Below are 71,820 nucleotides of genomic sequence, written 5' to 3' on the forward strand. Positions count from 1 at the left end.
CCCTGGCTTCAGGGTGCGCTCAGCAGGCTTCACCTGTGCTCCCTCAGTGGCACTTGAACTGTAGCTCGTTGCACACAGACCTGATCTCTGTGGTCTGTCCTCAGCCACCAGTGTGACTTGCAGGGTGGGGAGTAGGTCTCCCTGACCTTTCGTTCTTTAGGCACCTGGCAGTCTACCGAGCTCAGGAGTGGGGCTCCACCACTGATAATTGAGTGGAGAAGAACTGATTTGAGGAAATGCTCTGCAAAGCACACGCCACATGGCCCAGTTGTCTTCCCCTCGCATCCCAGCATATCTATGTGGCCCCAGCGTGAGGGCTGCCTCCTGGGTCTCCGCAGCTCTGTGCTCCTGTGCTGACTTGGTCCTGTTTCACTCCTGCCTTGGCTGACTTTAGCCTCAGGCGTGCATCCCTGCACTAGCTGTGCCCACGCCCCCAGGCTGTTGAGAGGACCCCCGGCACTTGTGCATTTTCCTTCCTTGGTTTTGACTCTTTGCTTGTTCAATTCAGAAGGTCCACATGAAAGGAACCTGTTTAGGGCAGTGGTGCTCTGCCAGTTGTGAGCTTTGTGACTCTGGTCAAGTTATTTATGCTTTCTAAGCCTCAGTTTCCTTATCTGTAAAATGGGACAGTGATGGGTATCATACTGGTTTATTGGGAAGACTAGACAAGGCCATCCAGCAACACAACTCGACACCATGTGTGCTTGATATGGAGGGGCTGTTCTTAGGATTCTTCTCTAATCCGGGGTCAGCAAACTCTTTCCTAAATTTTTCTTTAAAAATATAAAATTTACCCTTAGTCTGTAAGCCATAAAAAAATATCTGGGCCGTCATTGCGCTAAGTGTCTGAAGAAGTCATACACCTTATAATTTTTTCAGTTATTCTTTATTGAATTTTATGCAGGAAAACATGTTAGCATGTGTGTGTGTTTTAAGAATTGGAAGTTTCATGACATTTGTGGGCTGTCTCCCTCAATGACTTACTCTACAATCAAAAAACAAGCTCCCTCTTATTGAATGTCTGTATATGACAAGCCTAGCATCCAGAATTTTACTAATGTTAGCCAACTTAGTCCCAGAGGTCGGCATCATCCTCTCCCTGTTATAGATGAGACCAAGAGGCTCAAAGTAGGTGAGTAATCTACCCAATGTCACCCAGCAAATAAGAAGCCGAGCTGGATCAAGTCTCAGTTCTGTTGGACCCTAGAACCCTGGGTTTTCAGCACTGTTCTCTCTGGACCTCTTCCTTCCCCAGCCGACCCCTCGGGTCCCATCCTTGGTCCTGATCTGCCTGCTGGCCCCCTCATTCCCCATCACGGAGAGAGGAGGAAGATTCTGCTTGGTATTATCTACACACGTTCTGAGCCAGGTGCCTCTGTTCTCTGAGCAGTCTCGAAGCCCAGCACAGTTGGGAAAGAAGATCTGAAAGACTCTTAGTTAAGCCCAGAAAATCCTCGAAGAATGGGAGGCAGTAAGCACGCAGCCAGGGCTGGATCCTAAAGTCGCCTAGAGAATCAGAGGTGGGACACAGCTATCTTGTCTGCGGCATGAGGACAGGAGCCGAGGCCACCATGGGGACACAGGGGACTTCTGAGGAGAAACGTTCAGATTGTTGCATAAGCTGCACTGTGCTCTAGGGTCAAGGTAAGTCAGATGTTCAAATAAGCCAGTGATGGCAGAAGAAAGAGGGGTGGTGTTACGTAATACATGTCAGCAATGAAAACTAGATAAATACACCACCAGAAATGCGATACTGATCTCATTGGGAGGGCAGAACATTTTGTCTTGCCAAAGGTTCTGAGGTCAGCTGTTGGCTGATAAGCAAAGCAGTTTATAAGCTTTTCTGCTCAGATGATATTTTGAAAAGTTTGGACCGGTCTGTGGTTGGATCAGGATGCTGAGTTTAACGATGCTGACTGTTGTTGTTATCTTCATTTCTAATGGTAAAAATTCTTGAAAGTCTGAAATGATACCCCATAGGCAAATGTTTCCCAAACTGTTGTGTGCATACAGATCACCCAGGGGCCTCATTAAAATGCAGATTCTGATTCCTCGGGTCCAGCCTGGGGCCTGAGATTCTGCACAGCTACCAGGCCCTGAGGGAGTACAGATGCTGCTGGTCCACGGACCACACTTTGAGTAGCGAGGCAGACACCGCTACCTTTAAATGACCTCTAAGATTCACGGAGGGTCACTTTGTGGATTTGTCTGTGGTTCTGGCAGAAAGAGCCTGAGGCGGGGATCAGGACATGAGAGTCCAAATCTCGGTCTGTCCTTTGTTGGTAATGCGGCCTTTGGAAAATAGGCTCCTGGAGTCTTCGTTTCCTTACCTGTAAGGTAGAGAAAATAAATAAGTATCCCATAGAGCTACTGGGAGGATTAAATGGAATAACACGTGCGAAGACACGCAGCACATTTGTACACGTATTGGAGCCTGAAATTATTCTCAAGGCGAGCCCTCACCTCAAGTCCCCTCAGGGCACCGCTGGAGGCCACAGGCTAGAGCCCAAGGATGCCCGAGTTTTCTTATTTCTCCTAGGTGGGGCGTTGACTCAACGTTTGAGAGTTTGGAAAAGCAGTTTCTTTTCCAGCAGTGGTTCTTGTCCCTACCCCAGCCCCGAGCCCGTTGTTCTTATCTCTCCTTCCTCTCTCTTTGTCCCCTCCCTCCTCTCCTGTGCTGTCACCGGCTCCCCACATGGTTGCCCCTAGTTTCCTGCCCCGGAGGTTCTGTTCGGAGCTCTGCCTGACTGTCAGGGAGGGGCTTTTCCAAGCCTCTCCTGCTGCACGGCCCCCTCCAGCATCTAGAACTGGGACCCCCCAACCCAGCCCAGCAGAGAGGCAGACGCTGCTGCCCCGACCCTCACCTCAGACTGTCTGTGCACACAGCTGCTCTCACTGGCAGCCGGCTGCCTCTAGACCTGGCTCATTTACATAAAGTACAAGCTCCGCCCCTCGGAAGGCTGTGTGTTGTCCAGGAGGCTGCATGGTTTGCTGATAGAGGATCAGGCTTTCAGTGTCAGCCCTGATGACACCAAAAGCATGAGCAACAAAAGAAAACAGAGAAATTGGACTTCCTCAAGATGGAAAACTTTCATGCATCAAAGGACATTATCAAGAAAGAAAAGACAGCCCACAGAACGGGGGAGATGATTTGCAAAGCATGCATCTGAAAAGGTTCTAGTACCCAAAATACAGAAAGAGCTTTCACAATGTAACCCAAAGAAAAGACAAACAACGCAATTAGAAGATGCGCCAGGGATCTGAATGGGTAATTCTCCGAAGCAGGTAACCAAAGGGCGGACAAGCACAAGAAGAGATGCTCAATGGCGTCAGGGATCAGGGGAATGCGAGTCAAAACCACAATGAGATACCACTTCACACTCACTAGGATGAACGTAAGGACTTTAAAAAAGGAAAACAGCAAGTGCTGGCGTGGATGTGGAGAAAGTGGAACCCTTGTGCACTGCAGGGGGGAATCTAAAATGCTCCAGCAACGGTGGAAAAAGTTTGGGGATCCTCAAAATGTTACACCTAGCATTAGCATATGACCCAGCAATGCTACTCCTGGGTGTATACTCCAAATAATTGAAGCAAGCATTCAAACAAATTCTTGTACATGAATGTTCTTGGAAGCACTGTTCTCAGCAGCCAAAAAGGAGAAACAACCCAAAGTCCATCAATGGATAGATGGATAAACAAATTGTGGTATATCCATACAATGGGATATTAGCCATAAAAAGGAGCGAAATTCTGTCACGTGCTACAGCGTGGATAAAGCTAGAAGACACTATGCTAAGTGAAACAAGCCAGTCATGAAAGGACAGATATGATTCTATTTACGTGAAATATCCAGGCGAGGCAACCCCATGGTGAGAGAACACAGATTGACGGTTCCCAGGAACGAGGGGAGCAGGGAATCGAGAATAAATGCTTTCTGGGTAGGAGGTTTTACTTTGAGGTGATGAAGATTTTTGGAACTAGAAAGAGATGGTACTTGCACAACACTGTGAATGTAGTAAATACCGCTGAATTGTACACTTTAAATAAAGCAGTCAACTTTGTATTATGTGACTTTCACCTCAATGGAATAAAAAAAGTGTAAGAAGGACGGAAAGATACTAATAAAAGTTCTTTTTCCATTTAAAAAAAAAAACGCGGAGAGTGTCTAACTGTGTGACTTTGGACAAGCGCCCTGTTTCTTGGAGCCCATGTTCTTTATTCCGTAAAATGAGAATGCTCTTTCTTGTCCTCACTGAACTACTTTGACCATTGGATGCAAATGCATCTAATATCAGACAATAACAAGAAATATTTTTAATAAGAAGATAAAAATATGTCAAATGTATGTTTTATGTCAGTCTGAAGTCAGCCCTATACGTTTCCTCTTTCTTTCTCTCATAAAATCTGTTTTACTCACTGCCTCATATATAGTCACTTAATGACACCCTCCTTGACATTTGTCCTTTGAGTAACCATCCCCAACTCTAAATCTTAGCTCTTTATCATCAGTCCCATGCAGGGAGAGATCATATCCATGTCCACCCCTCCAAGCTTCTCGGTGCCTGGCCCAGCACCATCCATGTAACACTGATGGCAGCTGCCATTTTGAGGTGCTTCTGGTGAGCTGGCTCCTAGGCTGAGCACGCTGTCCACACAGTGTATTAGTAACTTCTTGCACCAGCTCTGTGAGGTGGGCCTTACCATGCCGAGTTTACAGATGAGAAGGCAGGTGCAGAAGGTGAGTGGCTTCTCTAAGGTCACCCAGCTGGGCAGTGATAGAGCTGGAATCTGTGCAAAGATCTGGTCCAATCCAGAGCCAGAGAGCTCAGTCCCCAGACCACAGCACAAGGACTTTTAGAAGACTTGCTGGGTTGAGTATGGTCTGTTTCCACGATCGGGTGTTAGCTTGGAGAGGATCTCGGCAAGAGGAACCTGTGGGCTGACGTGAGAAGGCACGCATCTGACGGTCGAAAGACCTGCGTCCTTGTCCAAGCTTCGCCATCTTTCTCCCTGGGCCTCAATTTCCCTCTCCGCTCAGTGGGAGGCTGGATTGGTCCCTCTATTGCTGTGATGCTGTGGGTGCCTGTAAGAGACTCATTGTACAACAACATGAACTTCAAGCTGGCCTCGTTTTTCTTGGAGCTCATCATTTTTTTTTCAAGAGGAAACCATAGAGAATCATTTCGCTATTTGAGAAATGACCCCTCTCTCATGTGGTCACTTAACTGATTGTCAGATAAGACATACGACAAGATCCTCCTGACTCGCAGAGGCAAGGTCTTCACAGTGTGTCCTCCTCTGCGCTCCACCTGGCACCCCTGAGGTGGGTGTAGGGGACTGAGTCATCAGCTGCCCAGGACCCCTCGGGGGGAGACTCGTCGCTTGGCTCTCAGCTGAATCCCTCCCCAGGAATTGCCCTTGGTTGAAGGGATATGCCTCCCCTAAGGTCACACGGCCATCTCCAGGCTGCCTGCATCCAACTACTGGCCTATGTGGGGGCGCAAAGCCAAGCCCCCAGGCCAACTCAGCTCACCCCCGCAGGGCCTTCCAGCCCGGTTCCCAAGGGGTCAGCCGAGACCTTCAGGGTGACTGTCTTGCAGTCCAGAACCTCCCTCTGCCCTGTCCTGTTTCTTCCTCCCCCTGGGTGGATGGGGCCACCCCTCAGTGCACCTTCTGCACCCAAATCTCTTCCTCAGAGTTTGTCTCCTGGGGAGCCCGAGCTAGGACAGTGATGTTATGGTTGTTTCTGTTTTCAGGTGAGAAACAGAGGCCAAGAAGTGATGTGACTTGTACCAAGTCACAGCTAGTAAGTACTCTGTCCCCGAAGGCAGGGCTGCCTCCTAGTTTAGGGGGCGGTGGGTGTTGTGGTCTACCCCTTATCTACCTACCCTCCCCAAACAGTGCAAGCTCCCTCCTCATGGGTGCACAGCTCCGCCTGTAGCGCACTTCATGCCTTCTTCTTCAGAATATACACTGGCACTACCCGTTTATGGGACTGTCCCCCAACTGGGAGCTCGTTCTACACAGAAGCTAACCCGTGTCCCGGCACATCTGGGTCAGCATCCCAGCACCTTCCTGTGATGCAGGGCCACCACGACCTGAGTCTGGAGCCTCTGCAGCATCATCTCTGCCTTAGTCCCTGCACTCCTCATTTCCCCACGCTGCGTGACTCCCACTGATGCATCCCACAGCACGTACTTACTGAGCCCCAGTCACAGGTCCACGTGCAGAGGACGCACATGCGTATTGAGTAGAACTGGGTCTCATTGTGGAGCGGCTGGAGGCGGAGGAATAGGCAGACCCATGAAAAGACAATTGCCCCCAACATGGTGACTTCCATGGTCAGAGCAGGCACGGGGTGCTGGGGAAACATAAAGGGGACCCCTCACTCCATATTGTGGGCCATTCCTGCCCTCATAGAACTTATATTCCAGTGGTGGAGCCCACTTACAAACAAGTAGGTCAAAAAAAAAATCACAGAATACACCAAAGGGTACAATCTGAGAATACGCCAGAAGGGAGGTAGGGCAGGAACATGGCGCTGAGCTATGACCCTTGGGCTGAGTGGGCAGCACTCTCTCCGGCCTCCGTGCTTTTGCATCCGCTGTTCCTTCCAGCTGTAACACTCTTCGCCCTCTGACTGGTGAGCTCCTACTTACTTCTCAGGATCCAGTCAAAGTCATTTCCTGCGTCGGTCCTTCTCTGACTGCGTCTAGCTCTCTTCTCTGGGCTGTCCTTCATCTCGTTCGAAGGAACCTCTGCGTTAGAGGCCTGGTCACAGGGCTCTGCATCTGCCTGTTTCGTTCTCTCTGATCATCTCCATTTTCCCAGCACTTGATGGTGACCTGTGGCCCAAATCTGGCTTTCTGCCTGTTTTTGCAAATAAACTCTTCCTGGAAGAAGTCACACCCATTTGTTTCCTTATTGTTTTGTCTGCTATAAAGGCAGGGTTCATAGCTGTGTCAGTGACCCCACGGCCCGCAAAGCCTAAAATATTTACTCTCTGGCCCTCTATAGAAATAGTTTGCCAACCCCTGCCCCAGCACACTGCAAATGTTCAATTGTTTTAACCAGCTCTCCATGCGATTCTGATGCTGAGCACAGTTGGGGAACTATTAGGTTAGCTCTTTGACCTGGATCATGGGAGATGAGCCTTTGGAGCTTCAGTTTCCTTGTTTGTAGGATGGGGTTGATAATCCAGATTTCAGAGGATGAAGCGAGGATGCGCGTCTAAAGGGCTTAGAGTATTACAGGGAAAGTCGTCATAACAGCGGCAACATTTAGCGTGTTTCTCTACCAGGCACCTCGCCTCAGGCTTCATCTAGATAATCTCACTGAATGCTCCCGCCAATCCTGCATCAGGCACTAAGGACCTCATTTTACAGATGAAGACATGGAGGTGCAGGGGCCCGGGGGCATTGCCTAGGTCCATCCCACTCTAGGATCCCACTCCCATCTCCCACGGGAGGCGCACACCTGGGTCCACAGGAGAAGGTGAGACTGAGCAATAAGTACAATCCACGGGAGAGTCAGGGTACCGAGTTCCTGGACCGCTGTTTCTCCTTCCTGGTAAGACTGAAAAGCAGAGAGCAGGATCCTCTGTTTCTGCCGTTTTGGAGAAAATTCTCCTATGATTTCTAGCCAATAAGGGACATCTTTATAGGGAAGACCAAACAGAGTCTTGCAGCAAGACCCAATGACAGAAGAAAACACAAGTAATAAATAAAGAATGAAGTATCCTAAACATACAGAAAATGCACTTGGCGTGAATGTGCGTACAACCGAAGGAACTTTCACACCCCCATGGAATCAGAAAACAGATCAAGAAACAAATCAGGACCAGCACCGCCAGAAGCTTCCCTGTGACGTCACTCCCACTGACTACTTCGCGACATTATCCAACACCCACTTCCCAGACCATCACCATAGATGGGTTTGTCCTGTTTGTGGACTTTAGGTAACTGGAAGCACGCAGCAGGTGCTCTTGTGTCTGGCTTCCTTCGCTCCATGTTACGTCTGTGAGCTTCGTCCCTGCTGATACGTGTAGCAGCGGTGGCTGTGTCCTCAGTGCTGTGTCATACTCCACGGTGGGAAGATTCCACAGTTAATGTACCCATTCAGTCTGCAGTGGATGGGTTTAGGGGATTTCCAGCAAGGAACAGGATTTCTACAGGGATTCTAGCACAGGTCTGGGGTGAACAATATCTAGGAGCAGAATCTCGGGTCAAAGGGCGTGCATGTGGTCAGCTTTTGTAGATGTTGCCAAATGGTTCCAGAGAGCGGTTGCAATTCCACCTGCAGGGACCAAGAGGTCGAGCCACTCCACTCTCTGACCCTTGGTGGCTTTGTCTTTCAGGTTTTAGCTGTGCTGGAGCGGGTAGCAGAATTTTTTGACATCAGCATTGACACCGTTATGGGACTAGACATCACGGTTCACAGGTCATTGAAGACCAGAAAACAGAGGGGAGAGGCGGTCGGCAAAGGCAGGCAGCGAGGCACCGAACAGTTAGAGATCCTGAGGTCAGCTGGAGCATCATTATTTCCATTCACAGATGAAGAGAGCAAGGCCCAGAGAGCGGAAGTGCCTTGCCTAAGGCCACATGGCTAGTAGGAGAGAGGAACTGGCTTTGAGCGGATTTGCCTGACTTCTAAGTCCCAGCTGTCCCAGGCCGGACACTCAGCTCCTTTCTTCTATTTCTGGGCACCCTGATGCCTACTGCCCCTGAGTTCCCCTGCGTGCCTTTAAGATCTGGGCTCCGGGCCTCAGTTTTCTGAACAAAAATATCAGTAAAAGCAAGTGGATGGAATGTGGTTTTCTGTTTTGTTCCTATTCTGATCTGCAGATGAGGAGATTGAGGCTCAGAGAGGTGAAGCGACTCCCCCAGGGTCACGCAGCTAACAGGTGACTGCGCGGACTCCTGGCCCCATTAACTGTTCACGGCCCACCTCGCTGCTTCTGTGGCTTCCAGGGCAGTGCTGGCAAAAGGGGAAGACGGATTTCTGTTTTATTCCCTTGCCACGAAATGGTGCTGTCTTATGCCATAAGGTGAGAACTCTTTCCAAATGGGGTGTGTGTGTGTGCGCACACGTCCGCACACACACTCACACAGGCACACAGAAAGGGCTTTATTAATGACCTTTCTTGAGAATGACTAGTGTAAGCTTTGAAGAATAAAAATACTCATTGCCCAGGGTGCCATCTGAGATTCCTGGATTGCGAAGAAATGTGTTTAGTCCCAGGTCCTGCATATGGACCAAGAAATAAGGTCCGGCAAAGGGACCAGGCTTCTGATGGGCACATTCATCCATCAAACATTCACAGAACACCCAATATTCCCCAGGTGTTGAGCTGGGTGCTGGGCATGAAGATGAGCCAGACGTAGTCCAGGTCTTCACAGAGATTTCGCGAGACTAACGTCAACACAGGTGCTGACCATTCTGTGTGAGAAGTACTCTGAGTGTGTCTACTCAAAGAGGATGCTCCACGAAGACAGGGGCCCTGGCTCTCCTGTCCACCACCGGTCCCCTCATACCTGGTATAGTCCCACGCACATAGTAAGTCCTCGTAAACATGCTACCTGGTGAGCATGAGGGCGGGACTGACTTTACTTAGGGAATCAGGGAGATAGAAGTTAGCTAATGTAAGAAGCTGGGTACCCACGCATTTCCTCATTCATTCGTTCATTCTTCAGTCCCTCAGGTGTTAACTGAGCCATTTGCTCTTGTGATGCTCATAGTATGGCAGGAAGGGAGGATGCGACACAACTTGAACATGCTGCACAAGGGTCAGAGTGGTGTGGGGCCCAGGGAAGGAAGGGCCCAGCAGTGCAAAGGAGGATGTGAGGCTTTCCAGAGCTGGCCTTTAAGGGAAAATGGAAGTTTCCAGAGTCTCGAAGGGAATAGTGTGAGGATGTCAGCGAGAATGTGGGGCCATTAAAAGGGAGCTTCCCAAACCGCTGAAGACCCCGATCTTGGTAAAACTGGCAACATATCACAATACGACCGTGTGTATGAACACGCCTTACAAACTGTCAAGCACCCTGTGAGTGACGGATGAGAAGGCTAAGCATAGTAATAGTCACTTGAATGTCTGCACATGACGCTCTACAAATCCCTGGGAGGGCTGGCTTTGGGTGGACACATCGCCACTCTTGACAGCGCAGCGTTGTGTAGAGCTTGCTGTTGGTCAACAAAGCTCCCAGCTATTGCGCTTGAGAGATGGGGCCCTAGAGACTCTGTGGTCATCGGATTTTGTATTCACTCACTCTTTTATTCATATATATGTAGCAGTGGGTCTCTTTCTTCATAAGAACTCTTACATGTAACCTCCATATATAAACCAACCAAAGTGCAGTTACTTCGGTGGAAAGAAGAAGGGGGAATCTGTCCAGGACCCCTTCCCCATCACCTACCTGGAGACCCAGTGCAACCTCCACGGTGCTTCAGGACTTCCAAGGAACATAGATGGAACACTTCACCTGGAATGTGGAAAGTAAGCTGCCAAGAGGGCCAGTGACTTGTCCATTAGCTGAACAGAAATCCCAGCTTCCAGTCACCTACAACAAGGATCTTTCCAGGACAGCACCCAGGAAATCCAGCCTCAAACAGGCACGGAGAGCTGAGCTACGAGCCTTCAACCCTGCTCCGGTTCTGTAATAATCACATAAGCCTGGGAAACGTGTTTGCCTCTCTGAGTCTCAGTTTCCTCATCTGTAAAACGGGAGCATACCGAGAGGACTCAAGGAAACAATGTGTCAAGCATGGAAGCCGTGGCTGGCGCAGAGTGGGTCTTTGATAAATGCTTGTTTCCTTCTTCCTCATTGTGCCAAATGTCTTATTAGAGATATTTTCCACTTGACCCTGAAGTTTCAGACTTGTCAAAAAATAATTAGTCACAAGCGTCTCTGTGGCCACAGAGCACATTCTCCTTTCTCAAATCATCAACTCTTTAAAAAGAGTCACCCTTTTAAATGGACCAGAATGGCTCTGTGGCTGCTGTCCTTCCATCTCAGCCTCCTGACTCTATGAAGGGTGGGTTTCTGGATGCTCGGAGCAACCTGGGACAACAAGAATAACCAGAAGGCCCAGGGACAAACTGCAGAAATTTTCCCAGCACACCCCTTGCCCCTTTGGTTAGGACTGCATCCTGGAAGGAAAACACTGCGCCTGGACAACAATACGTTGCCTTTTTCCTGGCAAAGAACTGGTGTGGGAGTGGAAAATTTTAGGGACTCTGATTTAGCAGTTTGGTTTCGTCGTATTCACGACCCACCATGGAGAACTACAAACCCCGGTCTGAACGCAGGGAGTCAGAGCGAGATTAGAGCAATGGTTTCCGGAGAAAACAGAGATCACCTGCTAAGGATGCAGATTCGGACTCACCCCAGAGGCCCAGTGGCAGGGCCTGAGGACCAGGAGGAAGGCCATGCTGAATTCAGAGTCAGGCTGCTGGGTGAGATGGGGAAGGGCAGAGGTGTCACCAGGGAGCGGGTGCCTTGTCTGCAGCCATCAAGAGGCCTGACCAGTCCTCAGAGGAGGCACCTCCCAACCCGCGGCCCAGGGGACGCTCCCTGTGGGGTGATGCCAAGCTGAGTCTTGAAGGGCGAGGAGGAGCTGGCAGGCGAAGAAGGGTGAGCATGTGACGAGGGTGGGCAGAGTGTTCTGGGAAGAGGAGGAGAAGGGTGGAGGCGGGAAGCCCCGAGGCCCGGCACTGCTCCGTGTGTGTGTGTGTGTGTGTGTGTGTGGGTGGGTGTGGTGAGATGGGGCTGGAGATGGAGGGGGTGGTTGGATGATGGGGAGTCTTGGAAGCTCTGCTGGGAGCTGATCCTTGACTCTGTGGGTTTGGGGAGCCATTGGACGGCTGTAATAGGAACGTGATAATATTTCAGAATGGATAACCTTGAGAGAGTGGAGAAGGTGCCTAGAGAGGCAAACCAGGGCCAGGGCAGTGGCTGAGGGTGTGTCAGCAAGTCTGTGAGAGTGGAGTGGGGAGCTCTGCCCTCCCAGGGGCGGTGGAAATGGGGCCATGGGGCTGGGCAAGAGTGGGGATTCATTCGATGCGGTGGAACGAGGTAGGCATGGGGCAGACCCTCAGATCTCTGATGGGGGAGCTGGAGCTGCTCACCTCTGACAGAGAGAGAAGGCGAGAGCGAGCGCGGGGCAGTGTGTCCCGCCTGGCCTCCTGAGCCCCTGGTGACTTGGATGCAAACGCTGAAATTAAATTCCCGGAAGCTTGCTTTGATGCTTTTCGTCTCTGGAAGGCGGAATAAATTGCATTCCGTGTTGCAGGGTCCGTGATTCAAGCTTTGTGGAGAAACATCAGAGTTGACCCTCAGAGACCATCCTAGTGGAAGAACCGAGGAGTGGGTGTTCATCTGTTGGGATGTTGAATCCTGTCTGACTAGCACCCAAGTCGTCTCTGCCATTTCATTTGCTGTGACGTGGGCTCGCTACTTAATCTCCCCTCCTGTTTCTTCATCTGTAAGATGGAGAGGCTCCCCGAAATCTGCAGGATGGTCACAAAGATTAGATAGGATGGTAAACGCAACAGGTTGAAGACCATAGTAGGCTCCTCTGAGCTCAGAGATATTTCTTCTTCTGATTAGTCATCGAGGAGGGTATTCGATTTCTAGCCCATCCCCTCTCCCCTTTCGGGGAACCCAGAGAGAGAAGAGAGTGACTTTTCAAGGCCAAACAGCCACTTGGCAGAAGAGAGAGGCTGCTGTCTCAGGTCGTCCTGCTCCGGGTCCTGAGGGCCCCCCACTCAACTTGTGGCCCCTTGAGTCCCCTTCTCAGTGGCAGTTTCCTTCTTCCGGATCTCAAGGGTCTGAAGGGCTCCAGAGCAGCCCATTGAGAAGTGGAAAATCCCCAAGTGGCTTCCGCAATCTGGTTCCTTTGTGGCATTTCAGAGAAAGTGGATGCAAGCCAACAACATACGCAAGTGGCCCGACCAACGGGCTGATAAGACGAGTGCAAAGTTTGGTTTTCGGAGGCCCTGCTGCAAATGTGGCCGGTCAACAAAATTGAAAAATAGTTTTGACTGCTTGTTGTCTCTACACATTAACAGCCACTTCAACACATGCTCCCTCGTTAGCTAACAAGCCTCAGGGGTCACATTTGGATTCAGCCAGTATATATAACCAGTGTTTCTTGAGCACCTACTCTGAGCAGATGGTGCGCTCGGTACTTTCCCATCCTTGTCCTCACGGAGGCCTCCCCACCTCCGCATGGGTGGGCTGATGGCCATTTTGCAGGTGAGGAAGAAGAGTTTCAGAATAGTCTCAGAGTTGAAAGAGTGGCATGACCACTCGTTCCCCATAGTGGAAAGCCAGCAGTGTCGGCTCCGTGTCAGGTGTCCTTTCCACCACAGTAAACCCCCCGTCACGAGAGAACTGATTGGCTGTTCAAGCTGTGTTGATTTTCCCCAGCTCGGCAATCCCTTCCATCAACACAGCTCCTCTGTGGTCATTTCCTTGGTAGACGCCGTACCCATTTAGTTGACTTGTGGTCAGTCTGGTTGTGCCTGTGTGGGTGTAGAAATCCTTCCAGCTTCTGGGAGACCTGATGGAAGTCGAGAGTGACAACGTGAGTCTGGGGCCAAAACTTCCCATGACCCCCGTCTGAACTTTCAGGGATGTGCCAGTTGGCTTCTCTTGAAGGGGAAGAGAGGAAGAAAGAGTCAAGATGAACCAGGATGTATGATGATGAGTCTTTAGCAGAGGCCAAGTCCTGTGGGGGCATGAATGTTCAGCAGATTGAGTGGGACCAAGCTGGGTTAGGATCCCACATCTGGCACCTTCTAAGTGAGTGAGCTCTGATGTCAGTGTTGGCTTAGTGTCTCCAAGTTTCCATTTCTTCATCTAAGAATGGAGCTGCTAACAGAAGCTTTTAGGGACTGTGGTGAGAGTTAAAAATAACAGCTCTATTGGAAATTATATTCACACTGAGCTCTCGACCCTTAGACACTAGGCTCAGGGCTGCATGGTTAAAAGTGTGGCTTCCTGAGCCAGGTGCCTGGGGTCAAGTCCAGGCAGTGACCTTGAAGCAGTTCACTGAATTTAAGTCTCAGGGTCCTAATCTGAAGATACAGCAGCAACAGCACCCACTTCATAGGTCATTAGGAGAACTATATCTACACAAAACTCAGCTCTTAGCCTCAGAGTGGAAGCTGAGAAAGTTGGTTGAAGGAGGTACAATATGGAGTGGCCCAGAATTTTAAGACAAAGACCAAGTCCTGGTCACCAAAACATCAAAGTCAGGCAGATCTGGGTCCATTTCTGTGCACCGTGTTCCTGTGAGAGCAAGAAGGATCAGTACAGGAGAAAGTGCTTCATAAATTGCCAATTGTCTTCAAATACAAAGGTAAGGGCGGAGCCCACGATTGTGGTCATTGTCACGCTTGTTCTGTCCTGGAGGGCTGGGTCCATGTCTTCTGGCTTCTAAGACCATCCTGGCATATAAGAGAAACCACGTCACCCCCAGGGCCTGGCCCAGTAGGTGGTACCTGGATGGGGTTCCCTGAGTGTTTGCTGAGTTGCTTGAGTGTCTGCCTCGGGGAACCGACTCCCTAAGACTCTGGGCCCCCACCCACCCACTTGCCGCGGAGTGCAACTCCATCACATTTTAGCTACCGCTGCTGGGCCAATGATGTGGGCATGTGGACGGTACTCTGCCAATTCTAGCGCCTCACTGATGTTTGCTAAACTGATCATCTGCCGAGGGAATCCCAAATGGCATCTACCCTTTCCTGGGAAGGAAAAGAAATGGTTATCTGTTTGTAATATTCTTCACCTAGCATTTTTAATACACAGCTTTCCACGTTTAGAAAAAGAAATGGAAATTAAACCATCACCGGGAAATTTTCTTTTCCTCCTCTCTAAATTTCCGCATTTGCACAATGTCCTTCAATTAAACTTGAAATCAAATCACGTTCCCCTTGAGTGGTCATTTTAATATCTGCAAGTTTCCTGGGAGGGAAGATTAGAAGGAGCGATTGACTCTGCCAGGCTTCTCCTGCCTCCACAGAGATGCTCTTGAAGGGCATATACCTTCCGGTTATGGGGCCTGGAGCACTGCATGGGCCACACTCGGTCCCTCTCCTGTGCCCTCCTCCCGGGAGCTCTAACCCCGACACAGTCTCTCTCTCTAAATATTTTAACTGACACAGCTGATGGTTCCTAGAGGGTATCTAGGGGCCTTTGGTATCTATTCTTGTTCCATGCCATCCCTTCTGCCAGGAACAGTCTCTCCCACACGTCCACCCATGCTCTGTCGCGACTTTGAGCCAGGTGCTTCTTGTCTTCTCTCCCCAGGATCCATCCTCCGTTCTCTGATCAGAGCATCTCGATTTTCCAACAGGGTACCACCTCGCCAGTATGCTCAGCCCCTGCAGCTCCCGCTGCCCTCAGCATAAAAGCTGAAGTCCTTTGATGGTTTCTCCGGTGCTGCATGCTCTCCGCGCCCCACCCTCCCCTGACGTGCCCTTCTCCCCATCGCTCAGTGGGGTCAAGCTATGGGATATCTGGTGCCCCTCAAAGCTGTCAGGCCTTTTCTTGCCTCACGGCCCCAGAGATGGCTCTTCTCACGGCTGTTTTCCTTTGTACCCCAGTGACTCTCTTGGCTGGGTCCTCAGCATCTTCAGCTTCTGCACAATGTTGTCGCCTCTCCCGGGGACCATCCTCAACAACCCTTTTTAATGTAGCACCCTGCCCCCATTCCTCGGGTTATTTTTCTCCCTATCATTTGTACATACTGCATCTACCCCACCTGTGTTTTCCTCATTTGCAAGCTCACCCAGGGCAGGGAGTTCTGTCCTTTCTGTCCTGTGCAGCTTCCTCTCTCAGAGCAGGGCTCGACTCCCAGTGTGGTCCTTAATGAATGTTCTGGAATGAATGCAGTTTGGAAAAGGCTGATGTGTTCCCCTTCCCTGTTCCTCTGATTCCAGAGATGGGCAGACATCCCAAGCCTGCCCAGGCAGCGTCTTCTACCCCTCTGAAGCAGGGACTGGCCCAGGGAGGCACAAGACTCAGGCCACACCAGCGAGAGTCAGCCCAAGAACAACTGGGAAAGGGGTTCTTTTCTTCCCTGGAGTTGCTGAACTGGTAAAGTGTGGGCCGCCAGCTGCAGGAGGCCATTTTACCAATACTTAGAGAAATGCACCCAAGGAGGAAGCTTGGTGAGAGCAAAGCAAAGCCAAGAGATGGAAAGAAACTTGCCTCAGGGCCTTTGAACAGACTCTTCTGTCTGCTCACTCACCTGTACCTGAATCTCCACCTCTGATGCATGTTTACTTGGGCCAATGAAATCCTCTTTTGTTTAAGCCAAGGTGAGTGGGGCTTAAGCCCCGTGCAAAAGAAAGAGCTGTGACTAGTGTCATTTAAAATGCTCCCGCTCCAGGGGAGCACTCCTGTGCCTCCGGGAAGACCAGGTGTTCGTTCTCATGTCTCTTGGCCTGCAGGTTACGTATATCCCCTTGACAGCATTCAGCACTGCGTCTTCACGTATCACCGGCCTATCTGGGCTCCCAGCACCTCAGGCGTTCCTTGAGCCCAGGATCACCTATGAGTCATCTTTAGACATTCCGCACCGAAAACAAAGTCAGACGCAGAAATAAATATTCGTGGAGTCAGGAGCTGAATGAATGAAATCAGCTCATCCCGTTCTCCTGGGTAAGTTTCCTGTAGGTGTTCGTGTATTTTCAGACATTTCTGACCCAAACCCCTTTCTTGGCAGCCCTTCCTTGGGGCTCAGCTGACGTCTCCCACACTGAGGTCTTTCTGAGCGTGTGTGACTTGAAGAGCCGATGCAGACCGAGCTGAGCTGGCGGCTTTATTCTCTGCCACGTGCCAGTTCACGTCATTTAGGCAAGTGGCGTTTCCAACAGGTGGAGTTCAGCAAGCTCAGTGCTGCAGTGAATTAGAAATTCCTTTTGATTAAAAAATACCTTTTATTTCCAACTCATAGAGTCAAAGAGTGAGTTTATGTTTTTAATAAGCTGTTCCATATTCTGAATTGGATTTCATTTCTCAAAGTGGAGTGAAAGGAAAACTGGAGGGGGGGAGAATAATTTATTAATATTTGTCCACATGGCCAAAAGCGTTCATTCGTGAACTGTGTTCGGAGCGGGGAGGTGGGAGCGAGCGTGGATGTTGTTTGATGGTTCAGGGGTTGCTTCCAGCCCCTAAATCTTAGATCAGTGAGCTAACAGGGCGATGGGAGAGGCTGTCTCGTTTCGAACAACAGAACGATGGGCAGCTCCTGGCTTGGAAGCCACCTGTTTCTGTCCATCTTCCCATGGCTCCGTGTGCAAATGGTCCCAGTCACTGGCATCTCAGTTCCCAGCGGGCCTAGCAGGGGCCTAAGAATAGCAACAGCCTCCGGTGGAACTTGAATTAATTCATGCCATTAGCAGATCTCAGAGGGAAAACATCCTCCGCTCCACGTTGGATTATTCCTCTACGGGAAAGAAGAAATAAACACCATCACCTACCCGTTCCCCCATGGGGAGGGAGCGGCCCCCGCCCTCCGCACTCACCTGCCCTGTGCCTAGCAGGTCCAAAGCACTGTTTCTAAGACTCCCAGCACAGACGGCAGGACAGGGGATGGTGCAAGAGCTCCAGGACCCCTGCCCTGGGGATCTGGGGACCCGCTCCCAGTTTCCGCTCTGCCGCCCAGTTTGCGTGTTCTTGGGAAAGCCATGAGACCTCTTGACTCTGGTCAGGGGGAACGGCCCTGGTGGGGGACCTCTAAGACTCCTCCCGATGTCAGCATCCCCCGTGGGATTTCTTGGCATCATAATTGACCCATATAAAAATAAGGGTCTATGTTTATCCGCAACAGAGAGAGAGAATAGATCCTGAATGAGATAAACTTGCAGTGAGAGGAGCTGGCCCGGCCAGCCTGCCTCGGAGAGCACCTGTGACCTGTTCAACTATCAAGGCAGTGAGCCCTGGCCTGGGTATGTCCTCAGTCCCAGGGATTGTGGCCTGACTTGTCCCCAACAACTCCCGGACCTGCTAACCTAATTAGGTCCCTAGCAGCCATCAGTCTCCGGCTGCAAGCCCTTCTTGGGCGCTATGGTTGAAGGCTGGGGTTCCAGCTTTTAGACTTGGTTTACCAGTGCCTTCCCTGGCTGGCCGCAGCCTGCCTCCAACCTTGCTTCCTTTCTAGCCACATCTCCCACGTCCCTCTCCTGCACGTGGCATGCCTACTCAGGCTTTTGTACTTAAACACACTGGTCTCTTGGCTTGGGTCACCATTTCTCCTCTTCGTTGGTCAACAAACTCTTACTCATCCTGCAAAAGCCAGTTCAAATATTCCCTTCTCTAGGATGTCCTTTCTGACCTCTCCGGGCACACTGAGTATACTCAGCATATATTTTCACAGTACCTTGTACCAATTGCCACCTGCCTTTCCTCGCTTGCCTCCTCTCTGCACCTCTTCCCATCTCCAAATAGCCCCTAATCTCCCCGACGAATATTTATTGAAAAGAGCTTGGCACTGAGATGTAGAGAGACTCTGCAACAATTGGTCCCCACTCCGAGACCAACAAGCAAAGAGACAGTGACAGCACAGTGTGGCCAGGTGAAAGGTGGAGGAAAGCACCAGAATTGGTGGGAACACAGAGCGCCCGAGTTGTCCATCTGTGGATGTGTGTTTAATCATCATCAGGCTTCCTACTAGACTGTGAGCTCCTTGTGGGTCCAGCTAATCCTCTCAGCCCGCAGCTCTCCTTAGCCGGGGGAGAACGCTGAAAGGCTTGTCCCTTCAGGATGAAGGTGCTCAAGAACCCACAGAGCAGCGCAGGCAGTCAGAGAGGACGGTTTCTCTCAATAAGTATAGGACCACTTCTAATTCAGTTACAAGAGATCCTGTTTTTTTTTTTTTTTTAATAGATCTTATTTTCTTTTTAGAGCAGTTTTAGGTTCACAATAAAATTGAGAGGGAGGTACAGAGATTTCCCATATACCCCCTGCCCCAACCCATGCATAGCTTCCCCCGTTATCAGCATCACTCACCAGAGTGGTACAATTTTTACCAAGGATGAACCTATGTTGACCCATCGTAGTCACCCAAAGTCCATAGTTCCTCCTAGAGTTCACTCTTGGTGTTGCACATTCTACAGGTGCGGACAAATGCATAATGACATATACCCATCACTATAATGTTTTCGCTGCCCTAAAAATTCTCTGTGCTCTGTCCACCTTAGAGTCTTAGCTTTTGGGATTTCCTCCACCCGAATATTCTCTCACTTAGTTGACTAACACCTGTTCATCTTTTGGATTTCATCTCAGACTTCCGTCTTGCAGAGAAACTTTCTCTGTCTTTCTGGACCCTGACACAGTTTTTTGCACAGCATCTGTAGAATTATTCCAGTTGGTCATAGACACTTATTTGTACAATTGGTTGATTAGTGTCATGCTCCCTCCCTATGGGACAGGGGTCGTGTCTGTTTCATTGTTGTTGTTTCTCCACTGTGTCTATCCCAGCGCTTATGGCAGAACCTGGCACATAGTAGGTCTTCCTCAGTATTTACTGTGCCATGAATGAATGGGAAGGTGAGCTTTGGGTTTGGGCCATGGGCTTCCTGCTCTTGTCTTCTGCGTGGGCAGTGGCAGTTTCCCACAGGTCCTCTCTGCTGAGGCACAGAGGTCTGGCATGAGCTGCTGATGGTGAGCCAAATTCCTTCAACTTCCTGACCAATACTTGCACAGCAGACAATGCAGGTGAGAGCGGGGTAGGGTTGAGGTACGGACAGGATGGGAGTTTCACGCTAATTTCCACCTTTCTTAAGGAGATGCGTCCCTGAAACCCCATGCACACAGCTTAGAGTCAAATCATTTGTATCCACACAGTCTAAATGTATACAGAGAAATAATGCATATATGCATGTTTGTGTAATTTATTTCTGCTAACTAGACGTGGAGAGTATTTGCATCTACTGAAAATATATAAATTATTTGTTTCCTTAAATTATAGATGGCATAAATATAACCAGCACACATAAATTGTGAGTGCATGTTATTCATATATAATCCCGTCTGCTGGCGTTTGTCAGCCATATGCTGTGTGCCAAGCTCTGTGCTAAGCACTCTGCCTTCATTATTTCATTTAATCTCCATCGCTATCCCACAGAGCAGATATGATGCAGTCGTTTCCAACTTGCCTTTTTTTAAACAGAATCTTTTTTTAGAAAGTACAATATTTTATGGAAACTCCAATATTTAGAACAGATGAAAGTTTGGCTATGTGGTTGTAGCTGACCTGGTGACCTTTTCAGCTTTCCTACCTCCCTCGGCAAACCACCGCCTCCCCGCCATGTGAAAGGAGCAGATACAAGAGGACAAGATTCTCAGGTTGAGAAGGTCGTCATTTGCCAGCTGCGTGATTTGGGGTAAGTCGCTTAAATTTCTGAGTCCCAGTTTTCTCACTTCTAACATCTCCAAAAAGTTAATTATGAAATTAAATGAGATAATGAATTTTTTTTAAAAAACCCCAAAACTTCCTAACTGTGCCTGGCACAGAGTAGATGCTAAATCCTTATGATCTGAATTTGATTCTGTCTTAGGCTGGGTTTGTCGGAAGCAGACCCCGGAGTGATTCAAGTGAACGTGGTATGTTAGGAAAGTGCTTGCGGCAAACATTGGCATGGTTGTGGGGAAGTGGGTCCGGGGAGGGGAGGAGGCCAAGCAAGACTGTGATGTCAGGCAAAGGCCCACAGAGGGCCACTTAAGCTCAACCCTGCAGGGGGGTGCTGGGGACAGTGCAGGTCATAGTGAAAAGCTGTCCTGCCCAGGGGCCAGGGGAGCCCGGGGATTGATTCCCGCACCCATCCACTTAAGGCTGCTCCCAGGGACTTTGATCTCTGCACAGACCAGCAAATTGGGCTCCAGTTGCCTCAGGGCAGCCCTCCAAGGAAATGATGGAGGGACCCAGGTGCTGTTGGGGGTGACGACACGCTGGGAGCCAGGTGCCTTGAAATGGTAAAGTTTCCCTGCGGGGATGTGGGCGGAGCCCCAACAGTGTCTGCTACAAAATCCTAATATGTGCTGATCTGCGAGAGACCCTGGCACAGTTTGGAAGCGAGCTTTATTCGTCCTTCGTGCCTTTGCTGGACTACATCAAAGGGCAAGGTACAACCAGCCCCTGTCCCACAGGCTCTCCTCTGGGCGTCTGACGCTTCCTTCTCAGAGAGGCCCTCCTGGCAACGAGATAGAAGACCTTGTTTTCCCACAGCCCAGAGTCCCAGCCCTTGGGCACTGGGGATATACCTGCTGTAGCTTAGAACCAGGAGGGAGCACATTTTGAAAGCAGGTGTTTCCAGAGGACAGTGACAGAGCCGCACTTGGGAGCTATGCACATGGAGACCAGACTTTCCCGAGGGCCCCCTCCATGAGCGGGGGAGAACGAGGCTCGGTCCTTTGAGCCTCAGGCCAGCTCTACGAGGCATCTTGCTCTTCTCATTCCCGTTTTCCACATGGAGACCCTGAGGCTCAGAGAGGTTGTATAACTTCCCTGAGGTCTCAGAGCTGGCCCAAGCCAGAATAGGAATTCCAGGACTAATCTTTTGGACTTCAGGTCACCACCTTGCCCTTCAATTAACCTAAGAGATATGGGAGCTGGGAGGGAAAACTCTGACATTGCTGACAGGAAGGAGACCATATGGATATGACCCAATCTGGAGAATGCGCTGAGATCTGAGCTCTCTAGGAGCCGCCCCTGGACCTTGGCCAGCTGTCCAAAATGGAAGCAAACGAGACTTCAAGGAGGGGTCGTCTCTCTTGTCCACTGAATTAACCTATATCAACTTATTTCCCACTCGATTTCAAGCTGCAGTATAGAAGCTCTAATTAACACTTAGAAGCAAGGATGCGTCCAAGGGGAATGTTCCAAGAACTTGTACACATAAGCTTGTCCTCCAAACCCATCCCTAATACTAATTAGCCCCACAAATTCTGCAAGGGGCCTGCCTGCTAATTGAGAACCTGGTGACGAGCTCTGTCTGTCTCTGGCCTCGGAGATCAAGGACACGCATGTCTTCATCTCCACTGTTAGCGTCAGGCCAGTGGCCTAAGGGGACCACGCAATCGTCTGTGGTGCCCCCTCGCCCGGCGGATCAAGTCCAAGCTCTTCACAAAGCATCTGTGCCCCCTCTGTTCCCCCACATTCAACTCTGACATGATGGGGTTAGTTCTGGGGCCACTGAGACACCACATATGGGCGACACTAGGAAGTGCCCTTGACCTCATGCCCTACTACACTGACGTCAGATGGAAATATATATTCAGGATCCTTGTGCCAAGAGATGAGAGGACTTCACAACCTCATCTCATGGGTGGTCATAAGAACTGAGTCAAAGCGTATAACACACTTGGAAGAGTGCCCGGCACATAGGAAGCATGAGAAGAAAGTAACATTAGCCCTTGGTGTTGGGAGCTCCCCACCTCTGCCTGTGATTTCATCTCCACTGATCTTCCTGTGGGGAGCGTACCTATGTCTACACACCAGGGCAGGCTCAGAGGCAAAGCTCCCAGACCATAGCAGTGCCCTCCTCAGTAGTCTCCTCTGTCATCTCTCACCTCTCCTATAATCCATTCTCAGCCTGTAGACATTGCAATGTCTTTAAAACATGAATCTAAGAATGTCACTCCTAGTACTTGGGTTTTATCTCAGGTTCTTGTCTATAAGACCTACCTAGACTAACCTTTCTCTCCCATCTCATTTCTACCTACTCTGTCCTTGGTTCGGGCTTCTGCAGTGACCTGTGCTCCTTGCTGATGCTGGAACACATGAGCATGCTGCTGCCTCAGGGCCTTTGCACCTGCCTCCCACACCCCCCTAGAACCTTCTTCACTCAGTTCTTTCAGTCCTCTGTGAAAGCTTACTTCATGAGAGAGGTCAACTGACATGTGTTCATAAGAGAGGACAGGGTGACAAGGAGATTCAAAACCATGGCTTAAAATAACAGCTGAAGAGCAAGGGCAGTTTAACTCAGGGAACTGACAGCTAAGGGTGGGGGGACAGGATCGAAATTAGAAATGTCACGCTTCTTAGGGGCTGTTATGTGGAAAAAGGAGCAATTTGCTCTGTGAGGCTACTGGGAAAACCAGGATGAAGGACGAGAAACCACAGGGAGACACAGCTTTCGGCTGAGGCTTGGGAGCACCCTCCCCAGTGGGGACCGTCCAGAGCTGGCTGGCAGCCACGGGAGACGTACATGTGGTGGCTAAAGGACCGCTAGGCGCGAGAGTTCAGCCATTTCAAAGGGGAAGTCATGGTGGTGTCGAATTTGGAAAACTTCCGAACTGAAGCTCCAGGGTTTCCTGCCTCAGTCCCCGGTGCTGTGTCGCTAGAAGTCTCTGGTGGACAGATCAACAACCCTGGGAAGGGGCAAGCTCATGGGCCCAGGGCAAGACATTTCGTCTTCTCAGACTGCTGAGACTTGGTGAGTGTGTGACTGCAGGCACTTTTCTTCTCTAAGACACACAGCCCGTCTACACTCGCCAAACTGGAGTAGAAATACTCGATGCAGGGTTTGTCAGAACGTCTCATGAGACAGAACATCTTGGATGTGGGGCCCTGAGTTGACCCTAGCCCCTCTCTGCCACGGGCTCCGGTGACACTTTGTGCGTAGGTCTATCCTGGCAACTGGCACAAGGTATTGAATGATGTCCTGACTCCTCCAAAACATAAGCGTCTTATGTGTAGAGCGCAGGTCTTACTTATTTCTGCATCCCCAGCCGGGTTACGTGTGTGTGTGTGTCTGCATCTTGAATAAGCAAGAGGTGTGAATGATGATCAAGACGCAGCTTTCAAGTGTCAGACCATTGAGGTTACTGTCCCCTGACCTTGTGGGCGACTCCGGTGGGCTCGTCAGCTTTCTGCTCGCAGAGAATAGCAGACGTTCCTGCGTCACTGTAAATCTTGGTTTAGAAATCCCTTGTAATCCTAGTCCCATCTAATTATTACAACTCTCAACCGCCTTCACGTCAGATCTTCTCCCTTCCTATACCCAGGGTCAGCTTCGGGATGAAGCCTGTGGTGGCCAAGGGGAGTGTGGCTGCCTTCTTCTCCATTTCTCTGCCTGGCCCGGCCTCTCCTTTCTGCTTCCACAGCCAGTTTCGGTTGCATGAGAGGAAACAGAAGTAGACAGAAAAGTCCCTAGAATTGTCCTTGTCACAGACGGGCTTTGTCCCTTTAGGGCCTGGCTGTTGCTTAACGCTGACTGTTTCTGTAAGTTGTCCAGAAGGCTCTCCTTGGCCCTCTCGGGCACCCCTCTGACCCAGGCCACGTGTCTCTGTCCTAAGGTGGCCTCTGCATCCCCTCCCCCAGCCGCCTGCTGTTCATCTGCAGCTTCTTGGGCCCGCGCCTTCCCACCCCTCCATGAGAAGGATTTAAGACTGTTCTAAGATGTCCACTCCAGCTCATGTTTTGCAGAGTCGCTGTCTGGTCAAAGGGCACGTTCGTGCCTGCTTTGCTCCTACGTGATCAGACCTATTCCAGTAGAGCAGTGCACCCGTGACCCTCCACCAGAGCCCTCGGTCACCTTCTCTAATTGTGTAGACAGAAGTCAGACCTAGTTTATCTTGCCCCGGCTACCCATAGCACAGAGCAGCTCCTCTCCAGTCCCCTGGAAGCCCCCCTCTCTGGCGTCGGGGGTGGAAGGTGGCATCCAGCCCAGGTCAGAAGGACATGACCTCTTGCGGACTCAGGTCACTCCTGCCAAAGAGGTTTCCTCCCCAATCTCTTCTTATCTTCTTTCTTCCCTTGATCCTTCCAACTGAGGAATTCGAGGGGCAGTAGGACAGGCTTGTCTTCATTCCTCTTGCAAATTGTGTGTTTGCATGTCTTCCTGTGGGCCTTTCCCATGCTCGCTTCCGTGTCCTGAATCCCATTGTAATATCCTCCTGAGGGTATAACCTGCTGTGTGCTAGGTGCTGGGTAACGAACAGGGCTGCAAAGGGGAAGGAGGCAAAGCTTATGCTTTAGAATTGCACCTAGTCTGGGGGGAAAGAGAGAGGGAGAGAGAGAGAAAGAGCGAGAGAGAGAGGGAGAGAGGCAGCATTCTTTCAGCCAATGTCTCTGAGTGTCCACAAGATGTCAAGCATGATGCTAGGTTCCCTAAAGGAAGAGAGAATAGACATGGTCCCTGACATTAGGGATGACATCTGTGGGACCAGAGAGAGTGCAGGGGAGAGTAGTAAAGCTGAGGTCCGAGAGGTAGGGGGTGGGGAGCAGATCACTTATGCCCCTACAAGTGATCGTAAGGACTTTGGCTTTCGCTCTGGCAGGCAGCTGTTGGAGGGTTTGAACGTGTAATGTCATCTGATTTATATTTCAAAAGGGTCACTCTGGCTGCTGTGCTGTAGGGGCACAGGGCAGAAGCAGAGGGACCAGTTGGTGGCTATCGAAATGATGCAGAGGGGCGGTGTGTGTGATGGAGACGGTGAGAAGTGGCTAGGTTCAGGATAGATCTGAAGGTAGAGCCAATATTTGCTGGTAAATTTGATGTGAAGGGTGACTTCTGGGCTTTGGGGTGAGGTCCAAAAAGAATAAAATTACCATTAAGTGACGGGGGGGACAACTGTTGGAGGAGAAAGTTGGGAGAGGGGCTGGAAATCAGGAATCTGGGGACAAGTAAAGTTTGAGATGTCGATTAGGCATCCCAGTGGAGGTGTCTGAGTTGAGGATAGAGGTCAGATCTCTTTACAGTAAAACTTGAGGAGTCATCAAGGAATGGATGGCATTTAAGCCGTAAGTCTGGAGCTACCGACCTAGCTGAGGCATGTAGAAAGAGACGAGCTCCGAGGAGTAAGCCGCGGGGCACTCCCATGTTTGTTGGTGGTCGTCATGGGGAAGGATTGCAAAGGAGAAGCAGAGGTCAGTGGGGGAGCAGGACAGCCAAGGGTGGTGCTGTGGTCTGAATGTTTGTGCCCCGCCCCCCACCAAATTCATATGTTGAAATCCTAACTCCCAAAGTTAATGGTTGAAGGAGATGGGGCCTTTGGAGGTACTCGGGTCACGAGCGTGAAGTCCTCATGAATGGGGTCAGTGCCCTTGTGAAAGAGGCCCCAGAAATCCCTAGTCCCTTCCACCATGTGAGGACACAGTGAGAAGGTGCTGGCAGCTGTGAGCCAGGAAGAGGGCCCTGACCCAACACGACCGTGCTGGCGTCTTGATCTTGGACTTTACAGCTTCCAGAACTGTGAGAAATAAATTTCCGTTGTTTGTAAGCTACCCAGTCTGTCGTATTTTGTCACAGCAGCCCAAAGGGACTAAGACAAGTGGTGTCCTAGAAGCCAACTGGAGAAAGGGTTTCACCAAGTGGGCAGCGGCTCACTTATCAAATGCAGTTGATACACTAAAATACAACATGACCGAGGAATGGCCGTTAGGTACAGCAACGTGCAGGCCATTGGTGTCCTTGATAACGATTCTTTTAGTGGACTGGTAAGGATGACATTCTGACAGATTTGAGTTAAACAGAGAATGGGCAAAAGATGAATATAGACAATTCTTTCTAAGAGGGAGAAGGGAACATGTGGTGAAAGGAGACTATATGACAGATCGAATACAATAGATGTACTTACCTGCTGCTTAAAATGATCTCATAGAAAGAGAAGAGTTGATGATACAAGAGAGAAAGATGAGAATGCAGGAAAGGGATGGGATGGAGAAGGAGGAAAGCCTTAGAAAGGAATATAGACAATGAATCAGCAGTAATAGGGAGAAGAGCAGGTGCAAAGGGGGAGGGGAGGTGGGAGTGCGTGAAATTTCTCTTCTAATTGCTTCATTTTTCTCAGCAAGGTAGCAAACTGATGGTAAGAATGGAGAGGACTTTTGGAAGTGTGAGGAGAGAGGGGTAGACGTCATCTAGGAAAGTGGGAGGCTGGATTGAGGCAGGAAGAGTAGCCGGGTTCCTGGGCGGCCATGAAGGCTCACCTGAGGTTGATGGTCATTAACAGAGAATCAGCTTTGCTTTGGGTTTCCCTCCAGTGAAAGATAGTTGCTTGGGTTCAGGAGGAGAGTGGGAGTGATGAGGCTTTAACCAGGATCGGGTTTTTTCCAGGTAAGTACAACGACAGGAAAAAAGGGTTGAGGAGATAAAGGTGCATGAAAGAGATGATTGGAAGTCTACACTAGGCTGGAGGGTAGTGGGGCATGAGCGGGGTCTGGGACAATAAACACATGATAGGATCAATGGCTTATAGGTTGTGTTGAGGCCAAAGAATTGTTGGAATTAGCGTATTAAAGCGAGTGGACTGGGAGTAAACGAAGTGGTGGTCCAAGCAGGGTGTGTGAGGGTGGGATTCTGATGGGCTGCAGTCAGAGGTCATGGCAGCATCTAGGAGTCTGCAGCTGAGGTGGGAGCGGAAGTCACGTTTGGAGGCCATGGCCATTGCCCAGGGAGGGGTGATGGTGGCTTGGACTGGAATGGTGAAGTAGGGGGAGGAACATGCCTATGTCACCTGCGTTCCACTCCTGGTCCCAACATTTACCAGCTATGCAATCTCGGGCAAAGTATCTCCAAATGCACTGTGAGTTAGTAATAGCACCTGCCTCACGCCCTTGTGATAAGGATTAAATGAGTTTCTACAGGTAAAGCATACGGTGGAGAGTAGAATGTCAATAACTGTTAGTATTGTGTAACGCCTTGGACCCCCCCCCCAGAGAGTTCATATCCTAAGAACCACTGGGAGCCACTGAAGGGTATTAAGCAAGAAAATGGCACCATAGATGCAGGTTTTTAAAAAATTATTCCACTCACTGTAGGGAGAACGTTTTTTCTGGAATTTCAAATAACATTAAATAAACGCTTGACATTTGGTATTTACGAAGTGGAGCAAGCATTGTAAAACGCATAGAAACCAAGTCCTACAGGAGGGTGAAGGTGCTCCTGGCCATGGGACTCAGGGCCTTTCAAGATTGGCCCCTTTTCCTGGGAGCTGAACCTCTGGCCACTGCCCCTGCTCAGCTTCGTGTGCAAAATTCCCCGAGCTGGACCCCCTAACTTGGCTCACAGGGTCCCTTTCTTTAGGGCTGTGTTCCCCAGCCTCCCATCTCAATCCTTTCATTGGCCATATTCCTTGTTATCCTTCTAAAGTCAGTCACAGCCCATCTGCGAATATTTCTGTAGTGTCCTTTGTGATTCTCAGTGGCCCGCTTCGTTAGCACCTCGGAATGGGTTAAGGGATTCTTGTATTTATAGAGGAATGTGTCATAAGATCTAAATTAAGATTTTTTTTTTTTTTTTGGTGATAAAGCTGAACTTTAAAACTCACTAGCCACTTTGCTTTCTAGACGTGGAGGAGTCGCGTGGCCATCTCGTGTAGGGAAGGACCCATTGGTCGGCTCTTTTTGGTGCCCATGCTCAACAGCCTTTCGGAGACAATGGGGGGAAGGAGCACAAGGACCTTCTGCGAGGCCAGCCTTCAAGACTCTGGCTTCTTTCTGTCTCTAGGACATTGAGGACAGTCAGTGGGACAATGACGGAGCCCCTCTGTCTGGAAGCCACTTTCATTTTCCCCACAGAGCCCCGAGGCCCTGATTCTCAGGTTTAATGATTTTTTCCCTCTGATGAGTAAAGTTGGAAATAATGAATTGTGATTGTTGCCCATTGTTCTCACTATGAATACTTTTTCTCTAGAAGGAAAAAAAATCACATTTTTTCAACAAAGGAAACATACAGAGCTGATGAAGGTTCCGGGAGGTTTTCAGTGAAATCTTGTGCCAACCTACTGTTTATGTCTCCGAGGGAGGAAGCGGGAGCTAGCCGTGCTCCCTCCCCTCCGTGAAGCGGACTGGGTGGGACGGGGCTTCTCTGGGTCCCTGCCCCTCAAGCCACTTGGAAACAGATGCCCAAAAGTCGGCAAGATCCTCAGGGACTTTCTTTCCTTACAGCAGAGGCCCTCGTGGGTGTAGGTTCCTGGGGCTTTAGAAACCAAAGAACTCCCCTAAACAGAGGCCTGGAATCTGTGGGTGACAACTGGGTGCTATTTGGAGAGTGAATAAAGGGGCAACAGGACCACCTTCTGGTGATTCCCCAAGGCTTTTTCTTCTTCACTCTTTTTTCGCCCCCGTTAAAAAAAATTTTAATTGTGTTAAAATACACATAACATCAAGTTTACCATCTTAACCATTTTCCAGTGTCCGATCCAGTGGTGTTACGTATACTCACATTGTTACGCAGCTTCACCATCATCCTCCTCTAGGACTCTTTCCATCTTCCCAAACTGAAGCTCCGTCCCCATCAGACAGCGACTCCCCATCCCGTCCCCCAGCCCCTGGCACCCACCATTCTACGTTCTGTCTCTATGAATTTAACCAGTCTCTGCGCCTCATGTCAGTGGAATTATACACTTTGTCCTTTGGGACTGGCGTATTTCACTTAGCACAATGTCCTCAAGGTTCATCCACGTTGTAGCAGGTGTCAGAATTTCCTTCTTTTCAGTGCTGAGTAATACTCCACTGTGTGTGCATCCTGCATTTTGTCTACGCAGTCACCAGTCGATGAACACTTGGGTTGCTTCTGCCTTGTGACTATTGTGAGTAATGCTGCTGTGGACATGGGTGTCCTTCATTCTTTATTTTAAAAAAACAACAAATAAGCCTTGTTCCTAGTGGGGGACACTGACTTTGGCGGGTATCTGAAACTGACCCCGAGGACTCCCCAGGCAGGGTTGGGGGTGGTTCTGAGTTGGCATATGGCTCATCCTGGGGCCTTCCTCACTCAGTGGGCCTTGTGTGTTTGGGTTGGCAGATAGTTCTAGAGAGCTGGACCCCTGGGGGTACTGTGAGAGGTCCACGACAGAGCACAGCAGCCCGGAGAGAGGAATCTTCTCCCTCTGTGTCCAGAGGAATGGCTCCCACCTCAGGACACCCGTGGGCTGAGAATTCCAGAGGCCTCTTGGAGGCTCTGTGCTCTGAGCAGAGAAGGGTGCCCGTGGTGGCCTGAGCAGGTGTCTGACTGAAGATGGTGGGGAGCCAGACAGCCTGCATTGATGTCCACCACATGCCACCTCCAGGACAGCTGCTCTTTATCTAAGCATCAGTTTTCTTATTGGTAAAACAGTGATGACGATCCAAGTAGCCAACTCAAGGGGTGGTTGTTAGGATGAAACATGGCAACAAAGGTAACGTAATCACCATGGTGCCGTGTGGTCCAGAGGACCATCTCAATAAAGACTCACCATGGTTGTCATTGTTGTTTCCTGCTCCTCTGAGACCAGAGAAGCCAGAGTTGACTGAGTCCTTTGGACAGGTTAATCACCCTGGGTTGTTAGATATATCCTAGGAGGGGGAGGAGGAGAAAGTGTGTGTGTTTGCCTGTTTTTCACTAACAGTTTGGAATTATTGAATGGCTAAGTGGACCTCCTACTGCGAGGCAGTGAAGAGAACCCATCTTTGTCTCTCCTCCTTGACAGTGGCCCTTGAGGGCAGGAGTTGGCTCTCGTTCACCTTGCATCCTGACTGCCTGGATGGAGCTGGCCACAGAAGGGACGCCAGCTGAGCACACGTGAAGGGCTCTGGGCCTGGTGCCTCCTGCTTCCTGCTGGTCCTGCTCTCACCTTGACTTTGACCTTGCTGGAAGGACAGGCAGGCCCCAGTCATAATCAGCGGGGCTTTTTCCTGAGAGAAACACCTCGGCTTCAGGCCGCTCTCGGGGCTAAGGAAGATGGTTCAATGGGGTTGGAAATTGAGGCCAGAGGGATGATTTTGTAAAGTTGCTGAAATTTTCTGGGGATCGAGTCATCTGATGATGATTCTTGGTGACAGGAACACCTGGAGTGGGGCCTGGATCCTGACATCCCATGAGGGAGGAGCCGCTCACGCACCTGTCCTGTGTCTGAGCCCAAGGATTTCCACGTCTCCAAGTTGAGAAGCAGGGCCAGCCTTGGCTGCTCCCCAGCGAGGCCACTCCTGACAACGGTTGTGTTTCTTGAGCAGTGGGGATTGACAGTTTTTATTCTTTGGCAAGCAAAGATGGGTACCTCGGGAAGGTCAGGCGGTCCTGCAGCCCAGCTCACTCCCCAGTGCTGTTTCCCAGCCCTGCCACCAAGCCAGGCTCGGTAGGGAGCACACCTGCCTTAGAGGGGAACCAAGCTGGGATTCAGCCCCAGCTTTACTTTCATTACAAGTCCATTAGCCTCTCTAGGCCTTACTCCTCATCTGAAAAACAGAGGCTGCCAAGGGCCTCACGGGGCTGCTGTGAGGACCAGATGGGAAAAGATGTTGGAAGCATAGGTCCCCAGGTCTAGATGGAGCAAGGACTCGGACAATGGCTGTTCCTGTCTCTTTTCTCCCAGGACTGAGAAATGTGCCCCAATTCACCAGCTGCTCTTGTGTTTCTCTTCCTTGACTCAGGCTGCTCTGGGGCCCGCATGCTTCTCCATCTCCCCTAGGAGGAACCTCCCCAAGTAGCTCCCATCCCCTCTGTGAGGTCTTCATACCTGCCCAGCTCGGGCAGAAATAAGCTCCCTTCTTTGTGGTCCTAGGTGCATTTATAAATCCAAGGGAGGAGCATTTCTCTGGAATGCCCAGGACCTGGCATTTTCTCTCTTACTAGTATTTCTAGAGTTTAGGCATTTTTAACTGCAGTGAAATCCAATAGTAATAAAACATTCTTTAGCACATTAAATAGATATTTGCACACCCATGTGTGTGTACAAATGCAATTCAACATTTTAAACCATTATTACCAACACACATCTTATAAATGACAAACCTTCACCACTCCTACTTACAAGAGATCACTAGCAACGTCGCTGCTATGGAGTTCTCCCGTCCCCATCCTCTGTAGGAATCACAGGCCTGGGCCTCTGTGACATCATGGACCATTGTTTGTAGCTTAGCAGAACACACTATCATGTGCCACTTATCAAAGCAAATTTCCTGTCTACTTTTTCCCTGATATCATTGAAATGTGATTTTTAGTAACAAAAGAAGTTTTCTCCTGTTGCCTCAGAATTTGGATGAAACCCCTGAGTTGAGGACAAAGGATGATCAGGACCCCCACCTTCAAAGCAGAAGCACAAGCCTCATTCATGGAAGGCAGATGGACCTGCTCAGTGACCTAGGGATTTATGCAGAGGGTGAGTGGGTGAGAGGTTTTGAGAACTCTCTGCAAGAGAACGGTCTGCAGAGATGGCAGTGGGGAGCATGTAAGAAGAGGAGAGAGGCAGCCCCCCGTCTAGACAGATGCTTGTGAAGCTGCATAATGGTAGCTGTTAGAGCATGGAGCGCTAGAGAATCTGACACACTTCCCAGGTTGTTGGGGCAAACTTGAGACAAAGGTAGATGCAGCCTGTCACCTGGAGAAGCTGGAAGGCGGAAGACAGACCGAAGCAGTGAGGAGAGAAGGGGAGGCATCATGTGAGCTGCACAAGGCAAGGATAGATGAGTTTCTGTGGGGGATGTTAGCAGGACATGAGGGGTCCACTCAAGAGAGCAGCCTGTTTGCTGTGGGGAACCCAGAAGAAAGTGGCTGCAGGGGGACTGGCCAGAAAGGAGCTGAATGTGGGTCCTCCAATATTAGGACACTGTTTGATGCAGGACTGCTCGTGGGGGTCCCTAAAGACACAGTTCAAGAGTCCAGAATTAAAATGCCTGGAGACAAAACCTAATCAAGATGAAATAGAGAATTTGAATAGGCCTATCACCAGTAGGGAGATGGAAACAGTAGTCAAAAATCTCCTCAAAATAGAAGTCCAGGACCAGACAGCTTCCCTGACGAATTCTACCAAATATTCAAAGATGACTCAATACCTATCTTTCTCAAACTCTTCCAAAAAATTGAAAAGGAGAGGAAGCTTCCTAACTCATTCTATGAGGCCAACATTACTCTGATACCAAAACCAGACAAGGACAACACAAAAAAAGAAAATTATAGGCTAGTATCACTGATGAACATTGATGCAAAAATCCTCAACAAAAATACTAGCAAATCCAATACAAAAATACGTTAAAAAGATCATACATCGTGATCAAGTGGGTTTCATTCCAGGGATGCAGGGATGGTTCAACATCCACAAGTCAATCAATGTGATACACCACGTTAACAAAATCAAGAATAAAAATCACACAATCATCTCAATAGATGCAGAGAAAACATTTGACAAGATCCAGCATCCATTTATGGTAAAAACTCTGAATAAAATGGGTATAGAAGGAAAGTACCTCAACATAACAAAGGCCATATATGATAAACCTGCAGCTAATATCATTCTCAATGGAGAAAAACTGAAGGCTATCCCTCTAAGAACAGGAACCAGACAAGGATGCCCATTTTCTCCACTCTTGTTTAACATAGTATTGGAAGTCCTAGCCAGAGCAATCAAGCAAGAAAAAGAAATAAAAGCAATCCAAATTGGAAAAGAAGAAGTGAAACTGTCATTATTTACAGATGACATGATTTTATATACAGAAAACCCTAAAGAATCCACCAAAAAACTTTTAGAAATAATAAATGAATACAGTAAAGTTGCAGGATGCAAAGTCAACATACAAAAATCAGTTGTGTTCCTACACTAGCAACAAAGTAGCAGAAAGAGAAACTAAGAATACAATCCCATTTACAATTTCAACAAAAGGAATAAAATACCTAGGAATCAATTTAGCCAAGGAGGTGAAAGACCCGTACACTGAAAACTATAAGACATTGTTGAAAGAAATTGAAGATGACACAAAGAAATGGAAAGATATTCCATGCTCTTGGATTGGAACAATTAACATACTTAAAATGTCCATGCTTCCTAAAGCAATCTATAGATTCAATGTAATCCTTATCAAAGTTCCAATGACATTTTCACAGAAATAGAGCAAAGAATCTTAAAATTCATATGGAACAACAAAAGACCCTGAATAGCCAAAGGAATCCTGAGAAAAAAGAACAAAGCTGGAGGTATCACACTCCCTGATTTCAAAATATACTACAAAGCCATAGTAACCAAAACAGCACGGTACTGGCACAAAAACAGACACACAGATCAATGGAACAGAATCAAGAGTCCAGATATAAACCCACACATCTATGGACAGCTAATTTTTGACAAAGGAGCCAAGAACATACAATGGAGAAAAGAAAGTCGCTTCAATAAATGGTGTTGGGAAAACTGGACAGCCACATGCCAAAGAATGAAAGTAGACCATTATCTTACACCATGCACAAAAATGAACTCAAATTGGATTAAAGACTTGAATGTAAGACCTGAAACCATAAAGCTTCTAGAAGAAAACATAGGCAGTACACTCTTTGACATTGGTCTTTGCAGCATATTTTCAAATACCATATCTACTCAGGCAAGGGAAGCAAAAGAAAAAATAAACAAATGGGACTACATCAAGCTAAAAAGCTTCTGCACAGCAAAGGAAACCATCAACAAAGCAAAAAGACAACTTAACAATCGGAAAAGATATTTGCAAAGCATATATCTGATAAGGGGTTAATATCCGAAACATATAAAGAGCTCATTCATCTCAACAAAAAAACCAACAACCCAATTAAAAAATGGGCAAAAGATCTTAACAGAGATTTCTCCAAAGAAGATATACAGATAGCCAACAGGCACATGAAATGATGCTCAACATCACTAATTACTAGGGAAATGCACATCGAAACTACAGTGAGATATCACCTCACTCCTGTCACAATGGCTACAATTAACAAGATAAGAAATAACGAGTGTTGGGGAGGATGTGGAGAGAAGGGAACTCTCACACACTGCTGGTGGGAATGCGAGCTGGTGCAGCCACTGTGGAAAACAGTATGGAGATTTCTCAAAAAATTAAGAATAGAACCACTATATGATCCAGCTATTCCACTGCTGGGTATTTATCCAAAGAACATGAAAACATAAGTGTGTAAAGATACATGCACCCCTATGTTCATTGCAGCATTATTTACAATAACCAAGACTTGGAAGCAACCTAAATGTCCATCAAGGGATGAATGGATAAAGAAGATGTGGTATACATACACAATGGAATACTATACAGCTAGAAAAAAGTTGAAACCTTGACATTTGCGACAATGTGGATGGACCTTGAGGGTATTATGCTAAGTGAAATAAGTCAGAGGAAGAAAGTAAAATACCATGCAATCTCACTCATAAATAGAAGATTAAAGCAGTGACACACAAACACATAGCAAGAGAGATAGGATTGGTGGTTACCAGAGAGGAAGACGGGAGGGAGGACGGCTAAAGAGGTGACAGGGCATATGTGTGTGGTGAAGGATGGTAATTAGTCTTTGGGTGGTGAACATGATGTAGTCTACACAGAAATCAAAATATAAAGACGTACACCTGAAATGTGTATAATGCTATAAACCAACGTTAGCTCAATGAAAAATAAAATGCCTGGAGAGCAGAGATACACATACAGAACCAGCTAAGGATGAAGACTTGTGCCTCTCCTTCTTTCATCCTCCCTGCTCTTCGCTGCTGACCCCGGAGGGTCCAGAAGCAGCAGAGTGACTGGGGGACACGGCTTGGAGAGTGCAAGAACTCACCAGTTCCCTTTTCTTACTGCTGGTTCCCAAGTCAGAGGGCAGCCTGACTGACTGCATTGGTGTGGGATGGAAGTTTAAATGTGACTCTGGGACCATATTTATTCCCAAAAGTGGCCTTAAAGCTTATGGTATCTACCTGAGATGTCATTCAGGGGTGGGGAAGGGAGAGCTGACAGCCTGTGTCTGAGGCAGGCCATTTTGTAATTACACTCTACCAAATTTAGTCATTCGATAAATAGAGTAATTACCAAAAAAAGTGACAATTATAAAAGCACCCGCCCAGAGTGATTCTACTGTTTGTGTGCTTCCAGTTTTAGACTCTGGGTTAATCAATCTTCTGGCATACTTCTATTACAGCGTGCATCATTTTGCAAAGTATGTCTTTTTCACTCCTTCCTGTGCCATGACTTCAGTGCTCACTGTCGCTAAGTGCTGCGTCAGGCACTGGGGGATGTGGAGATGAAAGGGGCACATCTGTCCTAGGGAGCTCAGGCCAGCGAGGGAGACGTGCAATCCCCCCGCGGCAGGAGCACCTGGACACCTGTAAGGGTAGGGTGCCTCTGAGTCACAGAGAATGGTCGTAAACCAAACCTGGGGTGGTCAGGAGAGGCTTCTTGGAAGAGGAGTATTTTTCTACACCGATTCTTCTTCAAGAAGTACGAATTGTTAGGGAAGACAGCAGAGCACGTGCACAGACCTGGAGGTGCGAAACCGGGAGTTTTTGGGGAACTGTGCCATCTGACTGGAATGGGGCACGTAAGGGGAAAGAAGTGAAAGGAGCAGGAGCAGTGAGCTGTGGGCAGAAGCTGTGTCTGCTCTTAGGCCTTGCTCAGATTCCCTTCTCATGGAGGCAGCTGAGTCTCTTCTATTATAGACAGAAAGACGAAGTGTTTGGCATGGTCAGATGGCGTTGCTGAAAGAACGCCCCAGCAGTAGCTTGGAGAATAGACGGTGTGGGCTGGGGAGGGGAGCAGGGGTGCGCATTCTAGAGGCTGGGAAGCAAGATCGGCAGCCGCTGCATTAATCCAGAACTGGAGAACAGGCCTGAGCTAGGAGGTGGTAACGGGCGTGAAATAGATGAGGTTCCGAAGCAGGTACAACTCATCCCATTTACGGAGGGGAAAAGTGGTTTTCAGAGAGACTGGGAAACTAACTCATGGTCCCCAAATTAAATTAGATAATTTTATTCTGATTCCTGTGGTCTTTGGAGAGGAGGAGGTGGAGAAAAGGGACCAAAGAGGAAGAAAAGAATAGAACTGAAAGAAAAACTTAATACCATCATCAACATGAGCGTCGATTCTTCACTGAACCCACACCTTTAATGAGAATCTTCTGTGCGTGTAATAATGAAATGGGGGAGACCCCTGCATGTAAAACTGGACCCCGTCTTTGGTTATTCCCCTCTATGAGTCAACCTTTCCAGTGCCCCAAGACCTGAGTGTTGGTTTCATGTTACCAGATTTCTGTCCTTGTCGAGAACCGCAAAATGGCGTTTGTAGTCTTCAGGTAAATGTGTTTCCCTGCTGACACAGGCCATCCTCCTCCCCAATGGCCTTCAAATGATGCTGGGTTGTGAAATCTTAATGCTGTTCCCTTGACCCCAGAAATGCTGTTTTATTTTTTTCCACAGAGAGTTAGGTATTTGAAAATGAGCTCCAGGAGCAGGAGGCTGGGTGTCGAGAGGGGAAATCTACTGCTCTCTTTGCTAGTCATTCCTCTTTAATCTCAGTGTACTTGCACTTCTAATTGGCGTCATAAAATGTCTCTGGAGAGAAAGAAGCCCAAAACACTTAATAGCTATAATGGTCCTGGATAAAAATAATGAGCTGAAAAACACTTGGAGTTTAAAAAATATGCTTTTCCTTAAATGGTAAAATGCATGAAAATAAATGGAAAGGAGCTCATATTCGGTGCACACCTTTTGTGGGCCAAATGCATTGCTTATACCACTCTCAAAATAATTCTCAAAACAGGATCCTAAGGTAGATAAGATGGCCCCCATTTGAAAGAGGGGGAGAGTGACACTCAAGAGATTTTAGTGACATTCCCATGGTCAAGCTGCTGTAAAGCAGACGTAGGTGACTCCACAGCTCATGCTCTTCCCATGACACTAGAGTGACTCCAGAGCAGGGCCACTGCCACTCAACAGGTTGTTGATTTATGGGTTTAGTTGCATTGGAGAAATTTAGGTTGGATGCAAGGAAAAACTTCCTGATCATCAAATGGTGGAATGGCTAGGTAAATTATAGATGACTTTTACTTATTATTTTGATTATGACTGTAGGCGTTTGCCTGAACCATTTCCTTGCAAAATGGTTTGCACCATTGTATTATGTATTATGCTCCACCATTATAATAATTACTAATTATGTGCTAGGCATTGTCATATTAGATGTTTTCAAAGATGATCTCTTTCTATCCTTACAAACTCCATGAAGTAGGTGTTATAATTTCCATTTATGTAATAAGAATCTTGAATCCCAGAGACACCAATGGACTTTCTCAAGATAACACCACTTGAATACAACTCTGTCTGCCCTGAGAATGTGCATCCTTTGCAATGTCAAGAGGGTCTGAATAGGCACGTTCTCCCATGATGGCAGGAGGACGGATGAGATGACCCTGTTAGTTGTCCATCAAGCCTTTGTCTTCTAAAAGCAAGATGGTGGCAATTCAAGCACAGTTTCCAAATAATAAAATGATGTCAGAAGATTAGACATGGACCTGTTCACCAGGGCAGAACCTGGGTGAGATACTGGTGTTGAGACTGAGGGTTCAAGGAAGCAACTTCTGACTTTTCTGCACCCAATGACACCTGCAGCCTTCTCATTGGGAAGTCTCCCCTTCTTCTGCAGGTCAGAGGGTCTCCACGTTCCTTGGTCCTGGCCCATGGTGGGTGCTCAACAGAAGCCCCCCTCTCTACCTCCTGGAGTCACCAGTCTATCAAATCCAAGTTGATATGACTCCTCTTCTCCATCCCCATGGCTACCGCCCTGCTTCAGCCTCATCTCCATCCTCCCTGGTCCTCTGCCTCCAGGATCCCTCCACTGGAAGCAATCCTTCACTTTGCTGCCAGGCTAATCTTTTAATTTTTTTAAATAGAATATTTTGTTTAGTTTCTTATTCAAGAATACATACTCATTCTAGAAAGCTAAAAGATACACACAAAAAAATCATTCCAGAGAAAAAGCAAAATTAGGTTTTGTACTATTTCCTTCCAATTTTATGATGTGAACATCTTTATGATAGCTGGAATTAAATATCAGCTGTTAATAGAGTGGGAGGGCCCCTGGAGGCCAAAGGGATATAACATCAGGGGAGAGGGCCAAATGGAAGGACCAAGTTATCTTTCCCCTCCCCCACCTGGAGGGACTCAGGACCCAGGACATTAAAGTTCAATGCTTTCCTGCATGTCCAGCCAGAGAGTCCCTAAGGCCAGGTGGAGAACCTCCCAGTGAAAGGCTATTATTTATTCAAATTATTTTCTTGAATTCATCCATGCAAGAAATGATACTTCCCACTGATAGAAGGTTTGGCCACGTGATTTGTTTTAACCCATAAATGTCAGTGGAAGTGATGTGCACCAACTCTGTCGACTGTTTTAAGGTGTGTCCCTACCTCTCCTCTCCCTCTGTCATAAGTCAGGTTTGTCCTGGATGGGGGCTGCTCCTTAGTCCCAGAAAGAAGAGGTGTGGAGCAGAGAGGGAGCCTACTTGCAACTTGAGGTGACCACTACTGTGAGCAAGAAATAAACCTTTGTTGTTGTAATCCATCAACATATTTTTTGGCGTGTGGGGGGGAGGGTGCCATTTGTTCCTGCAGCATAAGCCTGAGCTGACCCATACACTTCTGTTGTGTCATGCAAGATGGACACCTGTACCCTGGGCAGATCTAAAAGGAAAATGATAATGAAACATTTGAATTATGTAGTTCAAAGACACGTGGTGGTGTGGGGATGCCAGAGTAGAGCATGCTAAGAGAGAACACATTCTTGTTAAAGTGAAAGTTAATCTAAGAGAGGAACCAAGCAGGTGAGATACACATTGACGGTGTGAGCCATCACTTATCTAGGGCTCCCTGTGGGCTGTGACCCTGCTGAGTGAGACTGAAAACCTTATGCACTGGATCTTCTCCCAAGTTCTGGAAGGCAGATGCCCGTTATTAGCAACATTTTAAAGATCAGGACGTTGAAGGTAGGGAAGTTAGTGACTGACACACTCACATTGTTTGTACACGATCCAGCAGTAATCCAGATGCAGAACTCCCTCGCTCCAGCACTGGCCCGCTCTAACTCAGAAGGGTGGATTCCTGGCCAGGGTACCTGCAGGGCTGCCAATCAAAAGGCGGCTCCTGGCCAGCACTGCGTGGGGAGGGAGGGGCTGGTGGCAAGATTCCTTAGAGCCATCACTGCACTGGCAGACCCAGAGAGCATTGCTCTTTGCTCCTTTGTTCTGAGGGAGACCCCTCGAAGCAAAGTTTGGAGGGTTTGTCACAGTTTCAGGGCGACAGATCTAAAATTAGAGTGAGGCTGGAGTGCACAGAAATTTAAATTATATACATGCATATGTTCAGGATTTTTTTCTGACTGTAAAAGCAAATCAACTCCTATTAATTATAATTGTTGGAGTGCAAGTGGAAGGGCTCCCACCGGAACTAGCTTACACAAGAGGGAGAATTACTGGGAAGAGACTGGGGTAGTTCCCGGGACCAGGGGACAGGAATATGGCTGGGCCTGGGGATGTGGGAAGCCCGAGCCTGAAACGCAGCAGGATTCTCTCTGGCCTGCTCTTGGCTCTGCTTCTGTTTGGAAAACAGTTCTTTCTCCTCTATTCCAGTTTCATCCGGCTGCCATCAACTTTGAAGAGAGGTGGTCAGTTTCATGTACAAAAGTCTCGGAAAGGTTTTGATTTGGAGCATTTTATTCGCGTGTCCTCACCTAAGCAGTCACCTGCAGCCTGCAGTGTGGTCACGTGGCACACACACATGGCAGCTCTTGTGTTCCCAGGTCAATGAGGCGGCAGGTTCCAAAAGAAGTGCTGAGGGCAGGGCCAGCCATTCTATAAAGCTTCCACGCACGTGTGCACCAGAGAACGTTTGGACAAAACAAAAATCATTAAGAACAAAAGTGGAGAACACAACCGACGCTGCTCCCAGAGGCAACCAACTAGAATATTCTAGTATATTTCTTCACTGAATTTTCCAAATGCGTGTTGTACTACATGGTTGAAACCACATCACAGATACTCAGTTAAGGTCCCGCTAACAGAAACAAATGCTAGGTCTCAGACGGAAGATGACATGAAGAGGAGTTTACTGTCAGATAATATTCAGACCAAGGGGTTCGTTAGTTTTTCCAACTGAAAACCAAACCCTAAGCAAAACACAAAAATTCAGGGCAGTGGTTATGAATTTAAAAGGTGTGGGGTGTGAACTTATACAAAGGGATCTCTTGAACACACGAAACTTCATACGCCATGTCCCTGGTTAACTCTCTGTTGCCTCTTGAATAAAACCCAAACCTTTTGACTCAGCAAACATGGCCTTGTGTCAACGGGCCCCCTGGCCTTTTGCCTCGCTTCCATCTGAAACTCTAGGCAAATTCAACCGTTTGAAGTTCGCTCACTGATTCATTTATTTAGTTGCTCATTCATTCCAGGTTTACCCAGATAGGCATGAGAGATACAGAAATGAGTAAGACATCTTCGCCTTGCTCAGGGAGCTCCCAGCCTAGCAGGGGGAGAAATGAGCAATTAGGAGATATCAAAGGATAGTGAATGCCATGATGGTGGGAAGCCCCCTGTCCTGGGGGCATGCCAAACCTTAACGACCTGATAGAGTTCTATAGGGGAGAGGTGGGGAAGGCCAGTTGTAACTTGATTTGGCTCATAGAGCCAAGAGCTGGTAAATCTCATCGTCTTTCTGTTCCAATTTTTCTAAGAAGTTGGCAATTAAAACTTTAGGACCACCTCCCCTGGGCTCTCCGCTCCTCTTTGCTGTCCATTTCTTTAGCCTCCTCCAGCTCCCCAGAGAGGAAGTGACATGGGAGAGGGGGCCGTGTCTCTGCCTCCTGCCCACTCCAGCCCCTGCCCTCCTGTGCCCGTTCCACATCATGGTGTCCCATCTCCATTTCCTCCGGCCCCATCCGTTCCGTTTTCAGCTCCCACCAACATCGCCCGAGCTAATGAGTTAGGCCTGTCTGTGACGCGTCTGGGCCATTATGCCATTCTCAAAATCGACATTGCACTTTTCCAGTCTTTGAGTTGCCTTCTGCGTGTGTAATTGCAAAGAGGATCTTTTTCCTTTTGGGTCCACTGCTTATTTCATAATGGAGCCACAATAGGAAAATGTGTCTAGTCGGTGAAATTGATTGTGGAGAGCGCTTGATGCCTCTGCCGAGGTGACTGCACCCAGGTCGTTCTGACTGTAGCAGAGAAAAGATGCTCCTGACCCTCAGAAGAACAAGGGTCTGGGTGATCAGCTGAAGAGTCAGGCAGGGCCCTGGACTCTGGCGTGAGATGGGAACGCGTGTGTACGTATGCGTGCACAAGTGTGTGCACGCCCATCTTTGGATGTGTGCTCCTTTGTGTGTCCATGCGTGTGTGCAGATGTGTTTACATAGATACCTGTGGGCCTGAGGAGGTGCTGGCATGAAGGTGATTGTGCATCCCAGATGTTGTAGGAAGGCCAGCATTCATTCACTCATACATTATTCACCAACAGCAAAGTAGATTGGATTCCGACTCTGTGCCAGGTTCTGAGCTAACAGTGGGGATTAAAAAATGAACTAGTTGAGATTTTTACCCTGAAGCAATACACACAGTCAAAAGCATGGTTTCTTGACTTCCACGTGATTGACATTTTGGACCAGTTCATTCTTTGGGCGGGGGGCCAGGGCTGTCTTGGATATTGTCAGATGTTGAGTAGCATCCCTGGCCTCTATCCATGAGATGCTAGTAGATATCCCCGCCCCCCCCCCAAGTTGTGACAATCAAAGATATCCCCCAGACAATGCCAAATGTCAACTAGGGGGCAGAATCACTCCCAGTTGAGAAGCGCTGTTCTCAAAAATGTTCAAGCAAGTAATTTTGATGGCGTCAAGAACGACCTTTGATAGAGACTTGTAGTGATGCTCTGGGAGCAGAGGACAGGGTGAGGCGCTCCATCCTTGACTGTGAAAGGGGGCAGGGAAGGGCGAGGAGGTTTGAAGGGGCAGGTGATATTACTGCAGGCCACTTTAACTGACACTTCCCTGGAAGGTAGTGCTGGATGGCGCAGGTGTGGAGGGCCTGAGTACAAACCCGGCTCCCAGCCAGCTCACTACCTGATGCAGGGTGGGGGGGAGCATCTGGGGACTCACAGAGCCGGTGCTCCCGGTCCAGGATGGACGTAGGTGGGCACAGGGGGAAATAACATCACTGGGGCTGTGGGAGAGGGAAGGAGGGAGGAAGGTCAGAGAGGGGAAGAACCCTGGTATCCTTCTGGAATGGACTCCGGGTGTGGGTGGCTTCCTGGGCAAGGGGAGGGCCACTTTAGGCCATCACCTGGGCAGGAGTTTCAGATAGCGGACTATACCTGCACGCCCTCCCATCTATTACAGACAAGTGAAAAGCACGTGGCTCCTAGGAGGTGGCCATTTAATCAGAGGAGGGGCAGCGCACACTCCGGGTCTCCCAGTCTGCATCTGCTGGAGGCTTTCTGCTTCCTCCGTGAACTAGTAGATAAAGTTGCAATGACCGAGGCCTGGAGACTAGCCATCTGCCTTCCGTATATCCATGCTCATCCTGAGGCCACAGAAGCTTCCATTTCAGGCTCTCTGTCTGCCTCAATTCCTGTTTCCACTGTTCAGGCTCGGGGCAGCCCTCGCCTCTGCTCTGGTGATTCCTGCTTTCCGAACGCTCTGGCCATAACATCACACTGGGGAAGTTTTGCTCTCTGGCCTGTGAGGGGCAAGGTCACCAACTGGGGGCAGGGGTCAGGTGTCACCTGTCAGTTGGTGGGGAAAGCATGGCTCCTCAGGAAGGAAGCTCCCAGGGAGAAAGGACTGGGCTTTCTCTGTTTTAATTTTCCTTTTTTGGATACAGGGATGATGTCTGGGATTACAAAAGGAGAGTGAAGTGGGGCTCACCCCCTGTGGCCCCCGTTGTGAATGGACTACCTCCCCCCACCATCTAATTGAAATACCACTTTGGATTTTATATACAGTAGATGGATGGGGCGGGTGAAAGTGGATTCTTCAAGGAGAGCCCCACAGGCTTGGAGGAGAGATTCCCATTTATTAAGTTCCCTGTGCCCTGGTGGGGGGCCCCAAGGGCAGGCTCTGGTGGGCAGTCAGCCCTCGCGGGGAAATGGCCTCCTTCGGAGCTGCTGAGATCTGTACAGTACATTCAGCCCCGAGCACACAAGGGGGACCCACAGGCCTGGGAGAGACCCAGTCTGTGTCTGGTGAGACCACACGGCTTCACGTCTGTGCCCTCCAGGGACCAAAGCCCCGCATGGCACACAGCAGGTGCTCAGTTAACACTGCAGTAAATGGGACAGACTCATCTAGTCTGATCCATACCACTACGTCCCTTCGTGATCTCGGGAATGCCTCCCTGCTCTCATCTGCAAAGTGGGAATCTTTATTTGACCTTGCAGAGTTTTTAAGATTAAAACTTTAGATGGATACACAAATGAAAGAACGAAAGGTTAGAAAGTTGCCTCTCTGTTGCTCCTTCTCGAATATTCCAAATGTGAATGTAGAGGCTAAAAGCGGGCATTATCCCACAGGCATTGTTGAATTCTAATAGTTTTCTGTGCTGTACAAACATACATTATCCCCCTGGGGCTCGGAGAGCTATTTGCATCTTGAACAACAACAACAAAAATACAGATCCTGAATATTTTAATTTTTCCGGAACCAACTTTTGTGTCAATCAAGTTGTTCAGAACATCCTAGGGTGTCATCACCTGGAGATAGTTTTTGTAAAGAGAGCTAGCTGGTGATGGAGGGAGCGGATTTTTGTCCTTTGTAAGTCAGACCGGTTATCTCCCGTTTTCTCCCCCGGTTGTTGGTGAGGGTGTCCCAGCTGTGCTGGAGGGAAATAGGCTGGAGGGTCCAGGGCTCCTCCTGAGGCAGGCGGGTGTGCAGGTGGCAAAGGTAGGGGTGAGAGGGTACATTCCAGTTTCCCAGGGCTGCTGTAACAAATTACGCAAACTTGCAAATGTATCCTTGTACAGTTCTGTAGGTGAAAAGTCTAAAACCCAGTGTGGGCAGGGCTGCATTCCTGCTGGGGGCACTAGAGGAAAATCCGGTTCCTTCTGCATTCCTTGGCTCCTGGCCCCATCACGCTGACCTCTGCTTCTGTCGTCAAATCGCCTTCTGACTCTGAGCCTCCTGCTTCCCTCCTGTAAGAACCCTGCAATTACCATGCATTCACCTAGATGGTCTAGGATAATCTGTGTGTCTCAAGATCCTTAACGTAATCGCACTTGCAAAGTCCCTTTTCCCACATATTTACAGGTTCCAGGGACCAGGACGTGGACATCTTTGTTGGGGCGGGGGGGGGTGCCTTGTCTCAGCCTACCAGGGAGGGTCATTTCCAGAGAGCCTGGGGCAGAGGTTGGCTCAGGTGGCCTGGCCGGGAGGACCGTCTCTCAGTTTTGAAGTTCAGGGCTCCCGGGCTGGTCTGTATTAATGGAGGCAGCATTTCCAGACACAGCTCTCCATCCCTGCCTCCGTGTCTCTGGGGACAGCCTTTGGGGACCAGGCCTCTCTCATTCCACCCACCTGGTGGGAGTCGTGCACACGCTGTGGGATGAACCTTCTGAGATCTCTGATGTGGAGTCTTGGGACAGGCTACTCTCATTCTCGAACCCCACCTCGCCCTTGGCAGTTCTTCATTTACTCACGTATTCATGTGTTCATTCACTGAGTATTTATTAGGTACCTGTTCTGTACCAGGCACTGTTCTAGGGGGTAGGGATACGTCAGAGAAGAAAACAGGTGGATGATAAATATCTGTGTAATGAGTGCACAGATTGTTGACAGACCACGCTTTGAGGTTCTTCATTCCCCGTCATCTCCCTCCAACTGGGGCCACTGACCCTCTCCCGTGCCAATCCACCGCCCTCCCTTCCAGCCCGCCCATCCTCCACAGAGCAGCAGAGAGCTCCTTGTAGACCACAGACCCAACCCTGCCAGGCGTTACTTTGCGCGGTTCAGAGGTTCACACACAGAGGACGATATAGAGTCTGTATTCCTAGGCATGCTGCCCAAGGTCAACCGCGATTTGGTCTCTGCCTCCCTACCCGTGGTCTCCTCAGTCCTGGTTCCTACCTCTGCATGCCTGTGGCATCTCATACGTGTCTCTGTTACTGGGTCCGTCTTCCTAAGGCATCACCAGGACTCCCGACCCAGCTGCTGGGCTGTGGCAGGTGTGCCTGACCCATGTACTGGGGTCCTGGTGCTGCATCACAGGCTGGGTTTGCTGGTGAGAAGTAACTGATGCGGTGGGTTTTGCAGGCAGCATGATCTAATACATAGACCAGATTCCATCGCCAGCTAGCTCTGGTGTGGCCATGGACTTCACCTCTTCCCCCTGGGAAAACGGGCTAACGATCCCCACCTGGAATGAACTTCAGGGACACTAGATTCAACTGCTTTTCCAGTTGCGTGGTTGTCTTTTGGTATTCTGCAAACTCTGAGCAAAGGTGTGGATTTCCTTCCCTGGCTGCATATAAACCACCACATGGTACCCAGAATTTGCCCCACCTGTGCTCATTAAGGGACCATATTCATTCTCAAGTTCCATTTTGACTTCAATTCAGCTGCAAATTCAGGTCTTGCATTCACTCATAGACCCCTCCAGGGCTCCCGGCTCTCCGGTGGACTTTGCATGCCATACGGGTTTAATGGTCATGACTGCCTACAGGTCGGATGTTATTGTCATCGTCTGATGGGGCAGGAAGTGGAGCCACGGAGAGATGCTCCTTCCACCAGACCGTGGCCTTAGAGAGGAGGGCGGCAGACTCGAGTTGTGGGAGAGTGCAGCCAGGGGTGGCTGGACATAGCCCCTTCCCCTGACCTTGGGCCAGAAGCCAGGAACACATGGAAGGCTGGACGGGGAGCCAGCATGAGCATATTTTCTGGGTGGGAATTTTGAGTCTCCTCATTTCTGTCACTGAATGAAATGCATTTGTTGCCTTGCCCTGGTGACCATGGTTTTCATTCCTTCTTTGAAAATCCTTCTGGAACAATAGCTATTTGAGAAGATTTATTGCTGAAGTGAAAGCTCTAAGAAGTTGAAATTAGGAAATTTCTGCTGGGGTAGAATATAGTTTCTCGTGCTGGAGCAGGCCTGCTCCTTGGGGAATGGGGCGTTTGGTAGGGGAGGATGAGGAAGGGGGGCACAGTGGAGCCCCAATTGTAATCACCACTGTTATTGGCAGAGCCCTCGGTCCCCTTTGGGCCCCTGACACTGCCCCCCAACATACATATTAAGAAGGTGACGTATTTTCCAAACCTCCATTCTCAAGCTTGTGTTTTGAGGGATAATGGGAGACTATAGTTGCCCAAAGATACCAGCTGTCTTGAGATGGATGTACTCTATAATCCTGAGAAGAGGAACAGTGGTTGGCCTTTTGGAGAAGGGAAGAGGCATGAGCAGAGGGAAGCTTCTGGAAAGTGGGTGGGTGGATAGATAAACAGAAAACAAGGATGCATGATGTGGTCCTGGGGTGAAGGGCACAGGCTTGGGAGGCAGACTGCCAGATGTGAGTCCTGCATCACTCCTCCCCAGCGACATGGCCTCAGGAAAGGTACTTGCCTTGCTGTGCCTCAGTTGATTTATCTGTAAAGTGGGGAAGTGGTAATACACCAACTTACCAAGTTATTATGGGGACCCAATAAGAGGGTGTTTAGAAAATGTAACCTGTTGGAACAATGCCTGGCAAACAACAAGTGGTCAAAAAATGTCCACTCTTGTTATAAGTGAATTAAAATATCTAGGGCCAGCCCTGGTGGCCTAGTGGTTAAGTCCGGCACACTCTACTTCGGCAGCCTGGTTTTGGTTCCCATGTGTGGACCTACATCACTCATCTGTCAGTGGCTGTGCTGTGGTAGTGGCTTACAAACAAAAAAAGGAAGATTAGCAGTAGATGTTAGCTCAGGGCAAATCATCCTCAGCAAAAAAAAAAAAAAAAAAAATCAATCTAAGCACGGTTGACGAGTTAAAAACACTTAAGCCCAGAATGATGTGTTGTTTGCATACGAGATAATTGCGTATCTCAAATTCTGGGAGGTCACAGGAGAATGTAAGAGGGAAGACTCGTATCTGTTTGAAAGGAGAGATCAATCACACTGTCGGAGGGGAGGGTATAGTGTTATATTTTTTGAAAGTACCCTGAACTGACACAAAATGCCACATCGTAGCATTCAGTAAAAGGGTGTCATTTAACAAGGGGCAGAAGGGACCCCTGCCAGGCTTTCATCTAACCTCTCCCCTGTTTTCCGTTTTGCATGGATCAAACAGCCTCAGAGACAGAAAGTGATTGTGTAGACGCAAAGCCAGAGGGGTCCAGACAGGACAGGCCCTTGGCATCTCGCCTCCCAGAGCACAAGGTGTTTGGAAAGTAGGTAATCACCCCCCAACTGTGAGTATCAGGGAAACGAAAGTGTAGCACCAGCTGGAAACCATGAATAAACCCATTTTCCTGCTGTCTCTTGCCCCTGGGTTATTAGCACGTGCCCTCAGGTCTTGAACAAGAGAGAGACAGACACACAGCCTCTTTCTTCCTCAGTGAAGGTCCCTTCCCCTCCAACCCTTGAATTCGTTCCTGAATCACCAGCAGGGGATTCTGAGGGTGGGTGTTTCCGTGAGCAAGTAGGAAGGAGATGGCACAAGGGTGCGGGGAGGTGGCCCTGCCTGGCCCCAGGGAGGTGAGGGGATACATGTCTGGAGCAGATTCTAGGGAGGCGTCCTGGGGCTGAACCCCCCTCCGCCCAAGCAGGACCTTGCATTCTGCCCCTCCCCCTACAGCCGGCCCCACAGCCTCTGTGGCCCAGGCATCAGTGTGTGCAGATGGGCCACCTGCTCGAGCCCTCGCACCAAGTTCCTGGTGAGCTACACGGTGAGGATTAGAGCTACCTCAAAGGACACTCTGCGTCCCCTTGACTGTCCTGGAGCCTCGTGGCCCCACGAGGCTGCTGCGCTCTTGCAGCTTCCTCATGTGCCGCCCGAGGGGAGCTGGGACAGCAGCTGCTCACCACCTCTCAGCAGCCCCTTTGCTGTCCTGGTCTGACACTGACCTTCTGGGCCATTTAATCTTTGATTCCCTGCTCTCTCTTTCGGTCTTTGTTTTGCTCTTCAGAAATGATGCTCCACAATATTAGGACTGTGCAACTGGATTTCTGCGACGGAAAATGTGGTGATGTTTTCCAAACATCAAGGAAGGAGTCATAAAGTGACTCAAAGAGGAAAATGGGGCATTATAGAGCAGGGGACTTCACTGGAAAAAAACACAACCAGCCTAGGACGGCGGAAGGCCTTGAGTAAGAAGATGAGTATCTTGATATACAAATTAAATTAAATTAATCAAATAAATTTAAGATACCTATATACAACTGAAACATATCTAAGTATTTAAAAATACACATACCTATATTGCTGCGATATTAACAAGATAATAAAGACCAGACCACAAGTAGCCAAAATGTCAATGATATTTATTATAGCTGAAAATAGCCAAAAATCAATCATAGAGTTCACACCCATTTAGCAACCCTTGCGCCCTGGGAACAGCTCAAGCGTTTTCCTCTTCTCCAGCCTAGAGGAGGTGTTCGAAATTGTGTTTTATAGCAGTCAGCATTCTTCAGCAATTATTTCCAGCTCTCTGCCCTCTGGTAAGGTTGCATTCCTAACTTCTTTAGGTGTGGCCACGTGACTGGGCCTGGTCAATGACATGTGAGCAGAATTGACAACGTTACGTCTGGGTGGAAGCTGTACGTGCCGGTGAGCAATTCCCCATGTTTCCTTCCCGCTGTCAGTCACCGACCATGAGTCAGACGGTGGCTGCTCCGTCTGCCTGCCCTGGAGTGAAGACGTTGTGGAGTGGAGCCCCCGGCCCACCCTCCAGGGACACCTAGCGTAAGAGAGAAGCAAAGCTCTGTGGTTTCAAGCCGCTAAGATTTTGCATTGTTACACAACATGACCTAGTCTATTCTGATACAGCGCATTGTATTTTTTTGCAGACACCTGGCTTCTATTTTGTGTGTCTGGCTCTTGACCACATGTTTATTGACCTTTATGATTTCTCACCTCCCCTAACTCTCAGGGAGCAATCACAGCTCATGGCCTGAAGGTGCTTTAAGCACATTTTCCTTCTGTCCCCATTCCAGAAGCTGAGGGGAAGCAGACCCTAAGCTTGAGGGTGCTTTGGATCATTTCCTCCCCAAGCTGTCCTGCCAAAAATCTCTCCTCTCACCCTGCCAGCCCAGACCTCAATCTCTTCATTGTTCTTGCTGTCAGTAAATTTTATAAGTATTATAAGTCTATTCTCGTCAATATACTTGAGCTCCAGTATTGCTGGAAACAGAGAAGTAAAGAAGGATGTATTATAATCTCCCCAATGGGAGCTTGAGTTTGTAAAGGGATTGCTGTGGTTTCTTAATTCCCTGAAGACATGAATCTCCCAGGGGCGTGTCGCGTTTCCATTGCTATTGTCAGTGCCGTTGAGTCGATTCTGACTCCAGGACCCTGTGGACAGCAGAGCGGAACCCTGCCGGTCTTTTTACGCCATCCTCTCACCTTCCAGTGCTGTATCAGACGTGCTCCACTGCTGTTCACAGGGTTTTCATGACCAATTTTTTTGGAAGAGGGTGGCCAGGTCCTTCTTCCTGGTCTGTCTGAAATCCGTCCACCATGGGTGACCCTGTTGGTATTTGAAATACCAGTGGCATAGCTTTCAGCATCACAGCAACACACCGTTGTCACAATATGTCAACAGACAGACGGGCAGTGTGGCTCCCCGACGGGGAAACGAACCCGGGCCACTGTGGTGAGAGTGTGGAATCTTCACCACTGGACCACCAGGGATGTGTTTCCACAGTCAAGTTGATCAATGTGTCTTTTCCACCATCAGGCTTGTTCTGGTTGATTCTGGAGTAGTTGGTACCAACAGTTCAGTAAGAGTTGAGCCAACCTTGGGGACCTTTAGTGAGAGGCCCAGTTAGTTGTAGAGATATTTCCTAGCTAGGATGCCCCTGGAAGCCGAAGGAGCTGAAATGAGGAGCTGTATTTACATGGTTTATATGGACAGTCATCTCAAAGGGCAGGAGTGAGGAAGCTGGGTGAGTGGACCTGGGAAGAAGGAAAAGCCCTTATAAGGGGTGTCACAGGGCGGCTGCTGAGAGCACTGGGGGCTCCGTTCCTCCAGGACCATCTGAGAAACAGGATGCTGCCCAGAACCATCAGTAGGAGGGCAAGAGGTTCCCATCCCCCTTCCTGGAGCGTACCCCTGAGTTGCTCACAACCCCCATGTCTGAGCTATCCCTCAGTGTCACTGCGGGAGCAGTGCACCCACAAAGTGTGGACACTGTGCACACTCATGGCCAGACTCTGCTGGCACAAAGGGAGCTGAAGACCCCAGAAACGTCCACACTGGCTGCAGATGAAATCTGAGCCGAGGCTGAGAAGGTGAGTCAGAGGGACAGTCACGTCTGCTTCTGATGCAAGACTCTGATGCAATTTGTAATAAAAATGTATGTGCCCGGTATTTTTACATAGCATGGTCTTCCTGGAAAGGCCAGCTGATCAACAGCCCCGACCCTGATGTGGGGGAACGTGGGTAAGGCGGGGAAGTGCATGTTCTCTAGAAGGTGGCACACCCACCTTACACTGGCTTCCATTGTCAGATCCTGACTGTCCTCTCTGACTGGGGAAACTGAGGCGATGTAGCACACTTTCTGGGCACTATATTCTTGGCATTTTTCTAACTCTTCACTCCAGCCCCCTCAGGCCAATGTCCATGTCTGGTTCCACCTGGGCTTGGATCCCCTGTCCCCTGGTCACCTCTGTAGACCGCACTCTCGCTCAGTGCAACCTGTACCTGAGACCCAGGCAGGCGGGCTGCCTGGAGACGCTCTGGCGCAGAAGCGATGGGTGCCCTGAGATTTGCGTGCTCTCCTGCGTGATGTGTCTCAGCCACGCGGAGACTAGTGATCAGGATTGCCGCTGGCAGGGCTGCTGTATTCTCGTTTCGTTTTGCAATATACCATCTGTAGGAGAGAAATGGATTTTTAAAATAAATGAGCTTTGTGTAACATGTTTACATATGTATGGTGCCATTATTAGGCTTTGCAAATGCCTTTCTTCCCCGAAGAGCTGTCAGAGCCGGGGCTTCTCTGTGGCTGAGATGTAGGGGCTCGTGACTGGGGTTCCACAGGAGGGATGTGGCAGGAGGCCTGCCAAGCCCCTCTTGAACCCTCCGAACTCCTCTGCCTCGGGGAGTCCTGGCCCTGGGGGACCATCCTCTTTGGAAAGCCTTCAGGGGGGTTTTCCCAGGCAAAGAGAGAGCTGTGGATGCTTTTCTGCTCTTGGACAAAGACAGATATAACATTAGACATGCATGTTGAAATGTACACCTGAGGCACAAACAGCAAGAGTACTGGGACCCACGGGGGTCTTGGTTAACACAACCACAAGATGGATCGTTGGTATGAGAGAGCTGCTCGCAAAAATGGAGCAGACAGAATTCTAAGATGACTTCTGTGATGGTTAGTTTTCTGTGTCCGCTCTGCTGGGAGAAAGGACCTGCTGTGAGGATGTTTGGTAGATGTGACTAGCATCGTTCCTCAGTTGACTGTAAGTACAGGGGATGATCCTTGGTAGTGTAAGTGGGCCTCATCCAATCAGGTGAAGGCTCTAGCGGAAGGATAGGTTTCCCAAGAAGAAGAAAGTCTGCCTCAAGACTTCAGCATCGGTTCCTGCCTCCGTCTCCAGCCTGCTGGCCTGCCCTACAGATTTCAGACTTGCCAGCCTCTGCAACCATGTGAGCAATTCCTTAAGATAAATCTCTTAACGTCTATATATGTTTATCAATATGTCTGTGTCTGTGTCTTACCGTCTCTCTCTATATCTATATAACCTCTTGGTTCTTTTGCTCTGGAGAACCTTGACCGGTACACCCCCAATAACACTTGCCCCTGTGTATTGTCTTCCCTTGAGTTTGGGTGGAACCTGTGACTATGTGACATGTCATTCTTGCAGTTATGGCACTAAGACTTTACAGGTGTAATTAGGGTTCCACGTTAGTCGACTTTAACCTAGGGAGATTATCTGGGTGGGCCTGACCTAATCCCATGACCTCTTTAAATCTCGGTCTGAAAGTCAGACCCAGGAAGTCAGAAACTTGGGAAGGATTTGATGGGCCATTGCTGGCTTGAAGAAGGAGGGGTCACGTGGTAAGGAATGTGAGTGGCCTCTTGGAGTTGAGAGTGACTCTTGGCTGACAGCTGGCAAGGAAGTGGGACCTTAGTCCTACAATTGCAAGATACTGGATCCGCCCACAAGACTGAATTTAGAAGCAGATTCCTCGCCAGGGTCTGTGGACAAAAATTCGGTCTGACCACACCTTCCTTTCAGCCTCGCGGAGCCCTGAGCGGACAACCCAGACATAAACTCTGCCTGACCTGTGACTTACAGAGCTGTGAGCTCATAAATGGGGCTTCTTCTAAGCTCTAAGACCGTAGCTATTTTTCTCACAGCAATAGAAATCTGATACAAAAGCAAATACAATCTTAGGTTGCATTAATAGAAGTAGGGGTGAGGAGAGACGCCTGGGGAACTTGGTTTCACCTCTGGGAGCCACGTTTCTGGAGGGCCATGTCCAGATTAGAGAGTGAGGGAACGGGGTAGGGTTGGAACGCATGTTCTGGGCAGGACTGACGGAGGAGTAGTGACTGTTAATGGCGGAGAGGAGGGACCTGGGGTGTGCTCACTGGCTCTGTACACCTGGAGAACTAAGTGCAGAGGTCAGCCCAGCATGTGCGCCTGGACAAATGGTCACTGGGAGGCAGATGTCTGTGGGCCAGAGAGAAACGTGCAGAGTTTCTTCACGCCTGACCCAAATGAGCTACTTGGTTATGCAGGCCCATAGCCCCTATAAAGTGGCCCCAAGTGCTTCTGGAAGCTTCTGGCTCTTTTGACATTTGCTCACAGGTCTTGACTCCTTGGAACTCGGGTGAACTTAGGCCAATGGGAAACCACTCTCGGTGCAAACGTGAGGCTTGCTCAGAGTTGTTCCCTCGGGTGACCAAGGCTGTCTTGCCAGTTCAGCTCCTTGGGCCTGTCTCCATCTTCTTCAGGAGTTCTCCCCAAGAAGAGTCTTCAGACCTTCAGGGAAAAGCATTCCTGGGAGCTTCCAGACAAGGCTGAACCCAATTTTGAGTTCCAACTGGGACGCTTGTAATCATACCTTGCAGGTAACCAAGTGTCTCCCTCCAGAACTGCGTTGGATGTCATGCTGATGTCCCATCACAAAGGAGGATGGGGAGGCCACTACGAGAGGGGATGTGACTTGCCTGAGCAATGCAGCTATTCAGGGCCAACGCTCAGCCTAAACCACTCACGTCAGGCTCTTAACCGAATGCTTCTGCACACTCTATGGCCTCATGCTCACCAATGACTGCCTTCATCCCTGCCATCCTTAGTCCAGGGCAGCCAGATCTGATGCCGTGTGCCTCACCCCTCCCTGCAAGAATGAGGACTCCCTGAGCCCAAAAGAGGTGCCCACGTAGAGTGTGTGTTCCACCTTCTAGAACATGATCTGGGTGCTCAGGGTGTAGAATTCCCAAAGTCTGATTTAGGGCCATGCAGTACTCTACCCATGTATGACCTCCCACGGGCAACCGGTGCAGCTAGTATGCTCACCTTTAGGCCCCGGGCTCAAACGAAGCTGGCTGCCTGGGGTGGGGTGTCTGGCTTGGGGCGATCACATGCATGAACTCAGGGCCCTTTGAGATATGGGATGGGAAGACGGGAGGTGGTGGGAAGAAAAGGGAGAAGCAGGCGGCAGGCCAGGAGCCTCCATTTATATCCCAGGCTCCAGGCTCTTCAAATGTCTGAGACAGGCTGGACTGTCTATCTATCTTTATCTGTCTATCCATCATCTATCTATCTATCTATCTATCTATCTATCTATCTATCTATCTATCTATCTATCATCTATCATCTATCATCTATTTCTCTTTCTCTCTCTCTGTCTAATCTATCTATCTATCATCTATCTATCCATCTATCTATCATCTTTCTCTCTCTCTGTCTATTTACCTATCATCTATCCATCCATCTATCTATCATCTCTCTCTCTCTAATCCATCTTTCTATCTATCTATCTATCTATCTATCTATCTATCTTCTCCTTCCTTCTTTCTCTCCATCTCTCCCTTCCTTCCTCCTTCTTCCTTCCTTCTTCACCTACATATTCCCCTTGGAAAGAGGCAGGTCACCCGGGATGCAGGAGGAGAACTGACTCCTGGCCTCTTGACACCTTTCATCAGGGCTCTGAAGGGTGGCCCAGAGCCCATGCCTTCAGCAGCCCATAGTGGAAGCAACCCAGGACAGGGACAGGCGGAGCTTCTGGTCAGGGCCTGGCCGCGGTGCAGGGAAAGCCCGGGAGGCTCAGGAGGCCGGCCTGGGGGCAGGAAAGAGTCTTACAGGCAGAGTAGGGGGGCAGGAGCCACCAGGTCTGTCCCAGGCCCTTCTGTTCGTCCTCTCAGGACCACCCCCCAACCCTCACCCACACTCATGACTTCAAATCACCTTTCCTTGAATATTTATTTCCAGTCCAGAAATCTCCCTAATGCTCTAGACCAGGGGCTGGCACTTGCTTTGTAAGTCAAAATCTATTGGAACACAGCCATGCCGGTTCCTCTGCATGGCATCTGTGACCTCTTTCCAGCTATAACTGCAGAGTGAATTGAGGTAGCAGAGACTGTATGACCGAAAGGCCAAAAATATTTACTACCTGGTCATTTATAGAACGGTTTGCTGACTCCTGCTCTGGACCCAAACATCTGACTTCTCTACACAGTTTCTTTGGCCTACCCATGAGACCCCACACCCACACTGGCCAAACGACTGTCTCATCCTTCTGTTTCAGACGCCCCTCCCTCCATCCATTTGTCTAGACCAGAAACTCCGGAGTCATCTGTGACTTTCCCTGCTTCTCCCTCTAACCAGCCGTCCACTCCCTCATCCAGTGCCACAAATGCAGTGTCTAATGAGCTCCTACAGGGCTCGCCCAGCGCCCTGACACCCACCAGAGGTCCCCTTGAGCTGTGTGCAACAGCTTCCTCAGCATCTCCTTGCTCTAGCCTGGTTCTCTCTCTATCCTGCCATCAGAGGACCTTCCTAAAGCAGAACATCATTACGAGAGACTTCATCGACTAGTAGTTTCTCTCAGGAAAGCCTAGCTTGTCGTGAGCTCTCTGAGGCCACCCCTGCCCAGGCTCTTGCCTGCCGCCTGTGCGTCCTCCTGATGCTGCCTCTCCAGCCCGCATCCCAGCCTCGGCCGTCGATTCTCTGTTTCTGGAATCTGCCATGCTCCCGCTGGACTCTGGGCTTTTGCACATCCTGCGTCCTCCATCTGCTCTGCTCTCCAGCCCTTCCTTTGCTGGTTGACTCCAGGGAACGTCAGCGTCTCCTGCGACATTGCTTTCTCTGGAGAACTTCCCACGGTCCCACTGGCCTCAGGCCTTTACACGCCACACTTGCCCACCTGCGTTTCCACTATACCAGCAGTTCCACCAGGGTGCGTCCCTCTGTCTGCTCACAGCATTTTGCATAAATGAAGGGGTGGGGAGCCAAGGACTGGCCATAGTCAGCCTTCAGGAAGCAGAGGTAAGCACAGCGCCCGTGTCACATAGAGAAGCTCTGGTGGTGTGCAGGGGAGGGGTTGTAGAGCCATAGAGAAGTAGACAGTTGTGAGGCTGCCCTCCCCAGGGAGAGGCCCAGGTAAGACGTGGGAACCCCCTCACTCCCTCCCACTCCCAGGATGTTCTGGTGCAGTGGCCATTCTTTCTGTCCAACTGATGATCCCTTTGCCTCCCTTCTCTCCCCTTATCTTCATTCGTTCCTCTTTCTTCCTCTTCCTCACCTCTTCTCCTCCCCTCTTCTTTCCCTCTCCCTCCCCTCGCTCCCCCCTCCCTTCCCTCCCCCTCCTCTGTCTCCCCCTCTTGCCTCCCCTCTCCTCTCCCTTCTCCTCCTCCTCCTTCCCATATTCCCTCCACCCGTCCCTCCTCTCCTCTCTGACTCTCCCCTCCCTCCCCAATCTTTCCTCTCTTCCTGTCTCTCTCCTACAGGTGGGCAGCATTGAAATATGTTGTCCCAATGCCATGTGACCTTAGCAATTTTTGTCTGCCTTAAGCAGTTTAACTGAAATCAATACACTTTCATCAAGCACACACTGAGCCCCGGGCTGCCACTGTTGAGCTTCATGTGTATTATGCAGGTGCTAAGGGGTTGACGTGTGCTGTCTGATCACGTGTATCAGGTGTGCACTAAGGGGTTGATGGGCACTGTCTGATCATGTGTATCAGGCGTGCACTAAGGGGTTGACGGACACTGTCTGATCACGTGTAGCAGGTGTGCACTAAGCAATTGTCATGCGCTCTCTGATCAGATTCACAAGATTCCTTTGAAATGGGAATTATCATTTATAAATGAGCATTGAGTCACATGTTATTTGGTGTGTGCAAGGTGCTGTGGAGAACGAAAAGAGCAATTTAATACATGCTCTACTGCTCTCAAAGGCACATAACCCAACAGAGGTTTAAAAAACATCCAGAAGTGTAAAAGGCAGACTGTTTAAGGATGGGGACATGCCTTAAGCCTGCTTCCTGCTGTCCCCTCTCCCACTCCATTTCCTGTTTGGTTTTCCCTTATGGACATCGTGGATCTTGCAACTTTGCTAGATGCTCAGCAGAAATATCTAGCATTCACCTCCACACAGATACTCTTCGGAATGCAACTGGTTTTCTCTCCAGTTTGACTGAGTCTCCATAAGGCATCTCAATTCCTTTTGGAATGAAGGGGTCTACAGAAATTAATAAATGATTAAAACAACCATCTTGGCATCCAGGTGCCAAGCGTGGTGCCCGACCCATAAGAAGTACTCGGTGCAGCGAAAAAAGCTGTTCCGTGGCTGCCACTTCTCGAGGTGTAAACTTGACAAGTCATTTCACTACTTTTTATAAAATGTGCCGAGACTCCTTCCCAGCAGATTGGAGGTTAAAGACGCGGGAAAGTGCCCAGTGCTGTCTGAAATGCGATTAGTTCTCAGTTAACGTCTCTGCCCTCTTTAATGACCATTTTGTTACCACTTTTCACTGAGCCTTCTTCTGTGGGAAAATCTCAGTGAATCAAAGGCAAACGTTAAGTTAATGAAATCATGAGCGTATTGTAATATTTCCCCCCTTTCCAGGCAAACACCCTACTAAGGGCAAGCTGACTCTGGGCTGTGCTGGGGAAAAAAAGCAGCCTCAGTCCCTGTGCCGTGGACTCCTGGTCGACAGCAGACAGACAGATTAAATTAGCAATTAGCATTGGACACCTCCGCCCTGCTGAGGATGGCTTTCAATTAGCAGGCAGCTGCTGGCCTCCCATTAGTTAATGTCACCGTTCCTGCATTTCTGCTGAATGATAATTGCAGTATGTACCAATGCATATTTTTAACTGTTCCTTTTTTTAATACAGAAAGAATGTCATTCTCTTTCTACAGAAGCTCAGCTGCAGCGCTGTTGCCCCTACGACGAAAACAACAACAACCTGCCACAGGTCTCCCTCACAAGTGATCACATGAGACCCCAGGCTCTCGGCCTGAAGACAGGATGCTGTTATACGTTTAGAACCAGTTTTAGCAGCTGCAGCATGTGCGTGTGTGTGTAGGGGATGATGTTTGTGAGGTTGCAAACACTCCAAGAATGATAGCAATAGGTGCGTAGAATGAAGAGTGGAGCCCAAATATCCTTCTGGACCCCTCCATTTGGGGATACTGAAGCTATAATGGAATATTGATGAAACAGGAAGCTTAGGTTTAGGAAACTGGTTGGTTTTTATTTTTATTTTATTTAAACTTCTAATTTTGGAATATTTTTAGATTTACAGAAAAGTTGCAAAGATACTACAGTAAGTTCCTTTGTACTCAGGTTCCACTAAGGTATATGTATAACTATGGTACAAATAACTATAGTATACACCCCTATGGTACATATAACTATGGTATATATCCTTATGGTACATATAACTACGGTATATACCCCTATGGTACAAATAACTATGGTATATACCCCTATGGTACATATAACTATGGTATATATCCTTATGGTACATATAACTATGGTATATACCCCTATGGTACAAATAACTATGGTATATACCCCTGTGGTACATATAACTATGGTATATTTAACTATATATATGCAATTATCAAAACTAAGTAATTAATATTGGCACAGTCCTCTTAACTAAAGACTTCATGTGGATGTTCCCTATTTTCCACTCGTGTCCTTTTCCTGTTCTGGGATCCATTCCAGAATCTTACATTGCGTTTAGTTGTCATCTCTCTTTAGTCTTTTCCGATCTGAGACAGTTTCTTAATCTTTCTTTTTCTTTCATACCCTGGGTGGTTTTGAAGAACACCAGTCAGGCCTTTTGTAGAATGTCCCTCCTTTTGAAGTCATCTGAGTCAATTGGGGTTAAGGATTTTTGAGAAGACATCACAGAGGTGAAGTGTCCTCCTGGTTGCACGGTATTAGGGGGTATGTGACATCAACAGAAGTTATCCTGGTGACGGGAACTTTGATCACTCGATCGAAGTGGTGTCTGCTGGCTTTCTCCAACAGAAAGGCACCATTTCTCCCTTTCTTTATCTTATTCTTTGGAAATAAGTCACTAAGTCTAACCCACAATCAAGAGGAGAGGAATTAAGCTCGGCCACATGGTGGGGGGTCTGCGGTACATTATTTGGGATTCTTCTGGAGGGAAGATTTGGGGGTCCTGGCTCTAACAGTAGACCTGTCACTATGTGATTTGGGGCCAGTAGGTCAATCTCTGTCAGCCTCAGGTTTTCCTTCTATAAAATGAGAGGTTGCGTAAGACGTGTCCCATAGCCTGTCCAGCTTGAACGCCCAGGGCTTGTTCTGTAGTCAGGGGGACAGACTTTGCAATTAGAAAGATGAGGGCTGGGCTTCCAGCTCCACCACTTGCTCCCAGTATGGCCTTAGACAAGCTTCTTAAACTCCACAACCTTCAGTCTCCTTGGCTATGAAGGGGAATGGTAGTGATGCCGAGGTGACGCCTGTAAGGCGCGTAGCACAGAGCTTGTGTACAGGGACACACAAGAAGTTTCAGCTATTATTTTGACCAAATGGAAGCTCAGTAATAGGGTAGTCAAAGTCACTACCCTACCAAATACCAATACCAAAGGTATTGAAAGAATTCATAGATTCTTTCCCTGCCTACGTGCTTGAAAAATATTTCAGATCCTTTCCAGCTTTGTTGAAACTTGATACCTATAATGGTAGCACAAGAACACTGCACATGTCCAGCTTAGCCACTGAATTGTGCAGAATTATAATTTTGGTGAAGAAGAGAGAATTGAATTTTCTCATCGAATCTCAGGTGGAAAACAGCTCTGGGTCAGCTCTCCCACTGAGTAGCAGATGCTCTGCCAGTCAGTACTCAGTTGTCGTATCTGTTAGACAAGTATGACCACTGCAACTCCTCACCCAGTGACCACCACGTGGCGAACTTTCAATTTCTGAGTTAAACAGCTGGCTTTCCCACCATAAACTGCTTATTGCAAAAGAAGAGATGGGCACACAGCCATAAACTCTTCGAAGGCATTTGCACCCAATATCCAAAGTGGGAAGCTGAGATGCTTTGATTTCAGATGATCTAGCTGGTATCCATACCAGAAATAGTTGGTGGAAGTTCTGAAGGGTGATTAGCATTTGCCTAAAAAAATTAAATAGACGTACAAATGCAAATACCATTAGATAAAGCTCCTTATGCAGATATATATTAATCATTTGGCGTTGGTAAAGCGGTGGTAAACTGGGCGCTTTTCCATGCTGATATGTTGCAAATGGCTGAGCTCTGCTTAGGAAAAATGCGTACATAGTGCAGACAGCAAGTCCCAAGACTATTGATATACTTTGATCCAGTGAACCCACCCATGGGGCCCAAACCTAAAGAAATAGCTTAATTGAAGGAAATAGCAATATGTGTGGAGATATTTCTTCTAACTTTATATATATTATGAAAAAAAGGGAAGTGATCTAATGGGAATGGTTAAGAACCTCGATTCCATAAATTATTCAGTGAGGAGAAGCTAATTATAAGAAGTGCAACATATGAAGTACTTACGATAGATTGTTTATGAAAATAGTAGTAAGAAAATGACACATACGTCATGCCTGGAACTATGAAAATACAGGAGCATGTGGACAGCTTCTAGAAGGGAATGTGCAGAAGTGAAAAGAAGGTAATTAGGTAAAAGTTAAGCAAACGTTCTTTTATTTTAAGCATCCAAGCAAATCTTTCAAGTTAAGAAGAACAGATGTCAATGTGGTTGGGATTTCTCAGTGCTTTGGAGTAAATATCGAAGGGCCCCAGGAACACCTTCTGCTCCACGTAAATATTCTCCAGCTTCCCTCTTCCCTTACGTGCCCCTCAAAGCTCCCATACAGAAAGAATACAGTCAACAGAACCGTTTTTAAAGGACGAGGAGAAACAATCTCAGGACCTCGTATAAGGAGGGAGAGAAAGAGTTTTTCTTTTCATTCTTCGGCAGCTCCTTGGAGACTCAGAGTCTGTGTTATTGAAACTGGAGGGCGACAAGCATTAAGGTGACCCTCTTGCTGAGGCTGGCTGGGTCTTTAATGAGCGCATTGATCAGAGAAGAGACGCAGGAAAGCACAGTCCGGTGACATCTGAATGAATACAAATTTCGCCCCATTGAAGATCTTCCACAGAGGGCCTGGTCCCTGCTGACAGTATCAGCGAGAGGAGAGAGAAGCAATTTCGGTCTTCGGTCTTGATTCTCTTCACGCTGTCGGCGGTATTTAAGAAGAACCAGTTATGACTATTCTACCTCTAAAAGCCACGGGAACTTGTCAAAGGTTCCCTCCCTGGAAGGGACGATCGAGAATGAGTCTACTCAGGACCGATTTTGAATCTGACATCAACCTGTTTGCCTGGAGGAGGAAGTACTTTCATTCAAACCACGGGCACGTCCAGAAATTGGACAGGCTGCCTCATCAGGGAGTGAGCGCCCCTTCACGGGAAGAGTGCTAATGGGAGCATGTTAGCAAAATGCTTCAGGGAGGCTCAAGCATGAAAAAGAGACCTGGGGAGAGGTGGCGGGCTCGGTACTGGGTCACCTTTCAGATAATTCCAATATCGGCCCTCTATCATTCTAGAAAACCAGACAGTGGAATGACAAGGATCACAGGGTTTGGGAACCAGACAGATGGAGTTTGGGAGTCTTACATCGCTATTTATTGTGTGACATCGGACAACCTGCTGTCCTGATATGTATGTACCACAGTCACTTTATTACTCAAATGGAGATCAGAGCACTACCTAACTCATGGGTTTGTCACGAGCATTGAAATTAGATGGCGTGCAGGTGTCAAATGCTCATCACAGTGGCCAGAGGATAACTTGTTCTCAGCATATGTTCCATGATTCTGGTTATTCAATGATTTTTCTTTTTATTTAACTACTGTCCATTCAGGCCTTCTTAGGTGCTTGGATTTTCAACCAAAACATCTCACTTAAACTTCTTATAGGGTCTGAGTCGTGTCCCCTCAAATTGATATGTTGAAACCCTAACCTCCAGGACCTCAGAATGTGACTACATTTGGAGATGGGACCTTTAAAGAGACAATTAAGGTAAAAGGATGCCATACGGGTGAGACCCAATCCAATATGACTGTTGTCCTTGTAAGAAGAGGAGATGAGGACACGGATAGGTACAGAGAGGAGACTACGTGAGGACACGGGGAGAAGACTGCTGTCTACAAGCCCAGGAGAGAGGCCTCAGGAGGACCCAACCTGCCGACACCTTGATCTCAGACTTCTCACCTTTAGAATCGTGAGAAAATGAATTTCTGCTGTTTAAGCCACGCAGTGTGTGGGACTTTGTCCTGCCGGCCCTAGCAAACAAATATTCTCCTGAATCACCTTGGGAGGTATGGATGACTACCTTCACCTTCCAGAAGAAGACACTGAGGTTCAGAGTGGGGCAGTGACATCTTCAAGGCCACACAGCTCCCCCCAGGAACTGTTGTTTTCACTGAATATCACACACAGAGTGCCAAATACAGTATTTAGCACGTAGCAGAAGTTTAATAAAAGCGAGATCCTCACTGGTGACAGAGCCAGGACACACACTCCGCTCAGCATCTGTGACTCAGCCCCTTTCCACCATGGGCCTCCTCTTCCATCCGTCTCTGAAATGCTACTTGCTCACCTGCTTCCCCTTCATGACAAGGCTGCTGACTCTTCTCTCTTCCTCCCTTTTCTTTCCCTGCAGACTTGGGCACATCAGCACCTTTTCATTTCTGCAGGCTCTTCGGGAGGATTTTTTGACACAAACACTAGCCCTGGTTTTTGCCTTTTCAAGAGGCATCGGCCCAATCTGAGCAGAGACTGGTGACTCATTTTGATCATCGCCTTAAAGCAATTCCTTCTGTGGGCCCAGACCTGATAGGCCTCACCGTGCGGTGAAATCTAACACTATTTTTATGCCTTTTAATCTATCTTTTAACAGCCTCCTTGTTTAGAAAGCACATTTTCCAGAGGGGTGAGGACAAACTTGGCCTGTCTTAATCAAAGGCTCGGGGAGCCCCAGTCTGGGGTCCTTATCCAATCCCCAACTTTTCTAACGCTTGACTCCACTGCTTCTTTTTATAATGGCCTCTGCGGGAACTCTGCGGCTCCTTGACAGGGCTGCTGGCTGCTTTCTTCCATCTTAATAACTGCCGAGCTCTCCAAAGCGGGAGGCTGTCAAAATGTTTCTAAAGGGCAGGAGTCACTCAACTGAGTCACTGTTATTGGAAGGTCGTTATGAAAATGACATTCCAGGGTGAATGTGAGGGGAAGGGTCAGTCACTTCCTCGGAGAGCTTCCCCGTTGCCTGGCCAGCAGAGCCATTGGCGTCTTCCTCAGGTACTTTTTTTTTTTTTTTTCGGATGTATATCATATTTCAAATTCTGGATACATTACATCATGTTCACCACCCGATCACTAATTATAGTGCATCCCCTCACATGTGACCCTAATCACCCCTTTTGCCCTCCCCCCTCCCCCCTTCCCCAATGGTAACCACCAGTCCAATCTCCAATGCTGTGTGTTTGTTTGTTGTTGTTTTTATCTTCTACTTATGAGTGAGATCATATGGTATTTGACTTTCTCCCTCTGACTTAGTTCACTCAGCATAATACCCTCAAGGTCCATCCATGTTGTCACAAATGGCCGGATTTCGTCGTTTCTTATGGCTGAGTAGTAGTCCATCGTGTATAAATACCACATCTTCTTTATCCATTTGTCCCTTGATGGGCACCTAGGTTGCTTCCAAGTCTTGGCTATTGTGTATAATGCCGCAGTGAACATAGGGCTGCATGTATCTTTATGCCTTTGTGTTTTCAAGTTCTTTGGATAAATATCCAGCAGTGGAATAGCTGGATCATACGGTAGATCCATCCTTAATTTTCTGAGGATACTCCATACTGCTTTCCATAGTGGCTGCACCAGTTTGCACTGCCACCAGCAGTGAACAAGGGTTCCTTCTCTCCACATCCTCTCCAACAATTGTTGTTTCCTGTCTTGTTAATTATAGCCATTCTGACGGGAGTGAGGTGAGACCTCATTGTAGTTTTGATTTGCATTTCCCTGATAGCTAATGATGTTGAGCATCTTTTCATATGCCTGTTGGCCATCCGTATATCTTCTTTGGAGAAATCTCTGTTCAGATCTTTTGCTCATTTTCTAATTGGATTGTTGGTTTTTTTGTTGTTGAGCTGTATGAGTTCTTTGTATATTTTGGCTATTAACCCCTTATGTGATATATGGTTTGCAAATATCCTCTCCCAATTGTTAGGTTGTCTTTTCGTTTTGTTGATGGTTTCCTTTGCTGTGCAGAAATTATTTAGTTTGATGTAGTCCCATTTGTTCATTTTTTCCTTTGTTTCCTTTGCCCGGTCAGACATGGGACTTGAAAATATGCTGCTCAGACCAATGTCATAGAGTGTACTGCCTATGTTTTCTTCTAGAAGTCTCATGGTTTCGGGTCTTACACTCCCTGGGTTCTTTAAGAGCATGGTGCCTTTCTTTGTGCTCCTGTTCCGTTTAATGTAATAAGCACCCGTGCAGGATATACAAGCAGCACGCTGTTGCATTCACTTCGATGTCTTTCTTTTGGATCATGCAATGAGTTCCTTTGTCCTGTTAGGGGTTAAAGTGGAGACACAGTCCCTTGATCTTAAGGCTCACTTCTCCTGCCCTCTGGAGATGCAGACCAAGAGAACTCACATACAACAATGATAGCCAAATGGGAAATGAGTCAGTTTGATCGTAGAATAGCCAGGTGAGCCACTGGTACCCTCTACTGCCGGATCACTGGGAAAGCTGAGTTGGAGAACGGGATGGGGATTTGCGTCCCCTGTGGATGCTCTGACTTCCTCCAGTCCCCTACCCTGGGACCCCTATGCTTTGGCCAGACCCCAAGAGGGCCCCTGAGACCCTTAGCAGCACCAGCAGAGTGGAAGACGGTCAAACAAGACCCCATGAATAAGCCCTGTCCCAAATGGCTTACTGCATGGGGGCCAAGTGAAAGAGAGAGCAGCCCTGGGCCTAGGGCCGGATGGACTTGAGGCCATGGCCTATCAGCTGGGCCTCAACTCCTCTCAACGATTCGGGAGCTTGTCAGAAAAATCTCCTTTTCCCTATGGGAAGAATGGGAAGAAATATTTCCTCTTCCCAAACACACCAGGAGCGAGGGAAACTTAAGCTGAGAAAGTAGAAGAGCTCAAAACCCATCACAAACGTTACAGCTGGATGGAGCCTCCAAGAGCACTGGGGCCAAGTCACCATTGCTCAGTTGGGAAAACACAAGAGGCCTGCTAGAGGTCACACGGTCATTCACGGGCAGAGGGGTGGGTTGAGCATGAGTGTCCTGCCCTTCTAGCTCTTCCATCCCGGAAGCCCACTGATTTGGGGATGTTCCTTTTCTGGCCATTATGGTCCAGCCACTTTGTAGCTCACTCTGCAGCGGCTTATGATCTGTGATCCGCCTGAGCTCCTTCCTCTCCCTTTGACTTTCCAATTAAAAAGTGTCTTTGAGGAAAAGGAGGGCTCTGAGTTCCGTGGAGGAGGCTTCTTCCTTAGCAAACCTTCCCATCTCAACCATGAGGTTACTGCTAACGAATTTGCTTTCTTGCAACGTCTCAAAGTGTTGTATTTCCCTTCTCTCCACTGGCTCTATCTTTATGGCCCAGAAGTCATACCAAGGAGTGCAGGGGAATGTTGCCTTCCAGCCAAACAGGCAGAGAGACAGCAGATGAGTTTAATGTGGTGAGTTCACTTTGGCGATGCGATTCCAGGCGAGGAGTCCCTCTGATTGCAGTGGTAGGACGTGATGGAAAAGGACAGGCCAGTTCCTGCCATGAGATTTCCCCATTTCCGCAGCTGAGGGAGTTGAGACTTGAGGGGGCAAGATCTGGCTCAAAAAGAGAAATTGGGCATTGCAACTCAAGTCTGCCCCAAAGCAAGACACGTAGAGTTAGGGCTATAACCTCAGGTCCCAACACTTGGAGACCAAGTTCTTCATCCACAGAGGGATGAGGCCCAAACAGTGCCATGCATGACCCTTCACATTTCCCAAGGTCTCTGCCAACTGCTCAGTTGACCAATGAACACCAGTCTCTGGCCAATATGCTTAGAAACCCTTTTCTGTCCTATGGGAGGGGTCATAGGCAGAGGTTGGGAGAAGCTACAGGTGAACTGGTTCATGAAGGACAGGCAGAGTTCAGGCTCACTAGCGCAGAGGAAAGTTCTTTCAGAGCAGAGGGAGGAGCCTAGGCAAGGCACAAAGATGCAAATTGCTGTGGCGAATTTGGGAGCTCTAAATGATAATGTGTAGCTGGAGAGCATGGTGGGAGTGAAAGGGGAGAGGAGAGGAGTTTGCAAGGATAATGAGAGACCAGTTCATCCAGGTGCTTGTATGTCACTCCAAGTTGTTGCAAGTTTTTTTTCTGAGGGCAATTGGAAGCTACCAACTGTTTTAAATAAGGGGAGGAACTTCCACTTCCAGCCATGATGGAGTCACAGGCATCCGACTTATTCTTCCACTTTAAACAACAGGACAACTGCACCAAATAAATGAGAGCAGTTTTCAGACATTGGAAAACAGGCAGTCCAGGACAGTAATCCCCGAGAAAAGTGGAACAAACGAAGTAAGCTCTGCAAACACTTCGGCACAATGTCCGGGGAGAGTTTTCAGACTGTAGTTCAGAGAAAGGGAACCCAAACTCAGTCCAGTGGTCCCCCTGAGTTTAGGAGACAGATTTGAGACTCTGTGGGGGCCAAGGTGGCTGGAATTCTCTGGGAGGTGTTCCAGATAGGAGACCACGCCACAGAAAGAGAGCTCTGCAGCTCTGCAGAGGGCTCCTTTTGAGTCTTTAGCTGAGTTCTGATCAGCACAGGCAGCAGAGGAAACTACCTGAGGCCAGGGAAAAACACGTGAAAAGAATAGAAGGCAAAGAATTCCTGGAGCCACACAGGACTGGGGATAATTCATGTTCCTAACAGACACTGTAAAAGACCTCATAACAGGCAGAGCCTCACTGCATACTCAATAATTGAGTATTGTCTCACTGATGGGCAAAATTAATCTGAGCCTATGTAACAAAGCTTAGAGGCAAGGCTTGAGATCAATCTGCTCCCAGTACCTTAACTATACCTAAGGACAAGTCTCAAGAATATTTATAGCAATACAGAAAAAAATTTAACTCCCAGTAAAGTCACAATGTCTAGCATCCTATCAAATATTACTAGATATCCAAGAAGAAGGGAAGTAAGACCTACAATGAGAATTAAAAATATCAATCAATAGAAACAGACATAGATGAAATGACATAGATGATAGAATTAGTAGAAAGGAAAGTAAAACAGCTACTATACATATACTCCATATGTTCAAGGAGATAGAAAAAGACAGGAACATGTTAAGCAGAGATGTAGAAAATATAAAAAAAGACTCAAATCAAACTTCCAGAGATGAAAAATTGTCTGAGATGTAAAATACACTACTAGATTAGATGCTACAGTAGAAAAAATTAGTAAACTTGAAGAGGAAGTAATAGAAATTATCCAAAATGAAACAGGGAAAAAAGACTGAAAATAAAATGAACAGACCATCAGTGAGCTGCAGGACAATTTCACAAAGATTACTGTATATATAATTGGAGTCCTAGAAGAAAAGGAGAGAGGGCAAAAAAATGAAACATGGCCAAAATTTTTTCTAAATTTGATTTAAAAAATCTATTAACTTTCAGACACAAGGAACTCAGAGAACTTCAAGTAGAAGAAACTTGAAGAAAATTACACCAGTCAACATCATAATCAATGTGCTTAAAACCAGTGATAAAGTGAATATCATAGAAGTACCCAGAGGGAAAAAAACACATGTGTACAGGCAAACAAACATACTTGTTGAGAACAGTGCAACCAAGAACATAATGGAGCAACAATTTTAAAGTACTGAAAGAAAAAAATGCCAATCTAGAAATCCATACATAGCAAAAGTATCTTTCAAAGAAAAGGTGAAACAAAGAGGATGGATTTGTTTGGATACATATTTTAGACAGGTCACCCCTCTGGCAATCTGATGGATAGACTGGCAGGAGAAGTTCAAGCCAGGAGAATATTTTAATAACCCAGATAAGACGATGAGAGCCTAAATTAGGACAGTTATTGTAGGAATAAAGAAAGAGATGCGTTGGAGGGATATTGGGTCTCATCTGCTTATCAAATGTCTGCTAACTCTTCAAAGCCTATTTTTTTTTTTGAGGAAGATTAGCCCTGAGCTAACATCTGCTGCCAATCTTCCTCTTTTTTTGCTGAAGAAGACTGGCCCTGAGCTCACATCTGTGCCCATCTTCCTCTAGTTTATATTTGGGATGCCTGCCACAGCACAGCTTGCCAAGCAGTGCCACATCTGTGCCCTGGATCTGAACCAGCGAACCTTAGGCTGCCGAAGCAGAACATGTGAACTTAACTGCTGCACCACTGGGCCGACCCCTAAAGCCCATTTTTGAAGAGCAGAAATTGTGTCTTCCCCATCTCTGATTCCTCAGGACACAGGGAAAGCACATCAATGGCTCTTAGAAAATATTTTTTCAGGGGCCGGCTCTGTGGCCGAGAGGTTAAGTTTGTGCGCTCCGCTGCGGCGGCCCAGGGTTTGGATCCTGGGCACGGACGTGGCACCGCTCGTCAGGCCACAACTAGAAGGACCTGCAACTAAGATATACAACTACGTACAGAGGGATTTGAGGAGATAAAGCAGAAAAAAAAAAAAAGCTTGGCAACAGTTGTGAGCCTAGGTGCAAATCTTAAGGAAAAAAAAAAGAAAAAAAAAGAAAATATTTTTTCAATTCTAGTCACTATCTTTGGTGTTGACTCCTTTCCACAGTACTCAATTTTACTAGACATTTGTTTCTTTTTGAAATTATATATATTTATATAGTATATTTATATATATTTATTACATATTTATAATAATTATTATATATTTATAAATCACTATTAGCACGACTGAAATCATTCATTTTGAAATGCTATAGTTTGTTTTGTAGCCTTACCCTTGTAGTATATACATAATGAAATAAACTTACTAATTTTCTATCCTAGTCTCTGTTTTTTTCTTCAAGATAACCTGAATTGTAAAAAAAAAAAAACCCAAACTAATGACATTGAATAATAGAGTAGTGTTGAAAATAAGCAAGATTCTAAAATCTAAATTAGTTTTCACATTGTATTTAATATTTAAAAATGAAATAAATCCATGCTTTTTAAATAACAGAAACTCCTAGGGTGCCAGCCTGGTGGCATAGTGGTTAAGTTCATGCACTCCACCTTGGTGGCCCAGGGTTCACAGGTTTGGATCCTGGACGAGGATCCAGCACTGCCTGTCAATCCACACTGTGGCAGCAACCCACATAAAGCTGAGGAAGACTGGCACAGATGTCAGCTCAGTGACAATCTTCCTCAAGCAAAAAGAGGAAGATTGGGAACAGTGTTAGCTCAGGGCCAATCTTCCTCACACACAAAGAAACAAACAGACAACCCCCTCCCCCCAAAGAACCCTGCTAGGATTACATGACATACACAACACAACTGGATTAAAGTCATTATATCTCCAATTTGAATTATTCTTCTAGGACCAAGGTGGTTTATTAGTCAGTGCATGAATTTATTTACTCAGCAAAAAGACTGTTTGGAAGTATTACCAGTAATCTTCTACTTATTCTTTCAGATCATGCTCAAATGCCGCCGAAGCTTTCCCAGATCCCTCCAGATAGAGAGGAAGCCCTTGTCCTGTTGCTGCTTTTATACTGTGTACGTAGGCTTTTCCTCAGCCTTGAACTCTCTTTCTTATGCTCTTGGTTAGCTACCAGTTATTTTTTTAGTTTAGAAGTCCCTTCTTCCAAGAAGCCTTCCCTGAGTTCCCACGCCTGGGCTTGATGTCCCTTCCTTGTGCTTTCATTGACCCGGACATTTCCCCTCATCCAGGCTTTACTGAGCTTTATAATTCCCTCTCTATGTATCTGCCACCTCTCCCCACACTGTAAACACGATAAGCGAGGAGGAGACTGTGTCTCTTACGGTCACATAGATCCCCAGAGCCTATTAGAATTCTTGGTACATAATAGGTGCCTAATAAATATATATTTTTTTTTTTAGTGAACAAATGAGTCTAAATCAGATCTCCAATTCTTAACATGCACAGTACTTGGCACACAATAGTTGCTCAACAAATAAGCATTGGTTAAACTGAACTGAAGCAAAGTCCTTGTGCATACAATCTGGTGGACAACCTGGATACATAATACATGTAATCACCTTAATACAACAAAGAATGTGCCAAACAATGAAGAAATGATTAATTCTAATTGGAAGTCTTAGAAGATAACAAAAGATTACAATTTTTAACGAGTGGACATGATGATTAAAAAGGGAACTCTAGGCAGACCAAATGCCGTGACACAGCAGTGTGACTGACGGTAGAAAGAGCTGTGAGGACCGGTGAGCAGTTCTCTGATTACAGCAGAGAATGCAAGGGTGCCTGGGGATGGGGCTGGACGAGAGCGCTGGGAGAGCTAGAACCGTGTGAGAAAAGTCCCTGGAGTAGGTACTGTTTTACCACTTTCTCTTGCATAAGAGTTGTCTGGGTTCACGAGGAAGAAAAAAAATTGGAAACTAATACATACATTCAATGTCGTCAGGTGTATGGGGCTTTTTGTACATCGTTTCCTTTAATCCAGCAATCTTATGAGACAGTATCCATTTTACAGAGGGAAAAACTGAGGCCCATTAAGTTTAAATAAGGTGCTCAGGTTGACCCAGTTAGGTGGTGGTAGAGCCAGGACTGGAGCCAGGCTTGTCTGAGTGAGGAACCACACACTCTTTCTTACACGATAGCTCCCTTGCCTTCCTCTCCCCGCTCATATCCCTTAATGAGATCTGCACATAGTTTCTGGTTAAACCAATAAATAATGTTTGCAGAATTATGAATGTGTAAATATTGGTCCCTGCCAGGCAAAGTAGTGTGCAATCATATAGACTTTTTCCTATAACTTTTTGTTTTACCTGGAGTTAATAATCGCTTTGATTTTCTATTGTTTATTTTCTATGTGCTTATTCCTATCTTTTTCAGTGTTCTCATCTTCTCTCATGTGCCTGTCAATACTCAAACACAGTTATACGCCCTCAGATTTATTTTTACTTTTACTGGAAACCTGCCTCCTGTATGACTACAGCTGTTTCTTTCAATCCGAATAGATCACTTTCTCATCCTGGTACACAATGGCCTTCCTGGGACTTGCGTTTGATAATCTTACTCTCCTTGGATGGATTCTCTGTCTCTTGAATCCTGGGCTCTATTCCATTCTTTGATTTTACTAAGTGCCTCCTCCAGGGCTGTCCTAGGAAAGGGCATGTAGAAGAACATTTTAATTTATTTTTATTATTGTTTTATTTTTAGCCTTGGGA

At 48.1% G+C, this 71,820-nt stretch overlaps 2 long non-coding RNA genes across 2 annotated transcripts; one reads left to right on the plus strand and one right to left on the minus strand.

Moving 5' to 3' along the window:
* Nucleotides 1-867: 867 nt before the first annotated feature.
* Nucleotides 868-11,721, minus strand: LOC103555858 (uncharacterized). The gene is made up of 3 exons (XR_546069.2): nt 11,383-11,721; nt 10,413-10,478; nt 868-2,330 (listed from the first exon to the last, which is right to left on the minus strand). It is a non-coding gene; the product is annotated as an uncharacterized lncRNA (long non-coding RNA).
* Nucleotides 11,258-28,605, plus strand: LOC103555859 (uncharacterized). The gene is made up of 6 exons (XR_546071.2): nt 11,258-11,630; nt 12,289-14,361; nt 15,944-16,324; nt 16,457-16,667; nt 20,279-20,392; nt 28,300-28,605. It is a non-coding gene; the product is annotated as an uncharacterized lncRNA (long non-coding RNA).
* Nucleotides 28,606-71,820: the final 43,215 nt, after the last annotated feature.

The sequence above is a fragment of the Equus przewalskii genome, chromosome 8, assembly GCF_037783145.1.
Source record: "Equus przewalskii isolate Varuska chromosome 8, EquPr2, whole genome shotgun sequence".
Taxonomy (NCBI): Eukaryota; Metazoa; Chordata; class Mammalia; order Perissodactyla; family Equidae; genus Equus; species Equus przewalskii.